Raw genomic sequence first — 72,089 nt, 5'->3', positions numbered from 1 at the left:
CATATTCTCCATTAGTTTGGTGAAAGAATAAGAACAGAGGAGGAAAGAGCTTCTTCTCAAACATGGGACAAGATGAAGGAAATCATCAATTCATCCCTTCCCGAACTCATGCAAAACATCCCTGGATTTCAACATCTACACTACTGTTGATTGAAGAAACGTGGTATACAAACTGCAAAAGATGAGGAAACATATAAAGAACTTTGCCTAGAAATACAGCGTAATTGTAGAATTGACAAAACACAGTACCTTACGAATATCTGTAATGAAATAGACCACCATCACAAGCTAAATGAAACACGTGACCTTTACAAGAAGATAAATAGCATCTCCCGATAGTTCAAACTACGTACATGGGTGATTGAAGACGCACAGGGAAATGTAATTGATGACAAGAAAGAAGCAATATCCAGGTGGAAACAACACTGCGAAACTTTATACGGCAAAGGTAATAGCATAAGAGAAGAGAACAATTGCATGGAATGTGACATGGAGCCTGCTATCCTATGTAGTGAAACTGAGAACGCCATCAAACATTTGAAAAACAACAAAGCCCCAGGCATAGGCGGTATTACTGGAGAAATGCTGAAAGTAATGGGAGAAGAAGGCCTCCATGCTTTACATAAAACTGTGGAAAACTGGGGAATGACCTTCAGACTGGACTACATCTGTTCTCATCCCCCTCAGTTAGGGACTGTTCTAATTACCGCACCATAGCATTAATATCACATGCTAGCAAAGTCCTGCTCTACATAATGAATCAACGACTAAAAACTTTCTTGAAATCTCAGATTTCTGCTGAACAAGCAGGTTTTGTGGCAGGTAAAGGTACACGAGAGTCAATAACAAACATGAGGCAGATAATTGAAAAATGCCGCGAGTTCTGTGTGCTTGCTTATATTTGTTTCCTCGATTATAAAAAGGCCTTCGACTGTGTCAAGTGGGACAAGTTGTGGGAAGTGCTCAATGAATGTGGAGTCCCAAAACACTTAATGTCATTGTTGAAAGGTCTTTATAATAGCCATAATGCAACCATAAGGGTGGATGGTGAATGCTCAGAATTTTTCATTGTGACAAATGGAGTCAGACAAGGTTACATATTATCACCCCAACTCTACAATATCTACGCAGATTATGTAATGAGAAGAGCACTGGATGGCTGGGATAATGGAATTTCAATCGGTGGTAGAAAAATCAACAATTTACGCTTCGCTGATGATACTACACTCATTGCAGGAAGTGGACAAGAACTTGATGAATTGCTCTTCATCTCGTTAAGAATGCAGTTTCTAATGAAGTGAAGAAATGCGGTCACGACGCTCAGCAGTGAGTAAACCGACTGATGATGATGATTGACGTGCAAGATGTATATTCTGTACGTGTATATTGCATATTCACTGCGTGTTTGTTCTGAACGTTCACGAGGCCTTGTAATGAATTTTTGGTGTTCAATATATGAAAAGGACAGATGGATGAATACTTATGCGAGCGACTGAACATAAATGACCTGTGAGTCAGTTGTACACTGTACACTTGTGAACACAATCGTCCTTGCATTCTGTTGTCGTCGTATGCAGTGGCGGTGCGTGACTTTCACTACTGGGGGGGGGGGGGGGTTCAAAAGAAGAAAAATTGCCCCCCCCCCACAACCTATCTTCTCCCCCTCTCCCCCAGCACCTCATCCATCGCGGGCCGTAACTTCCTAAAATAAGATGACAGAAGTTTTGGATATGTGATCAAATACGAGCGAAGCAGACAATACGGTAGACCTACATGCCAAAATTTACCACATGCAAAATAAGAAATGTTTCACAATCAGCTTACCCTATGCAGACAGCTTATACAAAAAATCCATCCTGCGCTCCTCGAAGGACGCAAATTTATCTATAACTGCTTCATTGAAGTCCGCAGAGTCTCGAACAAAGTCCTTTTCAATTGACAACATAGCAAGAGCATTAAGTCTATCCTCGGTCATTGTGCTGCGCTAGAAAGTCTTTATTCTCTTCACGGTAGAGAAGTACCTTTCTGCTTCCGATGTCGCAATGGGAATAGTAATAACTATATTTAAAAGTTTTCATTGGTTTTACCTTGCCGCTATTCTTTGTCTCAATGCTTTTTAAGTTAAGTTTCTCTCCATAAATTAATTATTCCAAAGAAGGCAAATGAATAGATGTTTAGTAAGTATTGATATTTGGGACAAGCTATCAATTGGAATTTGGCAGTTTAATGTCACTTTTGGTAGTAATGATACTTTTCAACACTAGCGCTAGTTACGTGCACTTTGCCTAGTTAAATTCTTTTGAGGGCAAGTGATGGCAGGCACACACCCCAACAACACGACTTGCGAGACACTCGAGAGAGTGGCATATTGCGCATGCGTTAAGTACAGATATCCGTTTCTGCGATATCCTGGTCTTGCCTTAGTGCTGACCGATGTCCCCCCACACCTCGTTCCTCCCTTCGCCTAAGTACAGACGAAGAGATCGCCTTTCAAGGGGGTTCATCCCAGACGAGTATCCAGCCACATACCTTGCGCCGCTCACATGAATTAAAAGCCAGTACGAGTATATTACGGTTAGAGGGACTTAGCAAGAGCTTCGAGATTGACAAGGGAGTTATGAAAATTACGTAGTTGAGTACAGTTTGATATAAACTGGAGGTTCATTGCTCCACTGCGCTATACCAGAAACCGCCACTGGTCGTAGGGCAACATGTAAGCCAGTTGAGCATCCTACAAACATCTCATTCCTCCAACGGCATTTTTGGTTGCATGTGAATACTTGTTATATATAATAGCCCTGAGATTTTGGTCAATTTGCATAAGCGCTGAAGAAGAGAGAATTGATGTTCTCAAAACACGTACCCCTGTGGTTGGGGGCGGTAGAATAACACACACGGTATTCCCTGTCTGTCATAAAAGGCGACTAAAAGGGACCCCAGGGGCTCTGAACTTTGGAGCGTGGGTTGGCAACCACGGAGCCCTTAGCTGAGTCCTGTCATTGTTTCCACTTACTTGTGCCAGGCTCCTCACTTTCATCTATCCTATCCGACCTCCCTTGGTCAACTCTTGTTCTTTTCCGACCCCGACGCTATTAGGTTTGCGAGGGCTAGGGAGTCTTGCATTTTCATGCCCTTCGCGGCCCTTGTCTTCCTTTGGCCGATACCTTCATTTTTCGAAGTGTAGGACCCCTTCCCTTTTTTCTCTCTGATTAGTGTTAGATAGAGGATGGTTGCCTAGTTGTACTTCCTCTTAAAACAATAATCACCACCACCTTCAAAACACGGCATCCAAGATTGCTAAGAAATGTAAGCAGTTTACTCCAGTTCCAGTAGATTATATATGCGACGAAAGTTTTCCTTGATTCCTGGTTCCTTCCACTGTCGATGGTAAAAGTTTTCTCAACGAATGCCCTTTTATGATCAGTAATGGTATTGGAGAAATTGTTTGTGGTGAAGACGACGAGATGCTCGCTGTTCTGGGGGACTGTGGGATTAAGGGTAGATTGTTGCAATTAATCAGGGACATTTATCATATTAATTGCGTTGCAATGAATATTGTTGGTAGAATGATTTCTTGATTCAGGTGTTAGATAAGGCTCTTATCTTTCACATTTTTACATGGATCATCTACTGAAAGGAAGGAATTCAGCCAGGTGTAAGTGTAGTAAGCAGTCTGGGCTATGCTGACCTCTTTTCGGGCGTATGCATGACCGATACTTCAACCTTACACAGCTACTGAACAGTTAGAACTTGACAGCTTGTTTCACTACAATGTGCCTTCACTATACAGCCTCATCATCATCCTTCCTGCTTTCTTCAGATTTCTGTGCTCCCATCTCAGGAGACAAGACACAGGCGCATAATTGTAGGAGAAGGGAGCACGTGCCAAACAGCGTGAGACTGACTGACTGTCCTGAATGGCTGCACAACTTGAAAATAGGTGCGATGGGTGTGAAATAAAACTTAGGCTTTCCAAGACTAAAGGTAAAAACACCCTAACAGAATTGAACGTCAGGATAGTAGTACAGTGAGCTCGCAGTTGCACTCAATAGTACCGCATTCTGTAAGAAAGAAGTCAGCAGAAACTATCTTTACGTCGGTCTGTTTTCAGACAAAATTTACTTTACAGGAGTGAAAGCTAGGTGGACTCAGGATATTTTATTCATAACATAGAGGTAGGAGACATGCTGGTAGCGAGAATGATTGTTGGCACAAATAGATGGGAACAATTGCAGGAGGGTACACAGGATCAGGCTGTAAGGGCTATATGAGGAATGAACTCATTTGATGAAGCTATACGCATCAACTGTCTTCAATGTTGGGGTCATGTGTGTCGAATGGAGGAGCACAGGGCGTTCGTAAAGTCTGAAAAATTCTAGGTCACGTAACTGATGGAATAAGTTGGCAACCTTGGTTATGAGGTGTTATCACACATGGCAGAACCGGTTGTAGTGTTGTCAGAACACTACAGATGTTGCCTCGCACAGAGTGTGACGTACAAGGTCAAGGTCTTTTCTGGTGGCTTATAACAGATGTGTTAAGACATTCCTGACTATGATCGTGTACGCAGGTTTTATGACTTGAGCTCCGTGGATGATTGAGAATGATGTGGGAGACTGACTCTTTCCTTACTGGCAAAAATGAGTGCAATTGGACTTGACAAAAGAGTGACTGAATGGGTGGCTCTGTTTCTAGAAAATAGAACTTAGAAAATTAGATTAGGTGAAGCTTTATCTGTCCCTGTAAAAATTAAGAGGGGAATTCCTCAAGGCAGTAATATTGGACCTTTATGTTTTCTTATATATATCAATGATATGTGTAAAGAAGTGGAATCCGAGATAAGGCCTTTTGCGGATGATGTTATTCTGTACAGAGTAATAAATAAGTTACAAGGTTGTGAGCAACTGCAAAATGACCTCGATAATGTTGTGAGATGGACAGTAGGCAATGGTATGATGATAAACGGGGATAAAAGTCACGTTGTGAGTTTCACAAATAGGAAAAGTCCTCTCAGTTTTAATTACTGCGTTGATGGGGTGAAAGTGCCCTTTAGGGATCATTGTAAATACCTAGGTATTAATATAAGAAAAGACCTTCATTGGGGTAATCACATAAATATGATTGTAAATAAAGGGTACAGATCTCTGCACATGGTTATGAGAGTATTTGGGGGTTGTAGTAAGGATGTAAAGGAGAGAGCATATTTGTCTCTGGTGAGACCCCAACTAGAGTATGGTTCCATTGTATGAGACCCTTACCAGGATTACTTGATTCAGGAACAGGAAAAAATCCAAAGAATAGCAGCTCGATTTGTTCTGGGCGATTTCCGACAAAAGAGTAGCGTTACAAAAACGTTGCAAAGTTTGGGCTGGGAAGACTTGGGAGAAAGGAGACGAGCTGCTCGACTAAGTGGTATGTAGGTTATAAACTTCATTTTCCTTGTCCGTATTCAAGATCTACTTGTGATACAATTCCTTTAGTTTTGTCAATTGCCACCTTTTCAATACAATAAAAATATAGTGCAAAGTTACATATTTATTATGATGTTTATATGGTAAATGTTTTGCTCCTTTTCGTGAGCATCATCAGTCAAACTATCATTAATCTAAGATTGTATAAGATCATAAAACAATTCTTTTGGTTCAAGATTGCTCCTATAAAAATAATTGATAATCTTATGATAATCTTACGAAAATCTGTAAGATGTTTGTCAGAAGAACTTGGAGTATCAATAAAGCGCTGAAGATGGCAAAAATACACTTGTATCGTGTCAAGGCCGTCCAGGAGCTGAAGAGAAACATCACCATTACTGCCAATGGTTCCGGACCTTCAAATGAGAGGTAGCCATTGTAAACAATACTTTATGGGGCATGGTTCCACCTCAGTGACCACATGAACTGCCAGAACACATGAAATATCACTTCATTCTGAAGAAATCGGCGTATGGTGCGGAATATCGACCAAAAGGATCGTTACACCTCTACAGAAGGACATTCTCCATGAAGAAGCTAACACCGATGTTGTTTTTGGTGATCGTAGCCTCCTCGTTTTAGACTAGCATTCATAACTTGAACTCAAAGAAGCAATTTCTAAATGTATTGGAGAATGAATTTGAGAAAAGTGTCGCAATTGGTGCCTGGAAAGAAATAGTGGTCCCTTTCAACATCTCTTGTGAACTGGAGTTGTGGGAATGCAATGTTCAGGAAACGATTTAGTGTTATGCCTGAACATTTAGTACTCTCAGCACTTCCAGAATTCTTGACTTGCCTTGAAAGTATGTGGAACTGTTGTGTGCAATAAGACTTCAGAGTCTGTTGACTTTACAAACAAGATGTGATGGATTGTATGGAAAGTAGAGAGCGACCCCTGTACAACAGTGCATAGTATGGCTTTGGTACCTTTGGTACAGGGGAGACGTCTGATTGGTGTTAAGCTAGGATGTACTGCCCCTCAAAACAGAAATCACCAACCTCATGTTACGTAGCTCTGTCACGAGTTCTTGTTTCATGTCGTTTGTTCTTTAAGTTTATGTACTTACGTATGTCTTCTTATTTCTTGTTTCAGGTAATTCAGGCAGAATATCTGATTATGTAAGTACTAACCATGTTTATATTTTAACTATATTGCTGCCTACAAGTTACATAAATCATTCAAAGCGAAGTCTTGAGCAATTGGGAACATGCATCATTTTCAAAAATATTTTTTTTGAAAAGTACACCAATGAAATAGTACGTAAACGTATTACATTGTGGTATGTTGCCTTGTTTTCTACCACTAAAAAAATATTTAATAGTGCCTTTCCGCAAGGCGAGTGAAACGGCCTCTGACGTAAGCGGCGCGCTGTGACGTCACGATCCAGTACCGCATGGAGCTCTACCAGCCGTTGTGCATCAGCCGTTGCTAAAAGCCGATTGTTTATTATTGATGATCGCGAATAACTTATAAATGACGGAAGAAAGGTTCAAAACAGCACAGTCAGACAATCTATCATGTGTAAATGTCATCATTCTTGAAAAATAGTGACTTTTATGGCCGCAGAAATTCGCGGATAACAAGCAAGTTTGTAAGTGGTGTCTTTTATATACGTGCAATGTACTGTAACCCATAGTATTAGGATAACAACGAACCTGGATAGATATCACATCACTTTCAACATTTCCTTCTAGACTGACTCCCCTATTAAAGAATAACATTACATTTTCGGGCTTTCAGCATTAGTAAAGCAAGAAATCGGATTTCAGCACTAACATAAACATATAGGTAGAATTATAGTACTAGTCCGCTTCTGTGGTGTAGTGGTTAATGTGTGCCACTCCCGGAGGCCCGGTTTCGATTCCCGGTTCTGCCATGAAAGTTGAAAACAAATAGTACGAGGGCTGGAACGGGGTCTACTCAGCCTCGGGAGGTCAACTGAGTAGAAGGGTTTCGAATCCCACCTCAGCCATCCTCGAAGTGGTTTTTCGTATTTTCCTACTTCTCCTCCAGGCACCTAAGGCCACGGCCGTTTCCTTCCCTCTTCCTTGTCTATCCCTTCCGATCCTCCCATCCTCCAACAAGGCCCCTGTTGAGCATAACAGGTGAGGCCGCCTGGGTGAGGTAATGGCCCTCCTCACCAGTTTCATCACCATACTCAAAGTCTCACGTTCCAGGACACTGCCCTTGAAGTGGTAGAGGTGAAATCCCTCGCTGAGTCCGAGAGAAAACCAACCCTGAAGGATAAACTGATTAAGAAAGAAAGAAAGAAGGAAAGAAAGAAAGATCATAGTACTATAGGGCTATAATCTATCATTCGCAAAAAATATATATATTTATGGTTGGGACAACTGGCCTACCCACTTACGGGGCCCATGAAAGAGAATTAAATATCTTTGTGGAGGGAAAAAGTTAAACATGATAAAGATAAATATGACTTCATCTAGTTTTCACAAGTCGGGCCGAGTGGTTCAGACTGTTGAGGTGCTGCCCTTCTGACCCCAACTTGGCAGGTTCGATCCTGGTTCAGTCCGGTGGTAGTTGAAGGTGCTCAAATACGTCAGCCTCGTGTCGGTAGATTTACTGGCACGTAAAATAACTCCTGCAGGACTAAATTACTGCACATCGGCGTCTCCGAAAATCGTAGAAGTAGTTAGCGGGGCGTGAAGCCAATAACATTAATTACATTTGGCTTTTAACAAGCTGAGCATATCAGGAAAGAAAAGTGTCCTGGTGACATTTTAGTCGCTCAATACAGGAATGTCTTTGGGTGCTGTGACTTTTATTTTTTTGCTTTACGTCACACCGTCACATATAGGTCTTATGGCGACGATGGGATAGGAAATGACTAGGAATGGGAACAAAGCGGCCGTGGCCTTAGGTACAGCCTCAGCATCGAGCTCACAGCTGCGCGCTCCTAACCGCACGGGCAACTCGCGCGGTATTTTTACCCTTCGGTTTATTGACTTGGCTTGTATAACGTAAAACTTAGGATAAGTTGGATAATATTTTAAACACCTGCATCACTATTTTCACCTGTGTGCAATTATGTTATTTATTTCATTAATATTATGATAATTATAATAATTGAGCATTGTTAACCTATAAGACCCCAACAGACAAGCATTGGTTTTGTGTAGAGTTATACATTTGTTAAATTCACGTTGTTTCCTTTCATGATGTACACGCTATTCTTTGTTACATTATAGAGTATTTAGATATAGCCTAAATTTCTTTACCAATTAAGCTCTTCAATAAAGACATACATAACTGTCCCATGCCAAGATATATTGGTAGAATTAGAGCTGTCACAATGGTTCATAACCCCTTTGATTTATTATCTTGACATGGATCACCCAAAACATAGGTTAGGTTTGGAGAATACTTTAATAATCAGCATTATTTAATGCACTGTTTATTACTTTCATATTCCAAGATGTAATTGAAGCATTTAAATAAAGCATCATACATTAAAATTTAAAGTATTACCACTAGAACAGCTGACATGGAAAAGTGATTTGAAAATTCAAACAAATTCATCTTACGTTAAAATCTTCAAAAAAAATAAACTGTAGACTTTTCCGATATATCACCAGCATTTCTCCAGCTCGCCAAAATCCATTTCTCCCTAGTTTTAGCGTCTTTGGAACGTTTATAAACAATTTGTTTGGTATGCTATTGCACATCGGAACTCTACACCATTTATAAGTTTTCTGCCTCACTGTCTGCGCAGGATTCATTTTAAGTCTAAAATATACCACTCAGATTATTATCCAATGTATAGACCTCGAATTTAACCATACTAGACACTAACGTAAAGTAGAAATACGCGAAGTGTATCCTGCTTCTCACAGCACACTGTGTGTTACTTCGTCTGCTAATTCAGTCAACCTGTACGATTACGTCAGGCCAATGAGATCGCGTACTTGCGTGACGTGACATTTTCGTAGATTTTTATCATGTTTCGAGTTATTATTTGTACATTCTGATCACATTTCTGAATTCTGCATGCAATTTTGAATCAGATTAGCATATTTTTAATTAAAACCCCGGATCATGCATGTTCCCTATTATATACTTTCCTACTTGGGCTGCCTTTTACGTGATAACGGAAGTAAGAGGGAACACTGATTACACGATTTTAATTAATGGTAATTTGGGCAGAGAACAGATTTATTCTGAAAGTGACTTTAAGTGTGAAAACATATTAAAAGGTAGGAGGAAAGAATTTAAACATTACCCCTGTAGGTACAGGAAGTAGAATACACCCCAGTTATCCCCTGACTGCCGTATGAGGCTACTAAAATGGGACCCGCATGCAGGAAATTACGGGCATGGGTTGGCAGCCATGATTCCAGAAAGGGTAAAAAATGTGTATTTGGGCTCAATTTCAATTACCTGATAAATATATCAGTCATGTAAAACAACAAATTATTTTTCAACAAGCAGTCAGAAGAATTTCAATTATACAGTAATTACTTAAATCTTGAAGAACTCACTGAAATTTGCGTCACATTGGGCTGGAATATAGGAACATTTGCAACGAAAGGATATTACTTAGTTTTGTGGCTGTCATGACTAGGCGAGACTTGAAATGATCCATTCCCAGAGTTTTTATTTTAGGTAATGTCTTTTACCATTTCAAATAATTTTCGATTTACATTTCAAAGAAGATAACTGATTCTTGAAATTATCGTCACTAGATTCGAATGCTTTGTGAGAAAGTACACGTTTGCATTGAAAATGTGGCATAGAGTGGCAGAGAATGGGAAGTGCTGGAGAGGTAAGATCTGATCTGCACGAGAACTGAAAAGTTATCACCATTTACTTTACATCAATTAGTAGGACGTTGGAATTAGTAAAACGTAATTATTGCAAACGTATTTCACGAAGTCAATTGCAGTAAAAATTAATCTTTTACAAGAGTAATAATTAAAAGTAAAACTTGCAGGATGATATACAGCTTTGTTTATGGGATATATATTAAAAAACTAGAACAACACAAAATTTGAACAGTTGGTAGACCTTGTGGTTTTGATGTTCAATAGTGTCGTCAATGCAGGTGAACTTGATCTTGGATTTAACCCTAGCAACATAAACATGACGTAATAGATATCAGGCGTAGAATGTGCATTATGCAAAATTCGCTTTTAAACTGCATAAATAAAACCAACGTACCTGTCCTTTACTCTCCACAGCTTCCTTCAGAAGACGTACTGGTTGACAGATAGTCTTCATCAGCGGAGATGTTGGTACCCATTGCTTCTTCCTCCAAGACACCCATAGTGCTTTATATCCCGGTCTGCTTGCTGCTCTTCGCGACAATGTTCTTCATAAACACAATCCAAGCTCAAGGAATCCAAGAGCACAATTGCTCGGTGCTGGGTCTCTTAACAAATGCCCCTTGTTGTCAGTTCGAAGAAAACAGTCGCCACCCATTGCCCCAAAACAGTGGTTATGATCCTTGAATTGTTTATTCACTCACATATCTAAAACATGGCACAATGGCCCCTAGCAAGCGACTGCCTGCAGATTATGACGTGTCGTGTGGTCGACACGACAAATCCTCTTGGATTCCTAGACCGGAGCTGTCGTGTCACCATCAGATAGCTCCTCAATTGTAATCACGTGGGCTGAGTGGACCTCGCCTGACCAGGAGTCGAAACTGGGGCCTCCGGGTAAGAGGCAGGCGCAGGGCTGGCAGTAAAATTGACATTATCCCAGCTGGAGTTATGACGGGAACGGTGTTGAGACAGGAAACAGATTCCGCTAACTGGCCAGAAAAATTATCCTTGTTCCTGCACGCCACAACAAGAGCTTTCTTCTTCGAAAATGATAAAGGGTGGTCGTTTACATTTTTAATTTTTTTAAAAGTGTCTGTTAGATTCTTCGATCTGCAGACATTTATTTTTTGAACAAATATATTTATATAATGTCTGAAAAAAGAAAACTCATGACAACATATTTAAAATAGAATGACATGCTCCGTTCTTGAATGCTCATCATCAGATTACACCGAATTACAATCAAAACTATTTAGGAATGTTAAAGCATACATGTTAAAATTTCCTTTCAGTCCTTAAAATTTTCAACTATCTTAATGAAATCCTCACTTCTCTGCACCAGAGCACAGAATGCAAGTTATTTGATAGAAATATGTCGTTCTATTTTCATCAAGTTGTTCATATTTCTGTTACGATATGTTAGTTGCACACAGAAGCACATTGGTCCGCACTTCCGATTTGAGGAAGAAGAAATTCATTTTTCTCATCTAAATTACGAAATTCTATTACTTGGTCCATGTAATCATGTCTCCACGAATTGATTTTTTTAACTATGGTGGTTCAATCTGTCTGTATTGACTTATGAAACACTTTTCCACCTCGTCAATAATTTACATTTCATTATAATTATCTACCGTACATGTTTCGGGAACTCAACTGCTCTCTTCCTCAGTGGTGCAAAAAAAAAAATCAAACAAAATCCTTGGACTTGATATATTTGTGCAATACCGTCATCAATACTTCAATCTTGAAATCGTTAAAATATTTTTGTGTCTGAACTGTTCACTTACACTTACGATGTCGTTTAGTAAAAACTTTAAAAATAGGATAATTTCTAAATGATAACATGAATAAAACCTACTAAGTTAGTCAACTATATACTAAATTTGAAATGCTGTCTGTTCTGTTCTTGACAACTTCTCCTTTCCTTAAATCCCTATTTACACCTAAAAAAAGAAAAGTATTATTATGAGGAAGGGCTCCAACCGTCCAGGGCAGCAGAAGAAGGCAACATTTTAGAGTATGTGGACAGTAGTGTGGTTTGGGGAACCGACAGCAAAGGAGTACAAGAATAATCTGATACACTGGACAAGGTAATTTTAAAGTGTGGTATGCAATACAGCACAGAAGAAAGCAAGAGAAGAAAGAGAAGGGAAAGGAATTGTGGAAATTGGTGGTAAAAGCCTTGGAATTGTTGATACATATACATTACATTTGCATACATTTTTATTCACAATCAGTATATTACATATACATACAAAGGTAGTATAAGATACAATGCGAATCCCACATAAGGTAAACTTGTGTGTGGGCTTCAAAAATACAATAGCTAGATTATGTACATCATGGCATCTAGTGAATATCATTTACTCCATTAACATTTTGGTGATATTAAATTAGAGTAACTTTATGAACTGTTTTTCTGTATTTGGTGTAATAGGCCTAAACAAGAAGCTGGAAAGGAGGGGCATGGGTTAAGGAGAAGGTTGGTTTCTTAGTAGAGAGGAATAGTGTGCTCGTTGATTTAAATATTATAATGGAAATTTATAAGTTGATCTACTTTGTAATAATTGTTAATGAGCCATGTGAATAGCCTTTTCTTCAATGTATTCTGATTGCCACTGATCACGTCCACAGGTAATGCATTGTATATCCGTGGTCCTAGACAACTTAGATTTCTTTGTCCAAGTAAAGTGTTCCGGCGTGGTATACTTACTCCAGTTCTGTCTTGCAACCTAGTGCAAATTTTTGGCTTGTGTTCTTTGCAGAAGAGCTTTAAATTTTTATGCATGTATAGGGTCACTGACTGTACAAATAGCTGCCGTATGTTAAGTACCATGCTTTGCTGGAACAGTTCGTATGTTGGAAACATCACTGGCTTTTTGTACATGACTTTCAGTATGTAGTTCTGGCATGTATTTACCTGAGCCAAGTGTGAATCAAGTATTCCACCCCAACTGTTAATTCCATATTGCAGTTGTGATTGAACTAAGGCAAAGTATACAGACTTCAAGGCTTTTGTTGAAATAACATTTCTAATTCTGTAAAATATATAAATAAGTTTCTGAAGTTTAATGATCAAATTTGATGCATGAAAATTCCATTTCAGATAACTATCTATAATTATCCCTAGGTATGAAACATGTATTGATTTCTGTAAAGTATAACAGTTGCAGCTTTCAGTATTTTTGCAAGTTGGTATGTGGAGTTTTAGTGTTAGATTGTCTGAGGGTTGCATTGTTTTATTATGTGAGAAGCAGAGGAATTTTGTTTTATTTTCATTTAAAGTAAGTAGGTGGTTGTTTAGCCATTTCTGAACTATGACTAGGGTTTCTTGAGCTCTGTTGAAGGTGTCCTCCCAAGTTTCACCCGTGACTGTGACTACCGTGTCATCAGCATATGAGTTAAATTTTGCATTACAGTTTAGCTCACACAGATCATTGATATATAACAGAAAAAGAATTGGTCCTAATACTGTTCCTTGGGGTACTCCGATTTTTACTTGAGCACTTTTACTTAGAGTATCCTTGATTCTTACCTTTTGTATTCTGTTAGAAAGAAAGCTTTTAATTAGATTTTGAGGAATTCCACGAATGCCTACTTTTTCAAGTTTTCTAAGGAGTATATTGTGATCTACGGTATCAAATGCCTTTGTTAAATCCAAAAATATAGAAATAGTCCTTTTGGAGTTATCAATGGTTTTATACAAATAATCAGTTAAGGAGAATATTGCATCTTGAGCACTAATTTTTGGTCTAAAACCAAACTGATTTGGAGACAATATGTTATACTTATTCAGGTAATTAAGTAATCTGGTTTTAATGCATTTCTCTAGTAATTTTGAAATGTGGGTTGTGAGAGAAATTGGGCGATAATTGTTTAATTCTCTCTTATCGCCTGATTTATGGATTGGGACTATGATAGCAATTTTGAATGGGTCTGGAAATTGTCCTTTCATTAGTGAAAGATTAAAAATATATTGCAGAGGGTGTAGAATATGTGAACTAATTGTTTTAAGTGTTTTACTTGAGATATTGTCATAGCCATTGGCTGAGTCATCTTTTAGTGCAGATATGTAATTCATTAATTCTGTTTCTGTTATGGGAAGAAAAAACATTGATTGTGGTTGAGGTATTGCATGAATATCATATGTACATGTGTCATTAGGTTCTTCGCTGCTATTCATTATTTTGTCAGCAAGTTCTAAACCTATACCACTGAAATAATCTACAAATTTGTCTGCAATGATAGTTGGTTGGGTTGTTTCTTGTGAGTCTGTAAGATTTATGCTGTCTATATCTGAATTTCTTTTCTCCTTTCTACATGTTATATCATTTATGTTTTTCCATAGGATTTTAGTATTGTTTGGGCTTGACATAATTTTATTAGAATAGTACTTCTGTTTTGCTACTTTAATGAGCCTGTTTATCCAGTTTCGGTATATTTTATGTTTCTTAATAGTGTTTGTGATCTCGACATTATTAGAGGACCTCATCTTTTGCTTTACAATTGTCTGGTGTAATTTGTCCCTTATTCTAATGGAAGTTAGGATTCCAGTTGTGATCCATGGTGTTATCTTTCTGAATTTTGATCTTACATGTCTTGTGTTAGTAGAGTGTTCAGAGATATGTTGAGTTAATAGCTGCATAAAAATACTGGTCGCTTTGTTGACATCATGTTCATTCAGGACAGATTCCCAATTTTCCTTTTTTAAGGCTTTATTTAAAGCTTCATAATCTATTCTGGCATTGTTCATTATTTTTCCTTCCTTTTGTGGTATTTGATGTTTCTGGGTTTGTTTATGTATCAGAAAAATAGGACTGTGATCTGTGATACTAGTATGTAGAACATATGACTCAAAATTGTTATTTCTATGCGATTTAACATGTATGTGATCTATACATGTTCTAGATTTTGGGGTTATCCTTGTTGCAGAGTTGATATATGAAATGAAACCATTAGCACTTAAGGTGTTTATGTACTCATTTTTAATTTTTTGAGCATACTGACCAGTTGGGTTTAAAATGTCTATGTTAATATCTCCTATTATTATATAATGTGTGGCTGCAGGTAGCTGCTGAAGTGTATTTCCTAGTTCTTCTATGAATATCTTTGGGCTTGTGGAGGGTGATCTGTATATAGCAAGTATCAAATAGCTTTCTTTATTATATTGTAAGTTGAGTAGGCTACCATTGGCTGCTTTTATGGTTTTCACTGCAGATATTGCAACATTTTGTATGGTTACATGTGTGTATATTTTTAGACTATCATGTGTAGAATTTTGTGTGGGTATAAAGTACTCATTATATCCTAAAATAGAGAAGGGTATATCCCTAATGAGTTGGGTTTCAGATAATATTATAATGTCTGGTTTATGGTCCAGTTGATTTAACATAACTAGCAGGCTATCAAAATTTGTTATCATGCCACTTATATTCAGGTGCATAATTCTCATTCCTGCAGTATAGTGGATTAATTTGTTCAAGTCTTGAGGGGTGTTTACAATGCCTGTGGTGTTATCATCTTGTAAGGTAATCCCTAACTCATGATCTGATTTCATATCCATAGCCTAATGTGTAGTATTACTATTTGTAATTGCTTGGTGCACACTTCGAGAGAGAACTTCAATGTAAGTATATTTATGAATCACTTGGCTCAGGTATACATACCCTAACTTGAATCCTCAGTCTCTCAGCTTCGTAGGAGCTGCTGGTAAGTCAGCTGCAGTCTTGATTTGCAGTATGGGGCTGTCGTCATTTTTCCTCATGAAGATCTTCCCATTCTTGGTCCAAGCGAATTTGTAGTTCATGGAGTGCTTCATACTTCTGGCTAGCCAATATAGATTTTGGTTCTGTTTTGTTAGGTGTTCATTTAGATATACAGTTGTGTCCCCACTGACTTTAATATCTGCACAGAGAAGTTTCCCATGTTTTCTTTTCTTGTCCATGATCATGTTTTTCGTTTTACGCGAATAGAATTTTGCAATTATGAGAGGAATCTTCTTCCTTCCATCCTTATCTGTAGCCGCTGGGAGTCGATGGCAATATTCAATGTCCCGTTCAGGTTGAATTTCCACTCCAACTGCACCTGCAACTTGAGATACGATCTCATACACTGATAGCTTTGAATACCTAGCGAGTGAATTAATGCAGAACACAAGGCTGGACATGGAGATAAGCAAGAGGGTGCATTCCACCCAGTGGAAGGTATGCAGTACTGGCACCTTCTATTGACAATATTCAAACAGATGGCATTTTGTTCATGATTTGATTTTCGTAAGTTGGTACCATGCTTACATGGATTGCATTGTTGGATGCGCTTGAGAACGGTTGGCTGTTGAGAGAGCTCTTGCATTATTGTAGTGATAAAGTAGTGAAAACCTATTGAAATAGCTTAATTTTGTGTATATCTGATTCATTTAGTGCTGTTTATATAGTAGTGTTTAGTGCTTGTTGGTAGAAATTGGGAGTAGTAATAATTATTTAAATTTTGTAACAAGTAATTCAGTTGGTCTTCAGTAAATTACGTTTTCTAGGTTAAGTAGGCTAGCTAGGTGCACCTTGTTTCGAATTTAGGTTTAGGTAATACTTTAGGTAACAATATTAACTTTAAAAATATTTGTAAATATCTGTAGGTTCGTTGGTTGTACTTACAAAGGCAGATTATCATAAGGAATAGTACCGTAACTTCTGCAGAAACTTCTCCGGTATTTCGTATAGATATACGTTCAAACTATCGCGAAGGTAATAATTTACTACATTAAAAAACACGATACGCCTGTAAACTTCCATTTAAAAAGAAGTTAAAGAGATTACACGGTAATAGTTAACAGTCGTATTGTTATTGATTATTGTCGCTCCTCATATTCAAATATTGCATTGTTGGCTACAGTCGTGAACAAAGGGTGTAGTGTAGTCAAGTAAATATATATAAAAATCAGCTGACCTTGTATTCCATTCATTGTACTTCTGAGTAGGTAGTTAGTATGCGTAATTTATATTTCGCTCCCTCGATCTTTCAGTATTTAGGCCTATGAGCGGTTAGCTAATAATAATAAAGTTCATATATCCCAGTAATTGCAGTTCAAGTCCCTGGAGTAGTAGTAGTAGTAGTAGTTTTGATAGAAATATTTGAGAAATTATTGTAGACAACCTCGTATTTTTCAGTAGGCCTAATTAAGGACACTTTATTTTCTCCGTCCCGTGGAGTAGGGAAAATAATAGTAATCCACCAGCTGTAATAATCGCATAACCACATTTCAGTAGAATTGTAGTGAAGATAAGGTATAATATATTAGATAGTATCTTGCCAGTTATATTCGTGTTTTTCTTCGTGTACGGCAATCCTTTTGATACTTAAGCATTTAACCAAACGCAGTGTAGTGTAGTGTAGATACATTGTAGTATAGATACAGTACATTTAGATAGTGCCGTATCTTGCCTGCTATATTCGTGTGTTATCTTTCGTGTATATCAATTAGACCGTAATACTAATAATAATTTGTCTAAGCATTTAGCTTCGTTGGTAATCTTTGAGTACAGTAGTTCTTGCAAATTTCATTTCTGTTGTGCTTAGTAGTGACATACGGTACGGTACCGGTATAGTAATTAGGATACGTCTGAAAGTAGTTCAAAATTACTGTAGTGTACTGTACAGTAGTATACGAGTAATATCCTATTAGAATTTAGTGTGCTTATTTTATTATTGTAAAATATTTGTGTAGTACTGGTGTAGTAGAGGTATCCGTAGAAACTCTTACTAAAATATTGTTGAAATTAGGATAGGCTTAATTGCAGTTTGGAATTGTGTAGTTCTTGTGTATTACTTTCGATATTCAGTAATTAACAGCAGCTTTTATCCTGTTAGGGGTTGTAGGATAAAAAAATAGAGCACGACTAAGTAGTATTGTAGTGTAGTCGTATATTAATTACCTTATTGTTGTGTACTATCCCAGACAATATATCCCGCAGTTCATTTATTTTTATGCAAATACGTTATTTTATTTTTTAATTTAAAATTTTCCCCCCGTAAAGAATGGCTAAGGAGCGCGAGTGTACTTATTGTGGGTGTGGTGAGGCATTGAGGGGTATGAGGGAGGAGTTGGTTAGTTTGAGGGAGATAATTAGGATTCTCACAGAAAACAGGAAGGAAGATAGGACTCCCTCAAACAATGTACAGGTTACAGTAGGTGTACAAGAGGGAGGGGAAGGAAAGGGAGGAGTTGTAGAAGACAGGTGGTCTAATGTTCTAAGGGGAAGGAGATTGCAGGCCAAGGGCTCTATTCAGGATCAGAATTCAGGACAGGTGTCTGTGCGAAATCGGTACGAGTCACTCCAGGTAGAACAACAGAGGGAAGATGAGGGACAGGGAACTGTTGCTGAGATGCGTGGAAGTAGGAGGAAGGGAAAAGGTAGGAAAGGGAAATGTAGAGTAGAGGATAGGAAAAGACAGGTGGAACACGGTCATGGGAAGGAGAAAAGGGAGGAGGAAGTAGGTTCTGAAGCTATCAGGAAAGATAGGGCTGACCAGGAGGGGAGGGGGTCAAATGAGGTGGGTAGGGTTGAGGCTCTGGTCATGGGGGATTCCATCGTTAGACACGTGGGGAAAGTGTGTGGAGGAAAGCGAACCAGGGTAGAATGTTATCCAGGAATTAGGTTGAGGCAGATGTTGAGGAAAGTAGAAGTGAGGGAGGAGGGGAAGGAGAAGGTGGTAGTGTTTCACGTTGGTACCAACAACGTAAGGCAAGCTGATATAAGTACCAACATAGTTGGAGATGTGTGGGATCTGGTATATGAAGCACGGGTGAAGTTTAAGAAAGCGGAGATTGTTATTAGTGGAATACTGTGTAGGAGGGATACTGACTGGAGGATGATTGGGGATTTAAATGAGACTATGGAGTGGGTATATGGGAAAATGGGAGTGAAATTTCTAGATCCTAATGGGTGGGTAGGAGATAGGGATCTGCGCTCGGATGGCCTTCATTTAAACCGCAGTGGTACGTATAAGTTAGGAAATTTGTTTGGAAGGGTAATAGGGAGGTACATTCAGGGAAACGGGATGGCCTAGGGAGCGGTGATAAGGGAACAGGGAACTGGAAATCAAGTAGGGATGACATAAAATTGTTAGTGTTGAACTGTAGAAGTATTGTAAAGAAAGGAATAGAATTAAGTAATTTAATAGATATATATTTACCTGATATTGTAATAGGAGTTGAATCTTGGCTGAGAAATGATATAATGGATGCAGAAATTTTCTCACGGCACTGGAGTGTGGATCGTAGTGATAGGATAGGAAAGGTGGGAGGGGGAGTTTTCATTCTGGTGAAAGAAGAATTTGTAAGCTACGAAAAAGTTAAAGATGAGACACATGAAATTCTAGGTGTAAGGCTCATTTCTAAAGATAATAGGCAACTTGATATATTTGGAGTGTACAGATCGGGAAAGGGTAGCACTGATGCGGATTCGGAATTATTTGATAGGATAGTCAGCTATGTGGGAAACGACATGGAAAGAAATGTGATTGTAGCGGGAGATCTGAATTTGTCAGATGTCAATTGGGAAGGAAATGCGAACGACAGGAAGCATGACCGACAAAATGGCAAATAAGTTAATATGGGAAGGACAGCTGATTCAGAAAGTGATGGAACCAACCAGAGGGGAAAATATTTTGGATGTGGTGCTGATAAAACCAGATGAGCTCTATAGGGAAACTGAAGTAATAGATGGTATTAGTGATCATGAAGCTGTTTTTGTGGTAGTTAAAAATAAATGTGATAGAAAGGAAGGTCTTAAAAGTAGGACTGTTAGGCAGTACCATATGGCTGACAAAGCAGGTATGAGGCAGTTTCTGAAATGTAACTATGATCGGTGGAAAACGGTAAATAAAAATGTAAACAGACTCTGGGATGGGTTTAAAGAAATCGTTGAGGAATGCGAAAACAGGTTTGTACCTTTAAGGGTGGTAAGGAATGGTAAAGACCCACCTTATTATAATAGAGAAATAAAGAGACTAAGAAGGAGGTGCAGACTGGAAAGAAATAGAGTTAGAAATGGCAGTGGAAGTAAGGAGAAATTGAAGGAACTTACTAGAAAATTGAATCTAGCAAAGAAAGCAGCTAAGGATAACATGATGGCAAGCATAATTGGCAGTCATACAAATTTTAGTGAAAAATGGAAGGGTATGTATAGGTATTTTAAGGCAGAAACAGGTTCCAAGGAGGACATTCCAGGAATAATTAATGAACAAGGGGAGTGTGTATGTGAGGATCTCCAAAAGGCAGAAGTATTCAGTCAGCAGTATGTAAAGATTGTTGGTTACAAGGATAATGTCGAGATAGAGGAAGAGGCTAAGGCCAAAGAAGTAATAAAATTTACATATGATAACAATGACATTTACAATAAGATACAAAAGTTGAAAACTAGAAAAGCGGCTGGAATTGATCAGATTTCTGGGGATATACTAAAGACAATGGGTTGGGATATAGTACCATATCTGAAGTACTTATTTGATTATTGTTTGGTCGAAGGAGCTATACCAGATGAATGGAGAGTTGCTATAGTAGCCCCTGTGTATAAAGGAAAGGGTGATAGACATAAAGCTGAAAATTACAGGCCAGTAAGTTTAACATGCATTGTATGTAAGCTTTAGAAGGCATTCTTTCTGATTATATTAGACATGTTTGTGAAATTAATAACTGGTTCGATAGAAGGCAATTCGGTTTTAGGAAAGGTTATTCCACTGAAGCTCAACTTGTAGGATTCCAGCAAGATATAGCAGATATCTTGGATTCTGGAGGTCAAATGGACTGTATCGCGATTGACATGTCTAAAGCATTTGATAGGGTGGATCATGGGAGACTACTGGCAAAAATGAGTGCAATTGGACTAGACAAAAGAGTGACTGAATGGGTTGCTATATTTCTAGAAAATAGATCTCAGAGAGTTAGAGTAGGTGAAGCTTTGTCTGACCCTGTAATAGTTGAGAGGGGAGTTCCTCAGGGCAGTGTTATCGGACCTTTATGTTTTCTTATATATATAAATGATATGAGTAAAGGAATGGAATCGGAGGTAAGGCTTTTTGCGGATGATGTTATTCTCTATAGAGTGATAAATAAGTTACAAGATTGTGAGCAACTGCAACGTGACCTCGAAAATGTTGTGAGATGGACAGCAGGCAATGGTATGTTGATAAACGGGGCTAAAAGTCAGGTTGTTAGTTTCACAAATAGGAAAAGTCCTCTCAGTTTTAATTACTGCGTTGATGGGGTGTAAGTTCCTTTTGGGGATCATTGTAAGTATCTAGGTGTTAATATAAGGAAAGATCTTCACTGGGGTAATCACATAAATGGGATTGTAAATAAAGGGTACCGATCTCTGCACATGGTTACGAGGGTGTTTAGGGGTTGTAGTAAGGATGTAAAGGAGAGTGCATATAAGTCTCTGGTAAGACTCCAACTAGAGTATGGTTCCAGTGTATGGGACCCTCACCAGGATTACCTGATTCAAGAACTGGAAAAAATCCGAAGAAAAGCAGCTCGATTTGTTCTGGGTGATTTCCGACAAAAGAGTAGCGTTACAAAAATGTTGCAATGTTTGGGTTGGGAAGAATTGAGAGAAAGAAGAAGAGCTGCTCGACTAAGTGGTATGTTCCGAGCTGTCAGCGGAGAGATGGCGTGGAATGACATTAGTAGACGAATAGGTTTGAATGGCGTCTATAAAAGTAGGAAAGATCACAATATGAAGATAAAGTTGAAATTCAAGAGGACAAACTGGGGCAAATATTCATTTATAGGAAGGGGAGTTAGGGATTGGAATAACTTACCAAGGGAGATGTTCAATAAATTTCCAACTTCTTTGAAATCATTTCGGTAAAGGCTAGGAAAGCAACAGATAGGGAATCTGCCACCTGGGCGACTGCCCTAAATGCAGATCAGTATTGATTGATTGATGTTTGATAGGTTTCATCGGTCTGTAACAGGAGGTTGTGCTCACTATATCCGCTGTATATCATGTGAGTATTAAATCTTCTCTAAGTTCAATGATGGTTGAAATTGAGTAAAATAAGTAGTTACTTTTAGTAAGTTCCTGTAAAACTCAAAACTAGTACCTAAAGTGCACGTGGTCATGATTTCTGTCATTCCTATTCCCTTCCCAGTAAATATTTTATCAGCTGAAATAAGTTCCTTTTTGTGTCGTTCTCCTCATATATGACTTATCTTATCGAATAATTCTGCATCAGCGTCAGCCTTACCAAGTCTACACAACTCAAAACCATCGAGTTGCCTATTATCTTCAGATATAAGTCTTACAACTAGACTGTCGTCTTCCATATCCTTAACTTTTTCATAGCTTATACATTCTTTTTACCCTTCTCCTATCATTCCTAACCTGTCTATATGCCAAACACTCCAGTTCCATGAAAAAAATCGTTATTCATAATATCCCTTCTTAGCCATGATTCCTATAACTGGTAGATACAGGTATCTTAATTCTATTTCTTTCTTTACAATACTTTTGTCACTCTTACCTGACTTCATGGTTCCTATACTATCTCCTTAGTCCACCTTGTTTCCGTGCTGTATCTCCGTATGACTCTTACAAACAAACACTCTAACTAACATGACCATCGCAGATCAGGTGAAGGCCATCTGAGCGTAGATCCCTATCTCCTACCCACCCATTAGGATACAAAAATCTCACTCCCAATTTCCCACATACCTAGTCTGATTTAAATCCCCAATCACCCTCTAGTCAGTATCCTTGCTATCCTGAACCTCACTGAAAACAATCTACTGTATGTCTCCTTAAACTGACGTAACCAGAAACCACACATCCCCTATGTTAGTGCCCATTCCTGCTTGCCTTACGTTGTTGGAACCAATGTGGAAAATTACCACATTCTCCGTACCCCACCCCTTCCACTCTATTTTCCACAACATGTGCCTAAACCTAATTCCTGGATAAAACTCTACCCTGGTCACCTTCTCCCCATACATTCTCCCCACATGCCTGACAATTGAGTCACCCATGACCAGAGCCTCAACCCCACCCTCATCATTATATCTCCTCCTCTCCTGGTATTCCTCAACTTCCCTGATGCCTGCAGAACCTACTTCCGCCACTCTTCTCCATTCTCTCCCTTCAACTACCCTGTTCTGTCTCCCTATTCCTGTCCTCAACTCTATGTTTCCCTTTCCTCTTGCCCTGCCCCACCTCTCTACAATTCTCTGATCTCTGCTGATCTTCCTGAAGTGTCTCATACCAATTCCTCACTGATACATGTCCTAACCCACTCCCTGAGGAAAACCCATATCCCTTGTTTTCTTTGTCCTTAAAACATTAGCCCACCTGTCGTCCACAACTCCCCTCTCCTGCCTGCCTGCTGTACCTTTATTCCTGCCCTCCGTTACAAGTCTAATTATCTCCCTCAAACTCCTCACCTTTCATTGCTCCCACTCACACACTCAGTTGTTACATCTTCCTCCCTCGGTCATTCTTTTACTCTTCCAAGTAATTAAGAGGTGGAGGGGATAAAGCGTGTTAACTCAAGATATGTAATTTTTGAAATATATGAATTTGAAAATCTGAGGAGTCCCCTACTTCCATTTTCGTACTTTTGTGGTGCTTTTTGCAGCAGTGATATGCTTGTATTTACATATTTCTATTTAAAATCTTAAAATGTGTTTCAGTTTAACAGGCTGCTGTGAATAATTGGAATTAACACCTTTTACACTGTTTACTGTTATAAGCAGTATGATATTATTTTTATGCGTTGTCTTCCTGGAAAACATTGCATAAAATTGAAAAAAATAGCAGTATGATTACTTTTATAAAAAGTAAACACTTTTAACATGTATCATGCTGGCAAGAAGGAAAATAACCAACTTTATTAAAATGACATGAAATCTGCTAATTAAAAAAAGGGGCAAATTATGCTTTAGTCAGTGCGATACAATATTTTATTATAAGAATTACACGTCTGTACTCTTTTAGTTCTAGGAGAAAAAAGGAAGATAACACACTCTGCTACCAATAACTGCACTGGCCGGTACCATCTTTTTAGCTGGTACAAGCAAAAGCATAGTTAAATATGACATTAAAAGGCAACACACAGCAAACAACACAGGAAGCGTAGGCCTAGATAACACAAGTAAATTAGAGACCAACAAGACACTTACCTCAAGAGAACAGAGGTCCATGAAATAAGAAAACTGGTACGATATGAAACCGGCTAAACTAGTTGAAGAAATAAACAAGCAATTTGTTAGGAGAAAAAGAAATAAATTAAATTAGGTTTCATAGTTAGGATTTAAAACACAAACTAACCTTCTCTACGAAGGATAAATGAATAGCTTTAGGTAAAATACAATTAATTGTTAGTCTGAATTAGGATCGGCCGTTCTGTTTAAAATGAGAGAAGAGATAATTTAAATTACAATAACGGTGGCAGATTAAGTATAGTACCATTATTGACCCCAATTTTCATGCCACTTTTCTAATATAACTTTAAAACGTTACCTTTCGCATTTAGGTATTGTTCTTAAAGGTGAAGTTTAGTACTGGTAGTTTCCACAAGTCACAAAATTAATTCATTTCCAAGATTCATAAAGAATAGAATAAAAACACCCAACTCCCGAAGGAACACAGTGATAAATATAAAAGGTGAGGTAAAATATGCGGAATTCCCAAGGAGGGGAACGAAAAAATAATCGTTACCCGAAATCCCAACACGATTCAGTGATATCAATTATATTCCATTCGGACATATTCAATATACATTGCTATGGTAACCCGCGCACACTAAACGAAACAAAACGAACCCCACAATAATAGTTCACACACGAGAACAAAAGAAACAGGAGGAAAGAGACTTAAGTAGAAGAACTAAATAAGTAAAAGGAAACCGAGATGAAATCAAATAAAGGGGTCAAACTAGAATTGGGTATTCCTTGTGGAACGTCGTTAAACCACCTTAATTCCATAGGTTTACCAAAGTACAATAGCGTTACTCTAAAAAAAATTCGCAATAATAATAATTTCAAGAGAGTATGACGATTTAGTAATATACAAGCAGAAGACCGATAGTCTAAACAAAAAAATCTGCTTTTCCGTGCTTTTAAGTTCAAAGGTAACAGATGAATTTTCAAGTAGTCACACCAAACACCAAGATTAGATAGTAATTTATAGCATATTTCTTAGAGTCTCAAAACACAGACGAAAATATAATTTCAGGACGATGGAAAGAGAAGGTAGCTGACAGTTCAGATGAGGCTTCCATGATGTATAATGTGCAGTCACATACTCACAATAGGTGAACCTCAGATAAGGTATAGTCAATCTGTCGTAATAAATCCCGGATGGAACATAGAAACTAAAATAAATAAATAAAGGTTTAGGAGGATGAAAAACATCCTCACATAATGGGAGACTACCCCATATCTACCAACAGGCCCAAAACCAGAACGGGCCGTTGTCTAGGTACGCTTTTCCACATCGTGGCAGAAGCGCTAATCATGGCTGCCGTAACCTATAGTAATAGCCACGTAACGAAATACCCCAGAAAGTAAATATCGCCGCCCGATGCTCTTCTTTTCTCTATTTTGTAATGGCTGATCACTGCTGCCAACCTGCCTGGTTACATATTAAAATCACCAGACATAACCAAACAAACTAACCTCAATGTAAACACCGATAATAAATGTTTCCCTACCCTAGTAAATGATAAAAGTTAAGATGAAATAAATCAAGATATTCATAATTAAGTCGGTTTCCACGCTCAATGAGAAATTTAGGAAATAAACACCCTTTCTCACTCAAATTAATGTTACATATATCTGTCTTTATTTTGATATGCAGTAGGCGTACTATAACCATATTCTTGAAAATAGGGGCGTGCTAAACGATGCAATTTGTTTAATAAGTCTTTGCAGTGTGATTTTCGAAAGTCCAATGACTTCCCTTTCTTTTGCGCGAACATTTCCTTCTCTCTTCAATACCGGTAACCCGTAGCCTAAGGAGAGAGATTGGGCATATTTTCAGCCTGTAGGCTGGTTATATCTTCACGGTTATCAGGAAACATATAGGAATACTAATGTGCCAAGCTACGTGAACGGAAATTAGGTCAGCTTCAAGCTCACTGCAGAATTGAATATTAGTTCTACTATCTACTTCTATCGTTTTCACATACACCGAGGTGCCAGTATTTCGTCCCGCAAGAGTTCTTTATGTACCAGTAGATCTAGACATGAGGCTGGAGTATTTGAGCACTTTCAAATACCGCCGAACTCGAATCCGCCAACATGAGCTAGTCATACATTCTCTCCTTCACTCGCTTAAAATAATGTTAAACATTTCCTGCCTTTATTCTGATTCTGATGTATGCATTACTATAACTGCATTCTTAAAGAAAGGGGGGAGGGAATATAGATTGAATAATTCATTGCGGTTTCTGCAAGTTCAAGGACTTACCACATAAGACATATGTCCTTCCTTTTAATAATAATGCTAACAGCTTTACATCCCACTAAGAACTTTTACGGTTTTCGGCATTTGGCATTTTAAACATATTTTCAGCTTACAAGTTGGTGTATCTCAAGCTTACAACATTACCAGATTTTTACATATATATTGGCTTAAATCACATGAAGACAGGTTGTGATGCAAGAATTGGATAGGAAAGAGGGCTAGGATTTAAGATGTAAATAAGCGTACAGACACAGCACTAGCCTGAAATGAAAATGACGGGCAAAAAAAAAACTTCAGACCTGCCAACTGTGGGGTTCGAATACATCACCATCTCCTGAAACCAAGCTAACAGCAATGTGATCAAACTGCACAGCCAGTTCACTCAGTTTCCTATGACGCGTAATAGGCCTACCACATGGGCGACCCACTTACCTGTATATGGATCTTCAATTCTTCAATTATACATGTATGCAAAAACATTATGCACCTTAGTAAGAGGTACTTCCCTAGTTGGTTCTCTGATTGGTGCACGTATAACAAATATGTTTGGGAAGAAATACTTTTATTTTATATTTATTTATATCATAAAGAAGTCATGTTGTCATAGCAAAACGAATACGCAACGAAGAAATGAATCCGAAGAGATAAGCATTATTTACTGCATTAAATATTAGTTTATTTACATGTTAAGCGATATGTAGTAGTAATAACAATAACAACAACAAACGTGTGCAATAAGGAAAAAGGAAATAAATACAAGTAAATATAAATATAATTTACAACATTTAGAGCCATTCCATGGTCACTGAATTACAAAGCAGGGGTATGAATAAACAAACATAATAAACATGAATACTAATATTTAAAAAGCAAAAAGCAAAGTCATCTCCGTACAAACCATGAAAGCCATTGGAAAGGGGGAAGGTGAAGGCTTCCACTATCCATGACGTTGGCACTTGGTGGGGTGGGGTGGAGTGGTTAGCTCAACGCATGACCGCCTTTGCCCCCAATAGTTAACTGGTACTCATTTATCATACGCAAAACATTCCTTCCAAATTACGTTAAACCTCTGTCACTCATTATTATTATTATTATTATTAATAAATTGCAAATGGGAAATACCCCGGTGGCAACGGTCACTTACAGTAATGTGATAATAAAGTTAACATAATTACCCAACTACAACAAAGAAACAAACAAACAAACAAACAACAAGAGTACAAGAAGCAGATATATGGAAGGAAAATATAACAAGAATTACTGCTAGTTTAATATTCTAAATCGAGCAACATCATATACAAATTCACACACAACTTAAGTATTTACAGTGCTTAACAATTTGGCTTACAATATTATAGGTTGACCTTACTACTAGCTTAACATTATAAGTGATAATAAAGTGAAGTTAAACCGTAATTACCCTACAACAACAACAACAACAACATTACAACAAGCAAGAAATACTACTAATTAAACTTTCTAAATCCAGTGTCATTATATACATATTCACACACAACTTAAGTATTTCCAGTACTTAACACTACAAATTACAATACTATAGATTGAACTTACTACTAGGACCTCAAACCTTTTAAGTCACCTGGTTTCGATGGCATCCATCCAGAATTTCTTATTCATTTGGGAGGATATGCTAAGAAATGGTTGGCAGAGTTCTTTACTGACATCCTACTGACTGGTCAACTTCCACTGGAGTTCAAGAAGGCAAAGATAATTTCTATTCTGAAACCTGGCAAACCCAGCAACAAGGTAGAAAGCTATCGACCCATTGCCCTTCTTAGCTGCTGCTACAAACTTTTTGAAAAGTTGATATATAACAGATTAAGTAGCGCAATCCTAGAGCATATTCCAGTTGAACAGGCAGGCTTCAGACCAGGACGTAGCTGCTGTGACCAAGTATTGTCTCTTACATCCTTCATTGAGGCAGGATATCAAATGAAGCTGAAAACATCTGTAGCATTTGTTGATCTTACTGCTGCCTTTGACACTGTATGGAGGGAAGGCCTTATCTACAAATTTCTTCGTATCATACCATGCAGAAAGATGGCTCAACTGATTAACAACATGTTAAGTGATCGGAAGTTCCAAGTAATCACTGGATGCAAGATAAGCAAGGAGAGGAAGCTGAACAACGGATTGCCCCAAGGATCAGTTCTCTCACCATTATTGTTCAACTTATATCTCTCTGACCTTCCTGACACTTCATCCAGAAAATTCTGCTATGCCGACGACTTGGCTCTAGCTGTACAAGATCAGGTAATGGAGACGACTGAAGAGATTCTGACCAAAGACCTGTCTTTTCTGGAAGACTACTTCAAAATCTGGAGACTCCAACCCAGTGCGAGCAAAACAGAAGTGTCCTGCTTTCATTTAAATAATCGTTTGGCGAACGTGAAACTGAATGTTAGTTTCAGAGGGAGAATTCTTCATCATAACTGGAACCCAAAATACCTTGGTGTCATCTTGGACCGTACACTATCCTTCAAACAACACCTCCTGAACTTAGCACAAAAGTTGAAGTCTCGAAATAACATCCTTCATAAACTGTGTGGAACTACTTGGGGATCTTCAGCAACCACTTTGCGATCTTCAGCCCTGGGTTTGGTGTATTCAAGTGCCGAGTATTGTGCACCTGTTTGGATGAACAGTCATCATACAAGGCTTGTTGACACCCAGCTTAATACCACAATGCGCATCATATCTGGCGCAATCACATCTACTCCAGTTCATTGGCTTCCACTGCTAACTGGTATAATGCCACCTGATCTACGCCGATCTAATGCCCTTATGAAGGAATTTCACAAGATCTCAAGAAATCCTAGTCTACCCGTGAATAGTGACCTGCCACTTCTGAATCTTAACAGACTAAAATCACGCCATCCAACTCTGCGTGATGCCTCTAACATGGATGCTAAAGATTTTAAATCTCTTGATGAGTGGAAAAGTAGATGGGAAGCAGCAACGGATGTGCGCCTTCATACCTTCTTCTCAGGTCCCAGACTTCCAAGTGGATCCCACCTACCACGCAAGACCTGGACTGCCCTGAATAGAATCAGAACAGGACATGGTCGGTGCAGAGCCGCTCTCCATAAGTGGAAAAAGCTACCTAACCCAGACTGTGACTGCGGAGCTCCACACCAGACTGTTCGTCATATCGTCAGGGAATGTAGGATTCGAGCCTATCACGGTGATGAGGATGACTTCCTGCTGCTAACTCCGGATGCTGCACGCTGGATCGAAGAATTAGACATTCAATTGTGAAGCACAAGTTGCTTTGTTTCTCAGCTGTAAATATGTATATATGTATATTACTGATTATGTCTGTATAAGCCATACGCTAAATAATAATAAATAATAATACTACTAGCTTAACACTACAAGTGATAATAAAGTTAAATCATACTACCCAACAACTACAACAACTCAAGTACAAAAAGGAATTCCATGGAAAAAAATATTACAAGAAATACTACTAGTCATTCTAAATCCAGCATCATGTACAGTTTCATACACAATTTAATTATTTCCAATACATCCGTATGCTGGTTTCTGGCCCTAATTTTATGCTTATGATAATTTCTCGATAAGTATGAGGGAGGTTAGATAGATAGATAGATAAAGAATGGGTGAACCCTGCCTTCGCAGGGCTCCACACGTAGGTCTGTGAAGACCCTTTGTGTCCCTTAAACGGGTTTGCCTAGTCCAGACCTAGTGCTCCTATAAAGGATACCAGTGCCCGGATGTTGGCATTCCTGATGTCTTCCAGGCTCACGAAATGTGAGCCAAGGTATCGATGTCTAGTGCTTGCAAGAGCCTCACACTGACATAACACATGCGCGGAGGTCTCCTCCTCCCTACCGCATCTTCTACACATCGGATCCTGACTGATTTTCATGATGTGTAGGTGTCTCTGTAAGGTATTGTGGCCTGTCAACAGTCCAACTACCATTCGCATTCTGGTCCTATTCAAATTTATCAGGACCTTTTTATAACTTTGGCTAGGCCCTTTGATAAGTTCACGTGCCTGCCTTGCTATAGTTAACCTCTTCCAAATGTCTTAAGTGAGACTGGTTTGTCCACTGGGATATTACCAGTTTCACGCTTCGGAGTGACACTCCCAGGAAGGGCTCTGGTCCTATAAAAGGACCTTTTGAGCCTTGTTTCGCTAGTTTGTCAGCTTCTTCATTTCCACTGATACCTGTGTGCCCAGGGACCCGTAATAGGGTAACTGAGCTAAATTCACACAGCTGATCTAACATCCTTTGGCATTCCCATACCATTTTTGATGTTGTTTTAACTGCACATAGTGCTTTTAACGCTTCCTGGCTATCGCTGCAAATAGTGATACAATGAGGGAGGTTATAACCTATTCCTAATACAACTCCAAGCAGCCCTTCCCGTATAGCTCTTATAAAGACCACACAGGCGAGCTCTAGTTCTTCTAGATTCAAGACTTTCCCAATTAATGGTATTCCTTCTATTCCCAGTTACGAAACGCATCGCTCTTCTTTGAACTTTCTCTAGGGAATTTATTAAACCAACATGCAGATCCATATTCGAGAATGGGTCTTACAACGTATTTATAAGGTTTATTTAAACCTACTAGGGTGGTGAGCACATAAATAAGAATTCAATGAAAGTATTTTCCTTCTGGACCTTCATGCCAGACAGATTTTTTTTTAAACAAATTTTTTTTCACTATAATATGATTTATCTATAGAGCAAAACCGCTATGCAGTGTGCGTATCATAGCAATCGAGATGGAATTGGTAATGTACTATGTATCTGTAGAGCCTATATACGACTTTTTACAATTACTTCTAAAGTGAATTTCAGCTGTGTGACAACGCTGAAAAGACTATGGACTTAGAGATTGGCATTCCTGAAGAGGGTTTTCTACACTTTCCCATTTTCACACATTGATTCAAGAGTCTGTATTGACTTGTGACAAAACCACTGTATTCTTCCGAAAACCACTGATAGGGACAGGTTTGGTTGTGATCCACCGAAAACAAATTATAATGACCGGTTAGGTAGTGATCCATCGAAAACCACTGATTGTCGCAGGGTTAGGTTAGGTTTGACAGGATTTGTAATTGAGCGACTGTTGTCATTGAAAAAACTGTCGTGACGACTGAAGGCAATAAACATAAAACTGAATCCATTGGTCTACAAAGTTTTCATTCAGTAGATACGCTAGGAACTGGCGAACCAAAACCGTACATACAAAGTTTACAGGAATCAACAAAACAGGATATTAATTCGTGGTACTCATTGTTCTTTAAAGAGAAGAAATATCCTGTCAACAATAGCTGCAGTGAACATGCTTTTTCACTATTATTGTCTGGCCCCATGGCTAAATGGTTAGCGTGCTGGCCTTTGGTCACAGGGTGTGGGTTTGATTCTCGACAGGGTGGGGAATTTGAACCACCGTTGGTTAATTTCTCTGGCACGGGGGCTGGGTGTATGTCGTCTTCATCAACATTTCACTATTATTGTGTAAAATAGAAACTTACTAGTTTTGACAAGTACAGTATGTTCAACAGCGACTCCTGAATGATGACGCGCAGGATGTCCAACCTCACTAATCTATGTTCCAGACTATTTCTACTTAAAAAATTGTATTTGTCCTTTAATGTGATTTTGCAATTTTTGCTGAATATTTATGTGGCTGAAATGAAGGTGGATAAGCTACATGGTCTCCTTTATATAGGAAGAATGTATCGTGGAAATTAACTCAATTTCGGTTTCATGTACATTACAGTTTCTCTAAGATATATTGATAGTAATTCAGTCATGTACGACGACGATGTATTTCATGGTAAAGACAGCTGCCTCTGTGGATCAGTGGTAGAGTGACGGCCTCCGAATCCCAATATAGCGGGTTCAAACCCGGCAGAGGTAGTCGGATTTTTGAAGGGCAGAAAAAAGTCCATTCGACACTTCATGTCGTACGATGTCGGCATGTAAAAGATCTCTGGTGACGCATTTGGTGTTTACCCGACAAAATTCATTAAATCTCAGCCACAGACGCCCAAGAGAGTTTCGGTTTACTCGGTCTGCCATCTAGTGGGCCTAGAGTATAACGGAACGTCAAAATTGACGAGCAGACAGCCAGATGGCGTCAACTTGAAATGTCTGCACATGGTAGCTGAGGCCATACGATTATTATTATTATTATTATTATTATTATTATTATTATTGTTATTATGGTAAAGACAAATTACTTTGCAATGCTATCTATCTTAATGGTAATGTACTATGTACCTCTACTAGTGTAGGCTACTGAGTGCTTGATTCGAAGCAGTGTATCGATTCATTCAGTGTCCGAGTGAATCGATTCACAGGAACGGCAAGCTCATGGCACACAAATCATGCACAATCACGGCTCAGTGAGCCACACGACACACACGGCTCCTTATAGGCACACTGGACACTGGCGGGGAGTCGAGCTTTCGCTGCAGTGAGCCACAGTGAATCATGGCACACTGAAAGAATCGTACGCAGTCATGGATCAGTGAGACACAACACACACATGGTTCATTATCGGTACACTGGACATTGGCGGGGAGCCGAACTTCCTCTGAAGCAATACATACAGAGTCATGGTACACTGAAAAAATCGTATGCTATAATGGACTCTCGAGCTCAGCTCATTTGAAAATAATACCTATTCGCATCCACTGTCCTCTTCTTACAGGGAGTTTTAAACAATACATGGATTTATTTGCAGTGTTAAAAAGATAGAACACAATTCCAAAGTACCTAGGTTGTAAGTAGGTAGTCAATTAGGTTATTCTAATTACTGTATTAGTTTAATCAATCAGTATCTTTATAACTAGTTGATGTTCGACAATTACTTAAACTCAGCTCTCTAGCCTCCACACCTGGCTGAGTGGCTCAAACGGTCGAGGCGCTGGCCTTCTTAACCATGACTGTAAATTAAAGGAAAAATAAAAATTAATTTCTGTAACATCATTAAACATCATTCAGTAGAAGGAAATATTCAATTAAGTATAATTACCACTAATTGATCCTTCCTCCATTTCGTTGTTGGTTGATGCTCAACAAGCTTACAGTGATATGGTGCATTATCCATTACAATAACACAGGGTCCTATATTTCTTAATCCTACGATTAATTGCGTCTTCACCCACATCTGAAATTTCTCACTGTTCATAGCACCATGGTAATCCTGATTTCTCTTCAAGTTTGTAGCAAATATCAAATCAGCACCTGTAAGAATTTTAAGTTTTAGTATGAAGTTATTTGTTCTAAAAAAAGTATAGGCCTATTAATAAAAAATGTGATTTCTGTTGAATGATACAAAAAGCTGTCTGATTTTAAGTAAAACCAACTACTGTGTAGCAAAGTCACCTGATGATGAAGTCAATTAATTACTACTTACACTACTTTATCGTAACATCTCTCATGGATGTATCTCCATTAGTAGGCCTATATCTGGATTAGAAGTCCACGATCACTTGCATAAAAGATATAAGTATAAACACCCATTTCAATACCTTAGAACAAATGTAATTGCTGCGAACACTGAACCTATATCAGGCAGTAAGAAATAAGAAGCTTGGAAGGTGTTCAACAGTCAGGTATCAAGCACTGATTCAGGTGGAGATTGTCGAATGCAGAATAAACATAATAAATAGGCCTACAATACAAGTAATTTACTGATACAAATATCCAGTAATATTATATGAAAATACACTGAGTAAGTTTTGATTGAAATACCTCTCTAAGGTTAATCATTGGCCTAAAGTGAATACCTGCAAGTCTTTTTAATAACAGTGGAGAAGTCAAAATCAAAAACCACGTACAGAGCTCAATGAGCGGTAAGTTATAATGCCACTTCCGACCTAGTGCCAGTCAATTTCAATCAATCAGTCACCACTGATCTGCACTTAGGACAGAAGATGTAGTTTCAGGGATAGGCCTAGTATTTTCTTCAATAATTGCAAAGAATTTGGAAATTTATTGAACATCTCCCTTGGTAAATTATTCCAATCCCTAACTCCCTTCTTAAAAAAAACCAAATATTTGCCCCACTTTTCATCAACTTTAGCACTGTACTGTGATCTTACCTACTTTTAAAATACCACTGAAACGTATTCGTCTACCAATGTCATTCCACACCACCTATCCACCGACAGCTCGGAATATACCACTTAGTCCAGCAACTTGTCTCCTTTCACCCAAGTCTTCCCAGCCCAAACCCGACAAAATTTTTGTAACGCTACTCTTTTGTCAGAAATCACCCACAACAAATCGTGCTTCTGTCTTTTGAACTTTTCCAATTCTCAAACCAAGTAATCCCAGTGAGGGTCTCATACACAGGAACTGTACTTAAGTTGGGGTCTTATCAGAGACTTATGTGCCCCCCCCTGCATCCGTACTACAAACCCTAAATACCCTCATAACTATGTAAAGAGAGATCACCTCACTACAATAAAATGAAGTAAAATAAATTAAGAACATACCAGGTACAAAGCCATCCTTCGTTCCAGCATGAACAATAACCAGTCTTCCTCCCTCAGACACAGGTCGACGAATTACTCCTTGAACATCATGTCCAGATTTGTGTGGTTTATTCCAGGAGCATGTGGGTGACCCTGAAAGACAAATGCACAATTGAAACCAAAGACACCTGATGAAGATAAATTATTCCAAGATTTTTTAAATATAAAATGTAATATATAACATATATATTCACCATTCATAAAAATCCAAGTCTCATCCAAGAAAACAACAGGTTTTGGTTTCTCACTGTCCTTATTACGCATGTATTCCCTCAGAAAACAGGATCTCTTAAAACAAATGTCTTCATTTTCTCTAACATACGCATAGGGATCACCTTTACTCCACACAAACTCCATGGCCTTCAAAATTCTTCTTAATGATGTTTCGGAGCCCTTGTACAAATAAGTGTCATAATTTGCTTTCATGTGGTCGAAAACCTTTCTTACAGTTACGACTTCTCCTGTGGGAAGAAAAAAGAGAGTTACAAGGGACTCAAAAGAGCTGTATGACAATACATGCACAAAACATTTCTGGGAGCTTATCTCACCTGCGTGCCAATTTCTATAAATAATGTTGCAATAGATTCCTTATGAAGTCACCTTACCTTTATGTAATTTATCATAAATAAACCTTGCTATCGCTTCCTTAGAAAAACTGTCTATGCCGGTCACTGGATGTTCACGCTTTCGGCGTTTACCTGGTGTAGAAAATTCAACTCCCTTCTTGAAATTTCCTATTACTTTTCGGACTAAACCGAAACTACACTGTAAGAATACACACACAGAAATATATTACATACACATATACCATAAGTCAACATGAATACACAAAGGTTAAGTCTACGAACCGTATCGAAGTCGACACAAGACATGGTACCGGTATAGGCCTAGGCCTACATGATCAGGTTAGGTTAGGTTAGGTTCAGAATGAAATACTGCTCCTTTTCAACTGATTGTCATTATGCCAGAAACTTATCATAGAAACAAGATAAAAACGAACACTTACCCCAGTTAATAATGAAACTCTTGCCATTAGCTTCGTATCACTACGACTGATACCTTCTTCGTCGTCTTCCTGTTTCAATTGCTCGTAGCAATGTACAAGCATTTCTTGACCTGAAGCTTGTAAAGGACGTAACCTTGGTTTCCTTTTCGGAGGAGTTTTTGCAGATTTTTCTTCCTTCTTAGACATCCCAATCGAATTCTGTTCGTATAAGTATGGGACGAAATAGGAACGTAATTAATAAAATGATGTGCTCATCATTTCACACAAACTATGTTATTAAATGCATTATCCGAACATGCCACAATTCTACTTACCTGGTATTAGCCAAATAGATTTACAATCCCACAGAAAAAGAAAATATGCTTTAAATATTCTCGCAAATGTATCGCTAGTGACTTTAGAGGCAATGCGGTGGCAACACACAATTCACGCTAGAACAGTGACTGAACGTTGCCAACGTGCCAGATTAACGGTAACAGTAAGACGTCGTATCGGCAAGTAGGGTCCCTAAACTGTATGGTTACCGACACTGAAAAAGACCCAACAGCAAGAAAAGTCACTATAAACCAATACCTTAATATTACAGGGGAGAAAGGGTAAGGTTGCACCCTTAGTGTACGTCCTTACACGGAGAGGACTATAGAAAGGGGAGGGAGGAGACGCAAGAATGAAGAGAGGTGTAATTGGCCAGAGAGAGACAGCGCCCAGAAGTTCACTTCGACCGTAGTAGAGAGCAGCACAAGACAAATATAAGTCAGAGCAGTCGAAACACGACAAGCGGTCGCTTAAAAATAAGAGCCATCGTTCAGAAAGAAGACGACATCTAAAATTAGATATGTGACATACAGTCATGTAGGAAAACAACAGAAAAAAGGAAATCATAAATTAATATAAGAGCCACAAATTTCAACGGCGTACAGCCAAATCAAAAATGTAAATAGAGAGGGCCACTAGACGTTACTGCGGTAACAGCATAACACTGGCAATGCAATAGCAATAGGATTACATTTATAAGAAGTAAGCACTTTTAACATGCAGGAGAAAAGATAAACTCTAAAGTAATTAAAAGTACATGAAACCTGTTACTTAAAAAGGGGCAAATTGTACATTAGTCAGTGCGATACAATGCATTTTATTATAAGAATTGCACATAATTACTCTTTTAGTTAAAGAGAAAAAAAAAGAAAGAATACAGCTGAAGTTACTTGGGAAGAAACTGGACATAATTGATGGATTTAATGATACCTGTAAATTAGGAGGCAAGAAGTGTTTAGTAATGACATAACTTAGTTCACTTTAAGCCAGTGCCATGAAGTTCCTATTCCTATAGAACTCTCTTAATTTACAGTGGTGTATGATTACTTGAGGCAGCCTAATCATGTAGTCTGGACGGAAACTTACTCATCGTCTGAAACCGTGCCTGGATACTGAGCCCTTATTGAATTGCTCATTTAATTAATCAGTCATCTATTCGAGCGTATAAAGAAGATTTTATTTTATTGAGTACTAGTAACTGGCAGGAAACATCCACATTCAGCAGCAAATGTCGCAATTTCTGCAGGGAGTTCTGCAGGGAGCTTGGAGCTCGGGTTTATTTGCTCGCCAGCTAAGTTTAGGAGGAGGAATTTCGACATGACGTACGCAAAGCAGAACAAGGAAACAATAGAACTTCAACGGCCAGACCAGCGGACAACATTTGGGAGGCCTCTCGAGAGGCTAGAGGAGCTGCTAATATACGTTTGAAGTAAGAGTTGGGTCCGGATGTGTTGGGCCAATGAAATGATACAGCCACAGTCAATTTGGCTAGGCATTGGTCTATGCGAGTGATGGCCCCGATCTAGGATACAACGGCGTCTCAGAGGAAGAATTAATAAAAGCGATGAGTGAGTGGACTAGCTACCTTATTATTCGGTGAGATTCATCCAGGTAACATCGTGAGAAAAAGTTTTCATTTACGTGAGTGATCGTCTGAGGACTTGTAATTTTATTGGAAGACGTTCAGTCTGCATTTACTCTATTCAAGTTTTCAAATACTGGGAGAATGGCATTTAACTTTCGATATCCAGAGGAAGAGAACAGTTTCATTTAATCATTTTGAATGCATAGTAGCCTGCCTGTGTAAATAGTTTCCCGAGGGCATAAACTTTACAATTTCCAGTCTTGCATATACAGACCCAGTGGCTCTGAACTTTGGAGCGTGGGTTGGTGGCCACGGGGCCCTCAGCTGAGTCCTGGCCAGCTTCCACTTACTTGTGCCAGGCTCCTCACTTTCATGTATCCTATCCGACCTCTCTTGGTCAACTCTTCTTTTCAGACCCCGACGGTATTACGTATGGAGGCTTAGGGAGTCTTCCCTTTTCATGCCCTTCATGATCGTTGTCATTCTTTGACCAGTATCTTCATTTCTCGAAGTGTCGGATCCCTTCCATTTTTTCTCTCTGATTAGTGTCATATAGAAGATGGTTGTCTAGTTGTACTTACTCTTAAAACAATAATCCCTACCACCTCAAGGAACTAATGCCCTAGTATTTCTTGGACTATGAATGCCTTCTTCCTTAAATGTCAACTTGAAGGGCTGTAATCGATAGCAGTATTGATAAACAGGTTAGCGAGGTCCTTTCCAAAGTTCAATAACAACAACCAAAATATATGATTAACTTTATTTATTTCCTATAGAGGTGCGCCGTTCCCGCGTCCAGGTCAAGTCGCATGAGATCCAGGCTAGCTCGAATATATCTTAATTTATCGTTTCTCAAAATTTATGGGCCATGGGTTCCGCATTCGAGAAAAGATCACCGGCTTACGCTTGCAGGAAAGACCTAATCTACATAGTGGACGTCTCCTACCCGTAATTTGATTAGTTTCCACATGTGGCTCATGAAATTATGAAATAATCATCACTTACATCTAATTCTTATTCTAAGAATGTCATTGAAATAGTGCTTAGGTTTTACAATACAATATTTATTTGAAAATGAAAATAAAACTTGAGGAGAATAATTAAATGTTGAATTCTTCTTCGAGAAAGTAGATAAAAATAACTGACTTGATGTCATATAAATTCAACTTTAAAAAAATAATATCTCGGAAATGTCTTGGAAATATTAGATGCATCTAATTGAATGAAGGGAAATATATCAGATTACATTATTTACAACATCGTCGATTGAGAGTTATCAAATGCATTGGATGCAGATTTTTACGACTGAATTACAAACAAAAATTACATTCACATCTTTCATCTTATTAACTCTTATGCGAAATGTTCCTACAATCTATCTCGCCTTCATCAAACACTTGTTATTTTTTCACAGTGCAACGATTTCTCTTGATTGTAACTGTTCATGTTCAATTACGGACAACAGGTTATTAATGAGAAAATGTTTTCAGGAACCATAAAATATTCAACATGTATTACACTTTTCTAACATTCTTTCAAGATTCTTAGTGCTTTCTTCTTGTAGAGAAAGATAATCCATTTAGTTATTATATCCTTCAGAAAAATATGATCAAATATAATGCCTAAAATTACTCAAATTGTTCTCTTAGTTGTAAGTCTTAATTAATTTAAGTGCTTATCTATGTCATAATATGGTACTATTATCGATATCTGACAGTCATTCAACCAGATCATGCTGTTTTCAGGTGATCTAGGTTGTACGAAGATTCTATCGATTATTAACAATCTTCAATTGTGAAAAAAATTACCAGTGTTATTTGGTAATGCAGTAAAATAAGCTTCCTAGCTTTGCTAACCTGAGTAAGAATTCTTGTGGTTAGAAGAAACACATGAAAATAGGTTGTTTCTATGTTATCCCTCTTATTAGGAATTATTCGATGATCTACTGACTGAATATCAACATAGGAACGTTACTGAGTTTGTATTCTACGCTATATGTGGCTTATCCAAGTATCAACGGTCGATTGAAAACAAATTGTAATCATCCATCATCTCAAAAATATGCAAATTGAAACAATATCATCGCTAAAATAAACTAAAACTTCACTTGTGATGAAACAATAAATATCACCAACATTATTAATCATAATCTCTTACCATTACTCGCATATAAAACCATCACTTCACATTATAACATTCTACATTACCTTAAACACATCAATTCATTTCAACCTGACATATATTATTATGCCATAATTGATCATTCACCTAATTATTCCGTTGTATTCTTGATGTTGAATTAAAGCAAAGCAAAGTCATCTCCGTACAGGCCATGTAGGCCCTTGGAGCGGTGGAAGGTAAAGGCTTCCACTATCCGTAACCTCGGCACTTGATGGGGTAGAGTGGTTAGCTCTACGCCCGGCCGCCTTTGCCCCCAGGAATTAACCTGGTACTCATTTTTGGTGTAGGCTGAGTGAACCTCAGGGCCGTATGCACCTCCGGAAGTGGAAGTCTCATTTCTTAAATTTTACGACTTCCTGACGGGGATTCGAACCCACGTCCTTCCGGGCGAGCCGAGCACGCCTTTACCGCCTCGGCCAGGCAGCCCCTTGATGTTGAATTAAGTTCATAAATATCACCACATTTTACTTTTAAGCCCTCAAAATCTTATATACGATCTCATTTCCACTCAGTTTCATGTCACATGTTCTTCTACAAACCTAGTGACTACCACAACGCCGTATATCATTCAGCTAAAGGAGAAACTTAACCTCTTTTCACTTAATATTGACAGCATTACGAACGGAATACCTAATTATCACTGGTTAACTGCCTCCTATATATGGATTTGACAGCTATGTCAGATGATTACCTACCAACCTCTAACCTATTTATAAAAGTCGTCTTCTCATACGTTATTACTCGTACAATATTAATTAAGATAGCACTTTCAAAAGAAATGAATTTCATTTACAATAATAACTCCAATGACTTATCTTTCTCTGTATTCCCTCGTTGTCCTCACATGTCTCGGGGGTTAGACATGCAGGCTTACTTCAAGGCGTTTCGCTCATCTATTTGGGAACTCCTGGGGCAGTCTCGGTCGGTTACCGGTCATCATGGGTTGGATCCGTCATCTCGTGTTGCCATAATCTGGGTAGCTGCGCCTCCACTTCCTTAGTGCATGATGTTCTTGGTCTCTTGCGCAATCCAAACAGAACAATACGTCAGCATGGTTAATTTCGTCACCTTACACATATAGCCTTCCATAATCTATATATCATATGGGAATACTGCTTCTTAAAAATGATCTTTGGGCTATTCTAAGACACTTGTAATGTATCTACGAATACTTCAATTGAGCTCTGGTAGTAAACGTTTTTCTTTTCTCTTTCGCTATGCTGATATCACTGCTACGTGGCCTCTCAAGGTCAATTATACCGGCTAACACGTCGCTTGAATAAATATATCGTGACGTAGTGGTACGGAAGTCTTTTTACTCCGTAGGGACAGTTTAAATTTTCGAAGTGAAATATTATTCAGCGCCGATATCTAGTTAAATATTTCGTGGACAGTAACCCTTATCTATCTAATGTTTTAAACTTCGTCGAGATGATATTGTTCTTCCTCTCGAGTAGTTCTGGATGAGGTTCTCCTTCTGTAACTTTAGTGCGAATCGAATGTTATATTCCAATAATAAATTTTAACAATCTTCTTGCGTCTTTCTTTACCACCGCCTTCTATGCTCCTTTCTCATCAACTACCTGATGAAAACAGTTCTGCTTTGACATGTAGGAATATTCTGACGCTTTACCAATGACGTTCTCATGGCTCAAACTCCATTTTTTCCAATTAGACCCGCTTGGGAACAGTGAAATGGCACAGAGGTAAATTTAATATTGCCTTGCAATACACAGGAACACCTTCCTTACACTAGGTAGTTTCTGGTATTTATGTGTATTTATGCCATTCTGCTACCGATCCTCAGTTTTGAATTGTCGGTCTCATCTCCGTGTCCTGAGGCTAAGGAAGCACTGGGAATACACTGAAACCTCGTTAGTGCGTTCCTCGTTAACACATCTTAAATTCAAAGTACCGATTCCCATGGCAATAAATTTATATAATAATTCCTCATAATGTTTTGCATTCCAAAGGTAGAAATGTAGTTCGTGTGGAGTGGTAAAGTGATAGCAGGGTGCATACTTGACATGGATATGGAAAATTTGTGAAATTGTTTCCTAATAAGGACAAAATTAAAATCGTTAAGGAAGTGGATTGACATCTGCATCCTTTAGTGTGTAGAGGTAGCATTAATGTTGAAACTCACACCTTCGAGTTTCAACTCGAGTAGGTTGAAGTATTGCTACATTCAGAATGGTAACCAAAGTCATTCTCTCTGACATGGCCAAGTGTAACCCATGACCAGATAACAATGTTTAATAACCCACCGGTCCAAAATACAACGCTTCAGGTAACATTTGTTTTAGACAGAACACACTTTCGGCAAATGTTTTCATATTTGTAGTCTGGTATTTTTCACCCCTGTCACTTTATAAACCCCAGTGCAAAAGGTTTTTGTTATTGTTCTCTCATGCAATTTCTTCTCATCTTTAAAAGTGGTAGTATACCTTTCACTGTACCCGCACATACAGAACTCATGTCGAAAAACAAAAGAAAAATCAATCGTTTCCACATCCCTGTTGGAAGATTTCTACTCATGCAATGTATTCAACAGTACGTTTCTCTTTTCTTGTCCCTTGCATAAATCCCCCTGTGGGTGGGGGCGGTAGAATAACACCCACGGTATCCCCTGCCTGTCGTAAGGGGCGATTAAAAGGAGCCACATGGGCTCTGAACTTCGGAGCGTGGGTTGGCGACCATGGGGTCCTCAGCTGAGTCCTGGCATTGCTTCCACTTACTTGTGCCAGGCTCCTCACTTTTATCTATCCTATCTGACCTCCCTTGGTCCACTCTTGTTCTTTTCCGAGCCCGACGCTATTAGGCTTGCGAGGGCTAGGGAGTCTTTCATTTTCACGCCCTTCGTGGCCCTTGTCTTTCTTTGGACAATACCTTCATTTTTCGAAATGTCGGACCCCTTCCATTACTTCTCTCTGGTTAGTTTTATGTAGAGGATGGTTGCCTAGTTGTACTTCCTCTTAAAACAATAATCAGCACCACTCCCTTGCAGAAATGTTTTGACGAGGTTTCACTGTATTAGGCTTCTGGCTCCAAGTTTACATAGTACCGGTACCTTGAAGTAACAAGTCTCGACAGCGTAGGTCTGATGTTAAAAGTTATTCTTAATTTCCATTTCACCACTTCAAAGACAAACTTGCGCACTTGTTTACTTCCGGACTCCTCTTATCACGCCCCTTCATTCTAAGGCTTTGAGATTCTAGTGCACTTATTGGTAGTTGTGAGATATATCTGGATGGGAATTGATAATAAATACCGTCTTTTATGTTCCAGGCCTCCAGAAAAAAACCGGCGAAAGAGGAGCAGGAGCCGTAGCTGCTCCTCTTCACGCAATGTGAAGAGGACGAGGATGGTAAGAAATCTACTGCATGTAGTAAATAGCACTCTGTGTTTATCCTGAACTCGTCCTTCCCCGCAAGAGCGAAATGTGTATTTATCCAGAATTTTAAATTGCCTGCTTTTAGATTATGTTTGTAATATGAGCTGCCCGTAGTTAGGTTTTGCACAGGGATTTGGTATGAAAAAGAAGAAAACTTTTGCTGCTAAGCGCGATTTCCACGCTGATGATCTTTTGGGAAGTTTGTTGATTTGTGCATATTCGTGTTTTAGCTCATGTAGACATTATCTCCAGAAAAAAAGTATTGAAAAAGATTATACAATAGAGTCATAATTAATAAATAGTGTTGAGGAAGACTAAAAAATTAGCGATAATGCGTAAAAAAGTTCAGTTGATGAAACTGAGCGTGAGAACAGCCAATGAAGTACCGGCGTATTATCGCTGGGATTAATCATTGGAATTTGACAGAAAGTCAAGGATTGGTACGAGGTCAGGATTCAGGACCACAAACAACACTCAACTGTCGATTAACCAGGATAATGTATTGTTAGGTAAAATCGCAGTTAATCCACAAATAGAACAGTTGTACTGAAAGAACAGCTAAAATGATAATAAATTATATTAATTTACCCTGTACGTTGCGTTAAATGTTGTACATAGCAACACTTTTCGTTGAAACTAATAAGGCAAAGACTATGTAACTTTACTGTTTCTGAAAATAATCAATCATGGTTTTCTGCTTTTGTACCGAGAAACACTTTTTCTTTATTTTCTTCACAGGTTTCTCAAAACAAGTTTTTCGGTAATGAGAACATCATGCATTTTTAGTGTTTTTGATATGGCGGTTAAGGCGCAACGCGGTTGCTCCGATTACGGTAAATCGACAGTTGAGTGCACATCATGAATAAAACATTCAATTCGCTTCCCATTTCGACACGTACACAGTACTGTGCATATTGATTAATGAATTCTCAATTTCAATAATTACACTTTAGTATTACTGATAATGAACTGCAAAGTAGGCAAGAAAGTGATTTTCTACCAGGTTTTGTGGATGTTAAGTAGTGTTTTGTGACGAGACAATTGAGTATTTACTTCTTCAAGAACAAATAGAAACCTGCAATCTATTCTGATGACATTAGGTGCGAATGACTTATTTATGCTTAACTACTTATGTTCTTGGAGTGTTCTCGTGTGTTAACAATAACATTAAAATCACACAAATGAATTACGCTCACAGGGAATAAAAGGTAACCTGCTCGACAAGGGTTAGTTGGTACCTGCCATTCTCGAATTATCTTGTACCAGAAATTTCTTCACATTTTATTTGCTATAATTCAACCTCTCTTTCCCTCCCTCCTCTATTGACTTTTTTGCTGTGTCTTTTCAGTCTTGGTACAGTACTGGTATGCTCTTTTCTCCTGTATTCCCGTTAAGTAGCAAATTATCCCCCTCACACCCCTTTCTCTCATTAGTAATTTTTGGTTACTTTCCACCCAGTAATTTTCGTATCTAGGCTTATGCAAAGACTTACAAAGGGTTTGTTTTTGGAATATTATGAATATAAAAAAAATAAAGTTCTACAATAAAACAAAAATTTCAAGAACTTTTAGGCGACTTAACAACACGACCGGTTATGTGGAAATGTTACTTCATAGCGGTCTGCATTCATGCATCCTGACACAGTCTTTAAAACTGAGATAACTAAATTTTCCACTATAATTATTGAAAATAATGACAAGTGTGATACCTTTCTGAAAATCTTCCAGCGCTGCAACACCATGAGAACATCTTAAAACGTTTACTGAAGATTGATAATTTAAATGAAGGAAAAATCACCCCTGAGTCACATTTTAAATGTAATTATTTATCCCTGTTTACATATTAGGCTTGTCCATGAAATAGGAATTAGGAAGTTGTTTTTGAAGACAACCGTCTGGAGCGTGGTACTGGACTATAACTAGCTCACAAAGAAAGAGAACAGAAGCTTTTGAATTGCCGTGTTACAGAAGACGGATAGATTGAATCATGAATGAAGAGATACTAGACTGAATTGGTGAGAGAACAAAGTTTTGGCTTAAGCTAACCGCAAAAAGGGAAAGAATGATAGGACAAATCTTAAGGCACTCAGGACTTGTTCAGTTTTCGAGGGAAGTGCAGGCTGTAAGAACCAAGTAAGAGGATTAGAGCAGATGTAGGCTGCATTATATACACGATATGGAGGCACGCAGCTGCATCAAACCAGTCTACGTGAATTTAATTAATTTACTAGTTTAATTCATAAAGTTATAAATGAATGAAGAAAGAATGCATTGAAATCTGTTTATCACGTTCACAAAGTTAGATGTTTATAGCCAAAGTCCTGGTCGGGGATGAGGTGAGATGTTCCCCTTCCAAGCTCATTGAGGAGCTCATGAAGACGAGATGACTGCGGGTGAAAGTGGACTATGAGTATGAACTGAAACCACAGAAAACCATTTTGAGGATAGCCGACAGTGGGATTTGAAACCACTCTTTTTCCAGATGCAGAGCTTGGCGATCACTCAGCTCTTTTTTCATTTAGTACCGGTACAATTAAAATATATTCTTTTGTTCATTTAGTACCGGTACCATTAAACTTGAGGAAAGCAACGGGAAACTACCTCACTTCTCATTTCCCTAGTACGCCTCCTCAGTGATGCCTAGGCTTTCTATGACAGCTGATGGCAGAGCTGTTGAGGATCCAACCAACTTCGGGTTAAGGACTGAACACGCATACACACACCATTAAAATACAATATATTCTTTTGTTCAGGTATCTTGACACATTTATATTGTTATCACTTCATTCTGCAAGTCTACACATGTGCAGATGATGAATTTCTTAAATACTTTTGCTGTTTGTTGCATTTTGATAAGGGATAATTTGTTCCTGCCATTCTTGAAACAGTAGTATATTCATTCATATCTTAAAGGCAAGTCTTCTCGATGTCTTCCCATCAAGAATGATGTGTCTGATTATACCTCCAATAAATGTTACTATAATTCATCCATATCGTAAGGACAAGTCTCCTCGATGTCTTCCCAACAAGAATGTTGTGTGTGATTATACGTCCGATAAATATTAGTATAATTTATTGATATCGTAAAGGGAAGGCTTCTCCATGTTTTCCCAACAAGAATGTTGTGTCTCATTATATTTGGATCGAGCGGGTGGCTTCGCAGCTTGCACTCGGGAGATGGTGGGTATGAACCCCACTGTCGGCACACCTCAAGATGGTTTTCCGTAATTTCCCAAAGTCACACCAGGCAAATGCTTGGGGCTGTGCCTTAATTAAGCCCTATCGCGTACCCCCAAGTTATTCCCCTGCAATAGTTTTTGCACGACATGGGACTTTCACAGGATCAAATCATAATGAGAGAAGGAAAGGTTCTTACCAGAAACAGTCCCAAGGAAGAAGCGTGGGCCAGAGGTCAGACAGATTAGTAAAATAATTAAACAATTCTACTGACTGAAATAAAAAAGACAATAATTTGAAAAAATGAAAACTTTAATTAATTAAAAGTTAATTAAAATGAATTATTAATCAAGTATTGTGTAGTCTTTCAAAATAAAAATTAATTGAAAAGGTCGACCAAGTTGAATAAATATACCTACACTAATGTCCCCAAGAAATGAAATAAATAATTATTCAAAAATTGAAATGGAGCTTGACATCACTTTTGTGCAAGCAGTTAAGTAATTAGTTAATTAAAATAGGGTGGAATAGCTTAGAAATACTTCAGGATATTATTGAGTAGAGAATTATTTCTGCTTAAGTGTGGCCAGTATCCAGTATTCGAGAGATAGTGGGTTCGAACCCCACTGTCGGTAGCCCTGAAGATGGTTTTCCGTGGTTTCTCATTTTCACACCAGGTTGTACCTTAATTAAGGCCACGGACGCTTCCTTCCCACTCCTAGCCCTTTCCTATCCCATCGTCGCCATAAGACCTGGTAAAGCATATTGCAAAGAAAGAAAGAAGTATTGTTTCGTACAAACTGATTACAATTCACAAACGTATCTGTACACACAGTTTACTTACAAACACTTTGAGCACAGCAGGTATGACAGGTCAGCAGGAAAGAGAAAATAACCTCCATGTAAATCAAATTACAAATTAGACCTTCATTGCCAACTAAAGTATTATACACATGACCACATACTCATTAAACATTCAAAATCAACTGGAAGTTGCCAACCGTAGGTACATTCTTAATATTTTTTTAAGAGTGGGAGTTTAAATTTTGAATGTTGCAAGCATATCCAAACTAGGATGATAATTACACTTTATAACATTCGCTTGCATGACTCTTCAAAGGACAAGTCACAGAACCGAGTCCCTATCCACTTCATCACGTCATCATGCACATTACACAAACAATTTAGCAGGTACTTACATTACGTAGCACGTGTTATCACACCAAACAAGAAAATGCAACTTAAGCCAGGATACTGAATAGATCACATTAAATTAACAATCAAGAGGTGTATCTATAAAAATAAAAATAGTCTAAGAGTGCACATACCAAATCCGCCTGATACAGGAAATAACAGGCACAAATAACACCTTCATACCAGGAAATATCAGATCAAAACATGACACAGGAGCCTCAGTGGCTTTGGCGGCAGCGCGCTTACCTCTCTCCCCTGGGACCATGGTTCAAGTCTCGGTCACTGCCTGTGAGATTTGTGCTGGACAAAGTGGAGACAGGACAGGTTTTCCTACGGGTACTCGGGTTTTCCCTGTCATCTCTCATTCCAGTAGCACTCTCCAATAACATTTCACCTGTCAGTAATTTATCATTGCCCCAGAGGAGTCCGACAGGCTTCAGCAGCCGGTCCATTTCCTATCCTCGCCGCTAGATTGGGGCTTCATTCATTCCATTCCTGACCGGTCGAATGACTGGAAACAGTCTGTGGATTTTCAGCATGACACACCATGATCAACATACCTACCTATCCTCCAACAAACACACGCTCTCCAGTGAGATGACCCCAACTCAAGGAGTACCAACAGAAGAAAAAGGCAAACATAACCTTCACTACTACCTGACTTCATCGCACTATATGAGACTACCCTAGGACCAGTATAGTACTCCCAGGAGGGCGATAAACCCTTAGCACCATAAGTCTTAAGTCTCAATTCACTTGCCTTCCCAAGACACCCAGGAAAAATACAAATGCCATCACCATATTTACAAAAATGTTGATGGACAGATATGATAAGGTTCGGTACCGAATTACTAATTCCCTACTCAGCCTACAAGAGCCCATAATCTAGCAAACTGAGTAAATAAATTTAGATGACAAAGTAATTCCGAAACTGATGAAATGAAAATAAGAACCGTGAAAATTAAAATAAAGACAGAGTAGTTAAGGATTATCAATTAAGGATCTTTTACTGAACCGTAACACCTAAAATTTACCACAAAGTTTTACAGTGCATTTAGAATAACTGCGAAGAACGCATATTAATGACCTGCACAGGTTAATTATAAAGAAACCAAACTTTTGAAGAAAACCATCCTAGCACGTAATTCTAATTATTGATAAATGTCCAGCCTTGTGATACCAGAAAAAGGATTGCAAAAGAACGCCATATCACTTCAAATACAGCACATGTCCTGAGCACAGGTGCACAACCATAACCCATCAGTATTACCTGGTCTAATGATATGGTGAGCACGAGACTGTCCATGTCTACAGAGACAAATATAGCAATACACAGGATGAACAAAAAAGAAGTGGAAAATTGCATGATTGAAAAGATCAACAGATGATATAGGAAAATTTTCGGCCATATTGATGACCCCATAATCTCCTATCTGGTTCAAACACTATAAGTAATCCCATATTTACTCACAATCGAACCAAGGTACGGTAGAAGACCGAAATACAATACAACACATGTAATGTTACATGGTTGACGACCAGAAACTTAGACATAACTCTGAACCAAAATGAGACATTACATAAAATGTTAAATGTACACATACCGGTACGAACAATAATCCCAAATGAAAAGCACTTGCAGAGCAGGTGCCTAGAAAAGAAATTAGAAGTTCGCAAAATAATTTACTGAAACACCAGATTCGCAAAACAGAATAGAAAATCGTCGAAAGAATTACGAAGATTAACCACAATTTGCTACTCAAAATTTAAAGGAATAAGTGAAGAAAATCCAGTGAAACACCATGCTGATAACAGGTACGACAATCAAATTTAAAATTACGTAATATGAAAGTAGAACGAGAAGAACACGATACAAGATAATTTTAAGTTGGAATCGCGCACCAAACTCTTAGTAGCTGTCTTCAACAGATACGTATATCAGCTGTTAGAAAGGTCACACGGGGAAGTACATAGCCTAAAGTAACAGATGATACGCAGATGTTACAATCGAAACTCACGGATCGAGACAACTTTAAATAAATTGAAATTTGTCACAGAAGACTTTCAGAACGCAATGTGATGATATAACTTTAAAATATTCACTCGGTTAGCAGAAAGATCACGACAGGCAAAACTTTTAAAAATAAATTGACAACACGCTGAAATAAAATGTCATGGATAACTACAGGTTGAAAACACATCACGGACAGAATGCCTAACACATTCAGATGCCTTATCCGGAGATACTAGGCGACTCGGGATGTGAACATTGAGCGTGAGCAACCATCATGAAGAATCACACACACACAAACTAGGATTAGGAATGCACACACGTTAATTACATCTTTTAAGAGGACATTACCCTTTTAGACAATTTTTATTTCACAAAAAGCACGCTCTCGCTACCAATGTAGCGGCGCTTGGGGCATTAATAAAATGATAATAAAAGAAAAACATTCGGACGTTAAATGTCATTTAGAATCGTTAAACCCATATCATAAAATCAAAATTAAACAACGTCGAATACACGGCAACTAACAGCAGGAAGGAACCCTGAGAGGTTGTGGATCGAAGAACTTTTGTGGCCGAAACTTGGACCAAAGAATACTTTAGTTAATACCTAAAAATCGAACAGCAACAGCCCCGAAGGACCATGGACTACCAAACGACCGCTGCTCAGCCCGAAGGCCTGCAGATTATGAGACGTCATGTGGTCAGCACGACGAATCCTCTCAGCCGTTATTCTTGTCTTTCTAAACCGGGGCCGCCAACTCACCGTCAGATAGCTCCTCAATTGAAATCACGTAGTCTGAGTGGACCTCAAACAAGCCCTCAGATTCAGGTAAAAATCCATGACCTCGCCCGGAATCGAACCTGGGGCCTCCGGGTAAGAGGCAGACATGCTACCCCTAAAACCATGGGACCGGCTTAGTTAATACCTACTTGTAGTAAATACTTAACTTAATTATTATAAAAACATTAAAGTTAAAGAAATAAGGAACACTACCGGTACGGTAACATAAATACAAAATAGGAAATCAAACCCTGATGTAATTAAGTTGCAGTCTTACAACCTTGAGAGTAGTAATCTTCATGCAAAATACTTCTAATGTGAAGCGACCACATTCACCAAAGAAATAAAATACAGGTCATAGGAAAACATGTTAAAATGAATCAGAATTACTGAGGTCAAGCTTATAAAAAATTAAGGTACACAATTCTTAAAAATGCTTGCCTCATGGCAACGTAAGACCGCTTTACACCATCGTAAAATACAATTTATTTTTATAGACACATCGACGGGTAAACTGTGACAAATTAAAACGTGAAATATAATAAGGTTACATTAGGATTTTTAAGATTTGCTTACCTCAAGAGAAGGCAGATCTCCCATGGAGCACCGAGCTCCCGGACAACAGGTTCGCTTACACAATGCCAAGGACAAACTTCAGACACCCTCCGACGCGCTTCCCGAAAGTAGCCCGCACCGGATGGTGCAACCGGAAGCGGCCCCACAAAATTATTGATCAATTGCATGCACAAGAGTTAACTTTCGATTTATTTCAATTAATCAAATTTAAATGTTTAATAGACGCTTGTTAGGAAACATCTCGAAGCTTGTGTCTTGTACAAGACCCAGAAAAATATACACGTGTGGTACAGTGTCCCAACAATTTAGACGATAAAATGTAATACAATTTTAAATGATCCAAAATTTACTTGTAGTAGGCCGAATTTATATAAACACTCGCAGCACACGTCACATATCTCATCTACCCTTTCAATTCTTAGATCTGGTTTCTCCCTTTTGCTGTGTAAGTCTTCCATACACTCTTTCGATCTCATCGGTACTTTCTCCTTATACAGTATCTTATCATCATCAATTTCCCTTCCTCCAATCATTATTGTCCATTTATCCCTTGGTTATAATGTGATTAATTCTTTTATATTTCTCCATACTGTTTTCCTCCTTGAACTTATTTCATTCCTGTATTAGGTCATCCGAGAATTATCAATCAATAAATCAATCAATCAATACTGATCTGCATTTAGGGCAGTCGCCCAGGTGGCAGATTCCCTATCTGTTGCTTTCCTAGCCTTTTCCTAAGTGATTTCAAAGAAATTGGAAATTTATTGAACATCTCCCTTGGTAAGTTATTCCAATCCCTAACTCCCCTTCCTATAAATGAATATTTGCCCCAGTTTGTCCTCTTGAATTCCAACTTTATCTTCATATTGTGATCTTTCCTACTTTTATAGACGCCATTCAAACCTATTCGTCTACTAATGTCATTCCACGCCATCTCTCCGCTGACAGCTCGGAACATACCACTTAGTCGAGCAGCTCTTCTTCTTTCTCTCAATTTTTCCCAACCCAAACATTGCAACATTTTTGTAACGCTACTCTTTTGTCGGAAATCACCCAGAACAAATCGAGCTGCTTTTCTTCGGATTTTTTCCAGTTCTTGAATCAGGTAATCCTGGTGAGGGTCCCATACACTGGAACCATACTCTAGTTGGGGTCTTACCAGAGACTTATATGCACTCTCCTTTACATCCTTACTACAACCCCTAAACACCCTCATAACCATGTGCAGAGATCTGTACCCTTTTCTACAATGTCAATTATGTGATTATCCCAATGAAGATCTTTCCTTATATTAACACCTAGGTACTTACAATGATCCCCAAAAGGAACTTTCACCCCATCAACGCAGTAATTAAAACTGAGAGGACTTTTCCTATTTGTGAAACTCTCAACCTGACTTTTAACCCCGTTTATCAACATACCATTGCCTGCTGTCCATCTCACAATATTTTCGAGGTCACGTTGCAGTTGCTCACAATCTTGTAACTTATTTATCACTCTATTGAGAATAACATCATCCGCAAAAAGCCATACCTCCTATTCCACTCCTTTACTCATATCATTTATATATATATAAGAAAACATAAAGGTCCAATAATACTGCCTTGAGGAATTCCCCTCTTAATTATTACAGGGTCAGATAAAGCTTTGCCTACTCTAATTCTCTGAGATCTATTTTCTAGAAATATAGCAACCCATTCAGTCACTCTTTTGTCTAGTCCAATTGCACTCATTTTTGCCAGTAGTCTCCCATGATCCACCCTATCAAATGCTTTAGACAGGTCAATCGCGATACAGTCCATTTGACCTCCAGAATCCAAGATATCTGCTATATCTTGCTGGAATCCTACAAGTTGAGCTTCAGTGGAATAACACTTCCTAAAACCGAATTGCCTTCTATCGAACCAGTTATTAATTTCACAAACATGTCTAATATAATCAGAAAGAATGCCTTCCCAAAGCTTACATACAATGCATGTTAAACTTACTGGCCTGTAATTTTCAGCTTTATGTCTATCACCCTTTTCTTTATACACAGGGGCTACTATAGCAACTCTCCATTCATCTGGTATAGCTCCTCCGACCAAACAATAATCAAATAAGTACTTCAGATATGGTACTATATCCCAACCCATTGTCTTTAGTATATCCCCAGAAATCTGATCAATTCCAGCCGCTTTTCTAGTTTTCAACTTTTGTATCTTATTGTAAATGCCATTGTTATCATACGTAAATTTTATTACTTCTTTGGCCTTAGTCTTCTCCTCTATCTCGACATCATCCTTGTAACCAACAATCTTTACATAGTGCTGACTGAATACTTCTGCCTTTTGAAGATCATCACATACACACTCCCCTTGTTCATTAATTATTCCTGGAATGTCCTTCTTGGAACCTGTTTCTGCCTTAAAATACCTATACATACCCTTCCATTTTTCACTAAAATTCGTATGACTGCCAATTATGCTTGCCATCATGTTATCCTTAGCTGCCTTCTTTGCTAGATTCAATTTTCTAGTAAGTTCCTTCAATTTCTCCTTACTTCCACAGCCATTTCCAACTCTTTTTCTTTCCAGTCTGCACCTCCTTCTTAGTCTCTTTATTTCTCTATTATAATAAGGTGGGTCTTTACCATTCCTTACCACCCTTAATGGTACAAACCTGTTTTCACATTCCTCAACAAATTCTTTAAACCCATCCCAGAGTCTGTTTACATTTTTATTTACCGTTTTCCACCGATCATAGCTACTTTTTAGAAACTGCCTCATGCCTGCTTGATCAGCCATATGGTACTGCCTAACAGTCCTACTTTTAAGACCTTCCTTTCTATCACATTTATTTTTAACTACCACAAAAACAGCTTCATGATCACTAATACCATCTATTACTTCAGTTTTCCTATAGAGCTCATCTGGTTTTATCAGCACGACATCCAGGATATTTTTCCCTCTGGTTGGTTCCATCACTTTCTGAATCAGCTGTCCTTCCCATATTAACTTATTTGCCATTTGTTGGTCATGCTTCCTGTCGTTCGCATTTCCTTCCCAATTGACATCTGGCAAATTCAGATCTCCCGCTACAATCACATTTCTTTCCATGTCGTTTCCCACATAGCTGACTATCCTATCAAATAATTCCGAACCCGCGTCAGTGCTACCCTTTCCCGATCTGTACACTCCAAATATATCAAGTTGGCTATTATCTTTAGAAATGAGCCTTACACCTAGAATTACTGAGTTCCCAATTTCCTTTTCTCTAAAACTTGACTTGTTGCTTCAGTTATTGGGCTCATCGCTTCTATCAGTTATTTTATGTATTTTTATTCTAAAACCTTCTTTGTTTCTTCTTCCTTCAATCTTTCCATTTGCCATTTCTTTTAAACAGACATCTTTGCTAACACTTGAAGAAAGTGTTGGAGATAACATGATCATTTTTCCTGTAAAGTCTAGTACTCTAATTGAAACCCATCAGTATGGTACCCATTGTGTTGGTACTCATCCTGGGTTTTATCTTAATGACCATTTAGAACTCTGCGGAGAAATAAGAGTGCTTCAGGGTTGGCAGAGAAGTCCATGTTGTCATCAAGTCCTTATATGAGGAATATAGGCGGAGAGTGGTGAGGAGTGTCATCAGGAGATCATTGTGCCTCTGTTGCGTAGAGAGGTACACTATTAGTGCCCTCATGAGGAGTGTAGGCAGAGAGTGGTGAGGAGTGTCATCAGGAGATCATTGTGCCTCTGGTGTGTAGAGAGGTACACTATTAGTGCCCTCATGAGGAGTGTAGGCAGAGAGTGGTGAGGAGTGTCATCAGGAGATCATTGTGCCTTTGGTGTGTAGAGAGGTAAACTATTAGTGCCCTCATGAGGAGTGTAGGCGGAGAGTGGTGAGGAGTGTCATCAGGAGATCATTGTGCCTCTGGAGGGTAGAGAGGTAAACTATTAGTGCCCTCATGAGGAGTGTAGCAGAGAGTGGTGAGGAGTGTCATCAGGAGATCATTGTGCCTCTGTTGCGTAGAGAGGTAAACTATTAGTGCCCTCATGAGGAGTGTAGCAGAGAGTGGCGAGGAGTGTCATCAGGAGATCATTGTGCCTCTGTTGCGTAGAGAGGTAAACTATTAGTGCCCTCATGAGGAGTGTAGCAGAGAGTGGCGAGGAGTGTCATTAGGAGATCATTGTGCCTCTGGAGCGTAGAGTGGTAAACTATTAGTGCCCTCATGAGGAGTGTAGGCGGAGAGTGGTGAGGAGTGTCATCAGGAGATCATTGTGCCTTTGGTGTGTAGAATGGTAAACTATTAGGGCCCTCCTGAGGAGTGTAGGCGGAGATTGGTGCGGAGTGTCACAAGAGATCATTGTGCCTCTGGAGCGTAGAGTGGTACACTATTAGTGCCCTCATGAGGAGTGTAGCAGAGAGTGGTGAGGAGTGTCTTCAGAAGATCATTGTGCCTCTGGTGTGTAGAGAAGTACACTATTAGTGCCCTCCTGAGGAGTGTAGGCGGAGATTGGTGAGGAGTGTCTTCAGAAGATCATTGTGCCTCTGGAGCGTAGAGTGGTAAACTATTAGTGCCCTCATGAGGAGTGTAGCAGAGAGTGGTGAGGAGTGTCTTCAGAAGATCATTGTGCCTCTGGTGTGTAGAGAAGTACACTATTAGTGCCCTCCTGAGGAGTGTAGGCGGAGATTGGTGAGGAGTGTCACAAGAGTTCATTGTGCCTCTGGAGCGTAGAGTGGTACACTATTAGTGCCCTCCTGAGGAGTGTAGGCGGAGATTGGTGAGGAGTGTCACAGGAGATCATTGTGCCTCTGGTGTGTAGAGAGGTACACTATTAGTGCCCTCATGAGGAGTGTAGGCGGAGATTGGTGAGGAGTGTCACAGGAGATCATTGTGCCTCTGGTGTGTAGAATGGTAAACTATTAGTGCCCTCATGAGGAGTGTAGGCGGAGATTGGTGAGGAGTGTCACAGGAGATCATTGTGCCTCTGGTGTGTAGAGAAGTACACTATTAGTGCCCTCATGAGGAGTGTAGGCGGAGAGTGGTGAGGAGTGTCATCAGGAGATCATTGTGCCTCTGGTGTGTAGAGAAGTACACTATTAGTGCCCTCATGAGGAGTGTAGGCGCAGAGTGGCGAGGAGTGTCATCAGGAGATCATTGTGCCTCTGGAGCGTAGATAGGTAAACTATTAGTGCCCTCATGAGGAGTGTAGGCAGAGAGTGGTGAGGAGTGTCATCAGGAGATCATTGTGCCTCTGTTGCGTAGAGAGGTAAACTATTAGTGCCCTCATGAGGAGTGTAGCAGAGAGTGGCGAGGAGTGTCATTAGGAGATCATTGTGCCTCTGGAGCGTAGAGTGGTACACTATTAGTGCCCTCATGAGGAGTGTAGGCGCAGAGTGGCGAGGAGTGTCATCAGGAGATCATTGTGCCTCTGGAGCGTAGAGTGGTACACTATTAGTGCCCTCATGAGGAGTGTAGGCGGAGAGTGGTGAGGAGTGTCATCAGGAGATCATTGTGCCTCTGGAGCGTAGAGTGGTACACTATTAGTGCCCTCATGAGGAGTGTAGGCGCAGAGTGGCGAGGAGTGTCACAAGAGATCATTGTGCCTCTGGTGTGTAGAATGGTAAACCATTAGGGCCCTCATGAGGAGTGTAGGCGGAGATTGGTGAGGAGTGTCACAAGAGATCATTGTGCCTCTGGTGTGTAGAATGGTAAACCATTAGTGCCCTCCTGAGGAGTGTAGGCGGAGATTGGTGAGGAGTGTCACAGGAGATCATTGTGCCTCTGGAGCGTAGAGAGGTAAACTATTAGTGCCCTCATGAGGAGTGTAGGCGGAGAGTGGTGAGGAGTGTCATCAGGAGATCATTGTGCCTCTGGTGTGTAGAATGGTAAACCATTAGTGCCCTCCTGAGGAGTGTAGGCAGAGAGTGGTGAGGATTGTCACAAGAGATCATTGTGCCTCTGGTGTGTAGAATGGTAAACTATTAGGGCCCTCCTGAGGAGTGTAGGCGGAGATTGGTGAGGAGTGTCTTCAGAAGATCATTGTGGCTCTGGTGTGTAGAATGGTAAACTATTAGTGCCCTCCTGAGGAGTGTAGGCGGAGATTGGTGAGGAGTGTCACAGGAGATCATTGTGCCTCTGGAGCGTAGAGAGGTAAACTATTAGTGCCCTCATGAGGAGTGTAGGCAGAGAGTGGTGAGGAGTGTCATCAGGAGATCATTGTGCCTCTGGTGTGTAGAATGGTAAACTATTAGGGCCCTCATGAGGAGTGTAGGCGGAGATTGGTGAGGAGTGTCACAAGAGATCATTGTGCCTCTGGAGCGTAGAGAGGTAAACTATTAGTGCCCTCCTGAGGAGTGTAAGCGGAGAGTGGCGAGGAGTGTCATCAGGAGATCATTGTGCCTCTGGTGCGTAGAGAGGTAAACTATTAGTGCCCTCCTGAGGAGTGTAGGCAGAGAGTGGTGAGGAGTGTCATCAGGAGATCATTGTGCCTCTGGTGTGTAGAATGGTAAACTATTAGGGCCCTCATGAGGAGTGTAGGCGGAGATTGGTGAGGAGTGTCACAAGAGATCATTGTGCCTCTGGTGCGTAGAGAGGTAAACTATTAGCGCCCTCATGAGGAGTGTAGGCGGAGAGTGGCGGGAAGTGTCCATTATGATAGTCATCAGGAGATCATTGTGCCTCTGGTGCGTAGAGAGGTAAACTATTAGCGCCCTCATGAGGAGTGTAGGCGGAGAGTGGCGGGAAGTGTCCATTATGATAGTCATCAGGAGATCATTGTGCCTCTGGAGCGTAGAGAGGTAAACTATTAGCGCCCTCATGAGGAGTGTAGGCGGAGAGTGGTGAGGAGTGTCACAGGAGATCATTGTGCCTCTGGTGCGTAGAGAGGTAAACTATTAGCGCCCTCATGAGGAGTGTAGGCGGAGAGTGGCGGGGAGTGTCCATTATGATAGTCATCAGGAGATCATTGTGCCTCTGGTGTGTAGAGTGGTAAACATCAACGTGTGACACTCTGCTGGTTCCTGGAATTTCTGGCCTTACATTTGGACAGAGTTACTAGAGCACAGGTAGGTGTACTGCTCATGGTACACAAGAGATTAAGATCAACAATTGATAGCTACACTTTTTGGAATAAAAGGATTATCCAATTAAGACTAAAACTATCCAGGGATTTTCTTACAATTATTGGGGTACACGCTCCAGTGGAGGGCAATTCAACAAAGTGATGGGATCTACGATGATCTGCCAAAAATAGTCAATAAAATTAACAAACAAGTTATGCTACTATTACTGGGTGACTTCACTGCTAGAGTTAGTAATGAGAAAATTCAGAATCAAATTGGAATGCATGGAGAAACAACACGTAATAACAATGGAACAAAATCAATAGATTTCACTGTCTTCAATCAGTTAAATATCATGAACACAATGTTCGCACACAAGGACAGCCACAGGTACACGTGGTCTGCACAAAATCAGAAATTGATTATTGATTATATAATTTGTAATGGTAAATTGGCATAATTATTCTTGGATACAAAAATCTATCGAAGCCCTGAACTGGAAACTGATCACTATCTATTAGTAGCACGTATTCGTCTGAGGCCTAGATGGTATAAAAGAAGGAAACAAACAATACAAGAAATTAAAACTTCTCACAAGGTTAACTTATTAAGAGACCCCAGTATAAAATGGCTGGACCAGAACATACTTAATAATCTTACACAGATGACACCAGTTAGTGACAACGTGGAAATAGAGTGGTCTAATTTGTGTTCAATTTGAAAGCAGTCTGCTTTTGAGAGTTTGGGAGTTAAGAAAAAATGGCAGAAAAAAAGGGTTTAAGAAATTGAAAAAGTTATTTCAGACAAAAGAATTGCGTATACACATTTTTGTCAACTACTAAATTAGAAGATAAAACAGAATATCACTACAAGAGAGCAATAGCAAAAAGGGAAGTGCGGAAAAAGCATAAAAAGAGTTGGGAAAATTTTGTTTCACACCTGGAGACTAATATAACAAGACCACAACCACAGACCTATAAAATACTCAAGAAACTTAATAATGATGTAAAAGAAGACATACACAAATGAAATACTTCTAACGGAGTGGTACATTTATTTTCGAACCTTTGGACGGGTTCGAATATTGAGCCATTTCTTCTGCCAACATCTCCTAACAAGTCCACGGAAACCATTACACTCGAAGAACTGGAGCTAGTACTCAGAAAACTTAGGAATGGAAAAGCATCTGGAGAAGACTTAATAAATGCAAAACTATTCAAATACTCCAGTGACATCTTCAAGCAAAGATTTCTCAAATTCTACAATTTAATTTGGAATGGCAACAGACCACCACAGAATTGGCAAAATGCTACAGTTATTCCTCTTCATAATAAGGGCAGTGTGAAAGACTGTGGCAATTGCAGAGGGATAAGTATACTCAACTCAGGTTACAAAATTTACTCTAATATGTTCAAAGAAAAATTATTCAGGTATTATGAAAATGTGATTGGAAATGAACAACATTGGTTTTGAAAGGGACGCTCATGTGCTGATGCTTAATTTACCTTGAAAATCTTACCGTAGTAGAAAAATGCAGGGAATTTAACTTAGAAAATCACGTAGCATTTGTATTTGTGTTTAAGAAAACCTTTGACCTAGCTAACAGGAACAGACTTGTTGCCGGGCTGAGTGGCTCAGGCGGTTAAGGCGCTGGCCTTCTAACCCCAACTTGGCAGGTTCGATCCTGGCTCAGTCCGGTGGTATTTGAAGGTGCTCAAATACGACAGCGCCGTGTTGGTAGATTTACTGGCACGTAAAAGAACTCCTGCGTGACTAATTTCCGGCATCTCGGCGTCTCCGAAGACCTTATAAAGTAGTTAGTGGGACGTAAAACAAATAACATTATTATTATTATTATTATTATTATTATTATTATTATTATTAACGATCTAATTATGAAAACGAAAACTGAGTACTATAGGAATCTGATCAATCGCAATTCAAATAACCGGGGTAAGGTCTGGGGCATAGTCAATGAAATAACGCTAAGGTCAGCTAGAAAAGAACAGATCAAGGAAATCAGATATAAAGGTGAAATCTGGAAAGATGACATTAATATTTCTAATAAATTTAACAATTATTTCATTAACGAAACAACTGAGAAAGCAAAGCATCACAGACAGATTTCCGACTCCACATTAAATATCGCTCGCAACCCTCATACTTGCTTCCTTGCACCGGTAACAGAATACGATCTGAAGAGATGTTTGAGTAAAGTACACGAAAACAAAGCGGTAGGAATAGGCAATATTTCGGCTCGAATTATTAAAGAAAATATAGAGTCATTAAAGGAACCGTTGCTGAATATTATCAATGATTCCTTCACCTTAGGTTACTTTCCAAAACAGCTTAAAACAACAATAGTAAAACCTCTTCACAAATCTGGAAATATTTATGACATTAGAAATTACAGACCCATTTCGATTACTACAACAATATCAAAAATATTTACCAATTTTTAGAAAAACACCAAATACTTTCGCCCAGACAGTTTGGATTCATTAAAAATCTCGGAACGACTGATGCTATATCCGCCTTAACAAAGAGAATATACGAAAATCTTAATTCTTCTCTGCTCTCCACAGGGATATTTCTCGACTTTGAAAAGGCATTCGATAGTGTGTCACACCGCTTGCTCCTCCAGAAATTGGAAAAATACGGCTTTAGGGGCAATGTGCTCGATTTGCTTGACAGTTACTTGACAGATCGAGTACAGTATGTCAAAATTAATCAACATCTAAGCACACCTATGAGGATAATAAAGGGTGTCCCACAAGGCACAGTATTAGGTCCTTTATTGTTTATTCTATTTATTAATGATCTAGAGAAAACAATAGCAAATGCCGAACATACGCACATCGTAACATATGCAGATGATACAGTCATTTATGTTGAGGGTGATAGCTGGAATCTCGTCAGACAGAGAACAACTCGAGCACTGCTTAAAGTTAAAGCATGGTTAGATAATAAAGAATTATTTCTAAACATTAAAAAGACAAAATTTATGAATTTTACTGTAACAGATACACGAAACGATTTTAATGAATTAATTGTACACAACATCAACTGTAAATTTAATTGTAACTACTACAAAATTTATAAAGTAAGTAATGTTAAGTATTTGGGATTATTAATTGATTCGAACATGAAATGGAAAAGTCACATTACCGATTTAAGAAAGAAAATCAGAAGAACTGTTTATATATTTCATAATTTAAAATACATATCCAGTATGAAATTATTAAGAGAGGTTTATTACGCCTTAGTTCAGTCTATTCTTAGCTACGGAATTTTGGCATGGGGAGGAGCCTACAAAAATGTAATCAATAAAATACAGGTTGTTCAAAACCTTATATTACGAATAATGTACCAGAAAGGAAGATTATACCCAAGTAGTCAATTATATGCTGAAGCAAATATATTTAATGTAAAACAGCTCTATGCCCTTGAAATATACAAATATATTAACAAAAACAAGAATATAATTGAGAACATTAAACATGAATATTCAACACGCAGTAAGATGTACCACCGTTGTATGTTATACAAACCCAAACTTAGCATAACAAAGCGCAATTTCTTGTACTTCATTCCAAAATTCTTTAATGTCCTTCCCGGTTCTTTACAAACTACTACATTAGGTCGCAAAATGAGTCTGAAGTGTCTTAAATCCTTTGTCAGGGATAATAAAACTGTTATGGCAGAAATAACTAAATGAGAATATCACGTCACCATATCCAATTTCTATTCAATGCTCCACCATGTGCTGTTGATTATATCCATACTCGTACTTCAGGCATCATTTTAAAATATATTTCTCTCTACGTAATTAATATTCTAAATTACCACACACAAGGTTTCACCTTACGTGGTATTTTACTGATATCTACTCGACTCTGTTGAGGTTGGTGTGATTTTGTATAATAATAATAATAATAATAATAATAATAATAATAATAATAATAATAATAATAATAATAATAATAATAATAATAATAATAATAATAATAATAATAATAATAATAATAATAATAATAATAATAATAATAATAATAATAATAATAATAATTTATTTAATGTGTGCAAGAGATAGTTATAAGTTCAATTTATTTTAAGTATTAATATGTTAATAATAATACTACTACTTCTGTAATATATGTAGTTTAGTTACAAGATTAATATTTCTCAAGTAATAATGTTATTAGAAGAGTTATGTATAAATAAAACAGAGTCCTGTAAATATGTTAACGACATGATAAATGAATAAATACTACTACTACTACTACTACTACTACTACTACTACTACTACTGTTAATATCTTAGCAGAAGATAATGTCCCACAACAGTTATTAGATAACATAATACAACATGTACAGTGACAACCTTATTGCAGTCATCGAACTGAGTGGGAACCGATCAGCAGAAGTGTGAGACAAGGTTGTAGACTTTCTCCTTTGTTGTTCATAATCTATATGAACAACATAATGCAGGAATGGAGGCATGAAAGGCATGGATCAATCCCAGTCAGCAGATATCTCGCACATCTAGATGCCATACTCTTTGCAGATGATGTTGCGTTGGTAGCAGCATCAGAAGATGATCTTCAGTGGTCAGTATTTAATCTCCACAAAGTCTCTTCGGAATTCGACATGATCATTTCACCATAAAAGCAAAATAATGGCATTTAAGGGCAAGGACCCTATCCCCAGTAAAATCTGTTTTCATAATAAAATTTTGGAACGAGTCAACGAATTCAATTACCTGAGATACAATTTATCTTACCAAGGGGAAAATGAGATCTCTGCAAAAATAACCAAATTTAACAGAACAACAGGAATTATAAATCACTTCATGATGCCATCTCTTGTCCAAAAACACACTCGCTTGCGTCTTTATAACACTTTAGCCAGACCAACCCTTTGTTACGGCAGTGAGGCATGGACAATAAGAACTCAAGACATTTCCAGAATTATAGCTAGTGAAATGACGTTCATGAGCAGAACAGCAGGCTGTACAAAATGAGATCGTATAAGAAATGAAGATGTGCTTAAGGGACTGAATGTGAAACCAGTAATCAATTACATCTATGATTACCAAGGAAACTGGAAACGTCACGTTCAAAGAATGGAATCTGGAAGACTACCAAAAGAGATCCTATGCTACCAACCAAGAGGACACTGATCTGTAGGACGTCTAATGAAGCGATGGAAAGAAAATGCAAGACCGTAACGGGCCACATGGCCCAATACTTGGAAGGATGATGATGATTTGGACCCGTGTAGGCTGCAACACCACCATGCTGGCACTGGAGAAAATTGGCCAAATTATGACTGCGTCCAGTAAAGGCTCCAATACTGAGCGTGGTATTTGTAATTGTTTGGACTTCCTTTGAGGTAGGTTCTCTAACTGCTCCTGCTCTTGAACTGATAACCTAGCCTCTCTCTCACATCGAACAAAAGGGATCAACGTGTGTCACTTGTGGTAATTACCCTTCCACTAAACAACAATAAGTCAGTAACCTATCAACATATAAGTAAAGGAGTAAGTCACCATCCTAACCAGGTGTAAGTTAAAGAGCAAGTCACAATCCCACCAAGATATAAGTTAAAGAGCAAGTCACAATCCCAACAAGATATCAGATAAGGAGTAAGTCACAATCCTAACAAGATATACGTGAAAGAGTAAGTCAAAATCCTAATTTGAAAAAACTGAAAGCTAACTCATCCTGCGGTCGGGTGCAATATCAGTGTGATATAGTGACAAGGTCTCACAACCTCACAGAATATAGATCTATCCATTTCCAGATCCTTAATATTTCTTACCATGTTTTAAATTCGAAAGAATTTTAATTTAACAATAAACGCAGAATACAGCGAGAAAACATATAACATACATATTTTAACAAATTTGTTTCATTCCTGAACAGATGGCTGGTAGATGGTTAAAGCAGTAAATGACATTTGTAAAGAAGGAGATTGTTGTCAATCTTTAAGCTTTGTAATCATTTTCCAATGTAACAATATTTTCTCCTCTATTTTAGAACCAGCCAGACCAAGGTCCTGACATCGAAATCATAATGGAAGCACGTATGTATAAAACTAATTCACAAACTAAGGTACTGATCATTGAACTCCTCCTATGGCAGGAGAGGGTTAGAGCTGGAATATACCATGGTATATCCTCTATGTGTGAGGAACACCATACTATATCCTATGTCTGAGGACAGGGTATATCCTCTGAGTGAGGAGTACCATACTATATTCCCTCTGTGGGTGGGGGCGGTAGAATAACACCCACGGTATCCCCTGCCTGTTGAAAGAGGCGACTAAAAGGGGCCCCAGGGTCTCTGAACTTTGGAACATGGCTTGGCGACCACGGGGACTTCAGCAGAGTCCTAACATTGCTTCCACTTACTTGTGCCAGGCTCCTCACTTTCATCTATCCTATCCGACCTCTCTTGGTCAACGCTTGTTCTTTTCCGACCCTGATGGTGTTACGTATGGAGGCCTAGAGAGTATTTCATTTTCACGCCCTTCGTGGCCCTTGTCTTCCTTTGGCCAATAGCTTCATTTTTTGAAGTGTCGGATCCCTTTCACTTTTCCCTCTGATTAGTGTTATATAGAGGATGGTTGCCTAGTTGTACTTCCTCTTAAAACAATAATCACCACCATACTATATCCTATGTGTGAGGAACAATAGAACAGAAGAATACCCCATGGTATATCCTGTGTGTGAGAACAGTAGAATACCCCATTGTATATTCTGTGCTTGAGAACAGTAGAATATACCATGGTATACACAGTGTGTGAGGATAGTAGAATACACCATGGTATACACAGTGTGTGAGGATAGTAGAATACACCATGGTATACACAGTGTGTGAGGATAGTAGAATACACCAGGGTATACACAGTGTGTGAGGATAATAGAATACACCATGGTATATTCTGTGTGTGAGAACAGTAGAATATACCATGGTATACACAGTGTGTGAGGATAGTAGAATACACCATGGTATACACAGTGTGTGAGGATAGTAGAATACACCATGGTATACACAGTGTGTGAGGATAGTAGAATACACCAGGGTATACACAGTGTGTGAGGATAATAGAATACACCATGGTATACACAGTGTGTGAGGATAGTAGAATACACCATGGTATACACAGTGTGTGAGGATAGTAGAATACACCATGGTATACACAGTGTGTGAGGATAATAGAATACACCATGGTATACACAGTGTGTGAGGCTAGTAGAATACATCATGGTATATCATTTACATGAGAACAGTAGAATATACCATGGTGTATACAGTGTGTGAGGACAGTAGAATACACCATGGTATACACAGTGTGTGAGGATAGTAGAATACACCATGGTATACACGGTGTGTGAGGATAGTAGAATACACCGTGGTATACACAGTGTGTGAGGATAATAGAATACACCATGGTATACACAGTGTGTGAGGATAGTAGAATACACCATAGTATACACAGTGTGTGAGGATAATAGAATACACCATGGTATACACAGGGTGTGAGGATAGTAGAATACACCATGGTATATCATTTACGTGAGAACAGTAGAATATGCCATGGTGTATACAGTGTGTGAGGACAGTAGAATACACCATGGTATACACAGTGTGTGAGGATAGTAGAATACACCATGGTATACACAGTGTGTGAGGATAGTAGAATACACCATGGTATATCATTTACGTGAGAACAGTAGAATATACCATGGTGTATACAGTGTGTGAGAACAGTAGAATACACCATGGTTTATCCTGTGTGTGAGGACAGTAGAATACACCATGGTGTATCTTGTATGTGAGAACAGTAGAATATACCATGGTATATACAGTGTGTGAGGATAGTTGAATACCCCATGGTATATCATTTATGTGAGAACAGTAGAATATACCATGGTGTATACAGTGTGTGAGAACAGTAGAATACCCCATGGTATATTCTGTGCGTGAGAACAGTAGAATACATCATGGTATATTCTGTGTGTGAGAACAGTAGAATGTACCATGGTGTTTACAGTGTGTGAGGATAGTAGAATACACCACGGTATATCATTTACGTGAGAACAGTAGAATATACCATGGTGTATCCTGTGTGTGAGAACAGTAGAATACCCCATGATATATCCTGTGTGTGAGGACAGGAGAATATACCATGGTATATCCTGTGTTTGAGGACAGGAGAATGCACCATGATATATCCTGTGTATGAGGTGTCGCGAGCACCGATTCGCAACACATCCTTCCGTGGGAAATTATGGGGCGAGCGCATCGAACGAGATTCTATCCGTGACCTCCCAGTCAGAGATCTCTAACAATTACGAATAGTTTAAGTGTAATATATAAAGGGAAGATACAGCAAGAAACAGTGGAAGTGAATGATTAAGTGTAATAGAATATCAGTGCAGTGAATAAGTGCAGAATTACAATTATAATTAAAAGCATTTTTTAAAGCTAGTCTCAGCTTGGAACATTTCAGTGAGCTGAGATTGAGGCAAACTTGTGCAATCAGAATATTTGTCAGAGAAACAAGTAAACAGACTACAAGGTCATAGTTAGATGCTTTTAGTGGGTGGACCAGGAAAAGCAAACCTGTTTTTGGTCACGTAGCAAGGTGCCCTGTAAAAATAAGAATGCACACTGTGGTGCAATAATTCTTTCTAGAAAGAATCTCTGGAAGGTCACCAGTCACATGTACATCCATGAGACGGGTGGGACCACACTTGAAGTAACCAATAGGAAACTAACAGATCAGTAATATGAGGGAACATAGTAGTAGGGGATGACTTGTTCCAGAAGCTCAGAGAAATGATAAAGGGGAGTGACAAGGGAGCCTCTTGGTCATTTAGTGATTCGGTCATTCTGCATCATTCTGTCATTCTGTCGGTAGTAATTCTGGTGTCATTCAGGCAGTTATTCTATTAACATTGGAAAGGAACGTTCTCTTGGGAAGGAATGGACACTAGATCACTTGGCAGAGAAGAGACTCTGTAGAATAAAATCAGTGAAGATAGCAGTATATGGAGTTAGTCAGATTAGGCAGTAGTTGAGCCTGCCATCAGTTAGTGAAGACAGCACTATAAGAAGTTATTTAAATTAGGCAGCAATTAAGACTGTCAAGCAGTAGAACAAGTTAGCAGTGTCCCACAGGGTAAAGTACAGAGACAGTACTTAGAGAGCTCACTGAGTGTTCGAAGGAGACTGTAGCTTCAGTTAGCACTCACCTTAGAGTTCTGTGTTCGAGTCTGGAAACCGTCAGGGAAGGTTCAGAGGAACACCACAACGAGGATTCAAGAGAGAAGCAAGAAGAAAGAAGCTTCAAAACCCGAGATAAGTATCAACTAGTTAAGAGACTTTAAAGACTGAAGGGAATTTTATAAATGTTGTATAGTGAATCATAGAAGTGTGTGCATTTTCCAAAAAAGTCAGAGACTGACAACTGGTTATTTCAAAGTAATATTGAGAAGAGAATAATTACAGGTGTGATGTAATATTATTGGAAGGGTATATTTGATAATCTGTTTAAATAAATTAGAGTAAGGAATTCATTGTGTCAAAGTGTTTTATATCAAAGTCAATCTGATATTCGAACCCAACTCCTGTCCTGTTCATAGAATACGACAGAGGACAGTAGAATACACCATGATATATCCTGTGTGTGAGGACAGTAGAATATACCATGGTGTGTACAGTGTGTGAGAACAGTAGAATATACCATGGTGTGTACAGTGTGTGAGGACAGTAGAATATACCATGGTATACACAGTGTGTGGGGATAGTAGAATACACCATGGTATACATAGTGTGTAAGCATAGTAGAATACGCCATGGTATTGTACCGGTTATGACCTGTACATGAGTATTTTTGAGTATAAATGACATTTAATTATCACGCGTATTGTTCCGAGCACGCCTGGTTTGTTTACCGTCAGCGGGGCAAGCAAGCGAGTGAAGGACAGCTGTGAGCTGTGACGTAGCCACAGGGGCTAGCTAGACCACCCGCCCGTCACACCACATCTTCCCAGCCTGGACTCGTATATTCTAGATTCCACGTCACATCTTCCCGAATGTTCGACGGGGAAAATTTTGTAACTCCCGTAATAATTATGCTAGCGGTTTGAGCGATATTTCATCTTGTTTGGGATCACCTGAACGTCGCAATGCTCGAGTTTCAAGTAAATCCATCGAGGGATTCAGGAGATATTCAGTCAAGCCGTATTGTGACGTAGACGTCCCGGATCGAATAAAAGGAGGGCCCACTGTAGCCTGTTCACTCAGTTACAGCTGAGTAGTCAGCGTGGACACTCTCGCTGCTACTATAGTCGTGTAGTGACAGTCCCGACGAGGAACTCTGTAATTTTCTAAGTACTCATAAAGTGAACTTGTATTTTCTCCGAGTGTGGGAGAACGAATTCTTCCAAGTATTCTCAAGTGGACTTGCAATATTTCGAGTGTTAAAGAACATTTTCTAAGTCTTCATAATTGAACTTACAATATTTGCGGGTGTTCGAGACTGGAATTTTTCCAATTATTCATGAAATGGACTTGTATTATTTACGTGTGTTAAATTCTTAATTGGACTTGTATTATTTACGTGTGTTAAAGAACGAATTCTTCATAAATTGAACCTGCAATATTTGCGAGTGTTAAGAGACTCATTCCTCTAATAAACAGTGATTTATAAACTTTGCTAGTGATGATCTCTGAATGTGCTCAAAGTTCCCGTAAGCATAAATTTGTGATTTTGCCGGTACTGGTTCAAAGACTTATAAACTTTGCCGGTGATGAACTCTAACTTCAATCAACGTCTATAAAATATAAATTTAGGATTTCACCTGTGTTTATTCAAAGACTTGGATACCTTGCCAGTGATAGACTATAAATTTATTCATGTGGATGGACTTGTGTTTTTCGTACATGTTCACTCAAAGACTTGTACATTCGCCAGTGTTGATTCAAAGACTTATAAATTTCGCCAGTGATAGACTGTAAATTTATTCATGTGGATGGACTTGTGTTTTTCGTACATGTTTACTCGCCAGTGTTGATTCAAAACTTTATAAATTTAGCCAGTGATGAACTTTAAATCTATTCAGATTTTCATGTGGATGGACTTATGTTTTTCGTCCGTGTTCATTCAAAGACTTATACCTCCGCCAGGGGTGAACTTTAAATTTGGTCATTATTTCATGAGAAGGGACTTGTGTTTTTTTTTTTTTTTTGCCAGTATTTATTCAGAGACGAAGACTTTTGCTAGTGGTGAACTCTGAAATTATTTATGATCCTCGTATACAGAGACATATCATTTTACGAGTGTTAAATTTTGAAAGTCTTGACAAATAATAACCAGTGACTTCGCTAATAGGTTAATCACCCAAGGTTTTTATGAACTCAGATTTATCAGTACCGCGAGTGACCTTGGAGACATCAACCCTCTCAGTCACATTGGACTGAGGTAGTAAATGATTATCTGCAACATCACCAGGATCATCGGCGTTCAACCTGGGCCTCGAAAGTTCGAGGCATCTCTACCTTCTACCAACCCAGACAGTCCAGCCGCTTCTGTACGGAGTCCCTGGAATCTTCTGGAACGTGTTCCAACCTGCTCGGCTTGGTGAACTGGAGAATACGAGCCATATTATAGGACTATGTGGAAGACAACTTATATCTACCTGGAGGTGATGTGCAATTTCATGTCTTATATGAATAAACTCATGTTCAGTCAGAGTCAAAGTTTTCTTGTGGATAGGACCCTACCTCCTGTACCGAGCCCTAGCTACTAGTCACCCAGTTGTAGCCCTGAGAACTATATTCTTGCTTACTTTAAAATATAATCTGAGAGTCGGGCTCTTTTACCGGTACAGTATATCATTTACATGAGAACAGTAGAATATACCATGGTGAGTACAGTGTGTGAGGGTAGTAGAATAAACCATGGTATATCATTTACGTGAGAACAGTAGAATATACCATGGTGAGTACAGTGTGTGAGAACAGTAGAATATACCATGGTGTATACAGTGTGTGAGAACAGTAGAATATACCATGGTGTGTATAGTGTATGAGGACAGTAGAATATACCATGGTATACACAGTGTGTGAGGATAGTAGAATACACCATGGTATATTCTGTGTGTGAGGACAGTAGAATATACCATGGTGTGTACAGTGTGTGAGGACAGTAGAATACACCATGGTATACACAGTGTGTGAGGATAGTAGAATATACCATGGTGTGTACAGTGTGTGAGGACAGTAGAATACACCATGGTATACACAGTGTGAGAGGATAGTAGAATACACCATGGTATATTCTGTGTGTGAGAACAGTAGAATATACCATGGTGTGTACAGTGTGTGAGGACAGTAGAATACACCATGGTATACACAGTGTGTGAGGATAGTAGAATACACCATGGTATATCATTTACGTGAGAACAGTAGAATATACCATGGTGTGTACAGTGTGTGAGGACAGTAGAATACACCATGGTATACACAGTGTGTGAGGATAGTAGAATATACCATGGTATATCATTTACGTGAGAACAGTAGAATATACCATGGTGTATACAGTGTGTGAGGTCAGTAGAAAACACCATGATATATCCTGTGTGTGAGACAGTAGAATACACCATGATATATCCTGTGTGTGAGGACAGTAGAATATACCACGGTATATCTGTGTGTGAGGACAGGTGAATACACCATGATATATTCTGTGTGTGAGACAGTAGAATACACCATAATATATCCTGTGTGTGAGGACAGTAGAGAATACCATGGTATATCCTGTGTGTGAGGACAGTAGAATACACCATGGTGTATTGTGTGTATGTGAGAAGAGTAGAATACAGCATGGTAAATACATTGTGTGAGAACAGTAGAATACACTTTGGTATATCCTGTATGTGGTGACAGTCGTGTTCACATTGTTATATCTTATGTGTGACGACAGGGAGACTCTGCTTTATAGCCTCAGGGAGTATTTGTCCCATATTTAATGGTAGGCTTGATGATGAATCTGTAAGGCGAATCTGGGCTAACACATCATTCACCCTATTTAGGGAGGTCTTGGCCGAATTATCATGGTAAATTTTTACATTCTCTGCGAAAATTAAATACGTTCTCCAACCTGGTCTTCAACCTTAATATTCGTCTATCTAGTTTTTGCTCTGGATTTGACATTTGTTGACAGATTTTGAATAAACCAATTAAAGAATGTGGCTGGGTTCTTTCCTAGTCTCCTGTTCAACTCTTTTACAACATCGGGATGTAAGTATCCTGAAATTCCCTGCTAGGTTTGAAGAGGAAGATGAGGTAGCCTGTCTTCCATGGCACTTACGGGGGCCTCTTTCGTATTACTAAATTGAATTTTCTTATGCACCTCAAAACAGTAATCAATTTTTTCCATTTCTCTTTTACTTGGCCTTTCATCTGTTCAGCCTCTCCTAATTTTGTTCTAATGTCAGTTGTATGTTTTGTGAACTGTGTTTTGACCTTAGAAAT

The 72,089-nt window shown here is 38.8% G+C and overlaps 1 protein-coding gene across 1 annotated transcript; it reads right to left on the bottom strand.

The window, feature by feature from the left end:
• Positions 1–32,954: 32,954 nt before the first annotated feature.
• On the bottom strand, positions 32,955–35,525 carry LOC137502825 (uncharacterized). The gene is made up of 4 exons (XM_068229873.1): positions 35,463–35,525; positions 35,230–35,361; positions 33,762–33,973; positions 32,955–33,672 (listed from the first exon to the last, which is right to left on the bottom strand). The coding sequence occupies exons 1-4, from the start codon at positions 35,467–35,469 to the stop codon at positions 33,604–33,606; spliced, it is 420 nt and encodes a 139-aa protein (XP_068085974.1). The 5' UTR covers positions 35,470–35,525; the 3' UTR covers positions 32,955–33,603.
• Between the last annotated feature and the right edge of the window lie 36,564 nt (positions 35,526–72,089).

This window comes from Anabrus simplex, chromosome 12, assembly GCF_040414725.1.
Source record: "Anabrus simplex isolate iqAnaSimp1 chromosome 12, ASM4041472v1, whole genome shotgun sequence".
NCBI lineage: Eukaryota > Metazoa > Arthropoda > Insecta > Orthoptera > Tettigoniidae > Anabrus > Anabrus simplex.
The sequence above is the reverse complement of the archived record's forward strand: the minus strand, read 5'-3'. Positions and strand labels throughout refer to the sequence as shown.

What these genes read in the sequence shown, in the direction of transcription:
- LOC137502825 (XM_068229873.1), bottom strand. An exon ending in GAAGGATGGCTTTGTACCTG is followed by an intron (nt 33,974 to 35,229) that starts GTATGTTCTTAA and finishes AAATTCTTACAG; the next exon opens with GTGCTGATTTGATATTTGCT. An exon ending in GGAGGAAGGATCAATTAGTG is followed by an intron (nt 33,673 to 33,761) that starts GTAATTATACTT and finishes TTTAATTTACAG; the next exon opens with TCATGGTTAAGAAGGCCAGC.